This window comes from Helianthus annuus, chromosome 16 (assembly GCF_002127325.2).
Source record: "Helianthus annuus cultivar XRQ/B chromosome 16, HanXRQr2.0-SUNRISE, whole genome shotgun sequence".
NCBI lineage: Eukaryota > Viridiplantae > Streptophyta > Magnoliopsida > Asterales > Asteraceae > Helianthus > Helianthus annuus.
Genome location: NC_035448.2, coordinates 60257104 through 60329192, shown reverse-complemented (window position 1 = coordinate 60329192; position 72089 = coordinate 60257104). Strand labels below are relative to the sequence as shown.

Below are 72089 nucleotides of genomic sequence, written 5' to 3'. Positions count from 1 at the left end.
GAGTTAGCTGCGACGTTGACTGAATCGCAGATTCGAAAGGGTAAGTTGCACAGGAAGGGCGACAAGAAGGGTAAGAAGCAGGAGTCTGACAAGAAGGATAGCAATAAAGGTAAAAGCAAGAAGGGAAATGATGCAGGTTCATCAAAGGGTTCTAGGAAGCGGAAGGCTTCCCAAAACTATGCCGTTACTGCACAGGCTCAAGCTGCACAAAATCAGCCTGCGCAACAACCTGCCAAGAGTTCTTATCTTGGCAATGCACCTTTGTGCAACAGGTGTAACGGTCATCATCAGCCACACCTCCAATGTCGTCAATGCACCAACTGTGGCAGACCTGGTCATCTTGCCGCCACCTGCCGTATCCCTGCCAATTTTGAATCGGGCAGCTCAGAACCCGGCTCAACAGGTTGCTCAGCCTCTTGCTCAGCAACAAGGTCAAGCAGCACGACCTCACTTCCCACCAGGCTCTTGTTATAACTGTGGGGATCTGACCCACTACCGTAACCAATGTCCAAGATTGGTGAATGCGAATCCAGTTCAGGCTCAGGCTCGTGGGCGAGCTTTCAACATGAATGCACAAGAGGCGCAAGCAGACAATGATGTGGTGAACGGTACGTTCTTTGTTAATAATCAACCTGCGTCTGTTCTTTTTTATTCCGGGGCTGATAAGAGTTTTGTGTCGTTATCTTTTGAGCCATTGCTTCGCGTGTCTAGAACGAAACTAGGTAAGCCTTTGACAGTAGAAGTTGCGAATGGTGAACCTGTTGTTCTTAATTCTGTTCTTCGCAACTGCCAGCTGAACCTTAACGACCACCTCTTTCCTATTGACCTCACGCCTATGCAACTTGGAAGCTTCGACATTATTGTGGGTATGGATTGGTTAGCCAAGCATCGCGCAGAGGTAGTTTGTTTTGAAAAGATCGTTCGTGTGCCGCTTTCATCAGGTGAGATACTCCAGGTTCGTGGTGAGAAACCTGCTAGTAGCCTCAAGCTCATGTCTTGTTTTCAAGCTCGGAAGTATCTGCGAAAGAACTATGTGGCCTTCTTGGCACATGTTACAGCAGATAAAGGCAAAGGTAAGTCTATGCAAGATATTCCTGTTGTTCGGGATTATCCGGAGCTGTTTCCTGAAGAGTTACCTGGTCTACCCCCGGCACGCCAAGTCGAGCTCCGTATTGATCTTGTACCTGGTGCAAATCCCATTGCCAGAGCTCCATATCGTCTTGCACCGTCTGAGATGCAAGAGTTGTCTAAGCAGCTTCAGGAGCTTTCTGACAAAGGTTTTATTCGTCCTAGCTTTTCACCTTGGGGTGCTCCCGTTCTTTTTGTCAAGAAGAAGGATGGATCCTTCAGAATGTGTATCGATTATCGTGAGCTGGATAAGCTTACCATCAAGAATCGATATCCCCTACCTCGCATTGATGATCTTTTTGACCAGTTACAGGGTGCTACTTGCTTTTCGAAGATCGACCTTCGTTCCGGGTATCATCAACTTCGTGTGCATGAAGAAGATGTTCCCAAAACAGCATTCTGCACTCGATATGGGCATTATGAGTTCACAGTCATGTCATTCGGTTTGACCAATGCTCCTGCTGTTTTCATGGACTTAATGAATAGGGTCTGCAAGCCTTATTTGGATAAGTTCATCATCGTTTTTATTGATGACATCTTGATTTATTCTAAGACGCGAGCTGATCACGAGCACCATCTTCGTCTTACTCTGGAACTCCTAAAGAAAGAGTAACTTTTTGCCAAGTTCTCCAAGTGTGAATTTTGGCTTAAGGAAGTTCAATTTTTGGGACATATTGTCAACGAACAAGGTATTCATGTAGATCCCTCCAAGATCAGTGCGATTAAGGATTGGGATACGCCTACTACTCCTACTGAGGTTCGTTCTTTTCTTGGTCTTGCGGGTTATTACCGTCGCTTCATCGAGAACTTCTCAAAGATTGCAGTTCCTCTAACTGCTCTAACTCAGAAGAACAAACCCTTTGAATGGGGTTCCAAACAAGAAGAAGCGTTTCAGACCTTGAAGCAGAAGCTTTGTAATGCACCTATTCTGACTTTGCCTAAGGGCAATGATGATTTTGTTGTTTACTGTGATGCATCGAAATTGGGTCTTGGCTGTGTTCTGATGCAAAGGAACAAAGTCATAGCCTACGCATCTAGACAATTGAAGATACATGAGAGAAACTACACCACTCATGATCTTGAGTTGGGTGCAGTTGTCTTTGCTCTCAAAATCTGGAGACACTATTTGTACGACACATAATGCATGGTTTTCACTGACCACAAAAGTCTTCAGCATATCTTCAATCAGAAAGAACTCAACATGAGGCAAAGACGTTGGGTCGAACTCCTAAACGACTATGATTGCGAAATTCGCTACCATCCTGGTAAAGTGAATGTTGTGGCTGACGCATTAAGTCGTAAGGAACGTACTATGCTTCATTGTGTTCGTGTTCAATATGATATTCAAGCACAATCCGATATCCAAGCACGCATTTCTCAGGCTCAACATGCTTGTGTTTCACAAGATTTGATGGGTAAGGAATTACCCTATCACATTAAGCCTGATCTTGTTTTGAAGGAAGATGGATCGTATTATTTCATGGACCGTTTGTGGGTCCCAAGCCAAGATGATCTTTGCACTTTGCTTATGGATGAGGCCCATAAGTCTCGTTATTCTATTCATCCTGGCTTAGATAAGATGTATAAGGATCTTCGTACTCAGTATTGGTGGCCTGGTATGAAGAAAGACATTGCCTTATACGTTTCAAAATGCCTTACTTGCCTTAAGGTTAAGGCTGAACACCAGCATCCTTATGGTCTTCTGGAGCAACCAGAGATTCCAGTTTAGAAATGGGAAAACATTGCTATGGATCTCGTTACTAAACTTCCGCGCACTAAGAAAGGTCATGATGCCATCTGGGTAGTTGTTGATCGTCTTACTAAGTCAGCGCATTTCTTGCCAATCCGTGAGGATTTTTCTGCTGAAAGGCTGGCCAAAATCTACGTGGATGAAATTGTATCTCGACATGGTGTTCCTTTGAACATTATTTCTGATAGAGATGCTCGCTTCTCTTCTCGCTTTTGGAGAACCATGCAATCTGCTATGGGGACCCAACTTAATCTGAGCACAGCATATCATCCACAAACAGATGGCCAAACTGAAAGAACAATCCAGACTTTGGAGGATATGCTTAGAGCTTGTGTGATCGATTTTGGTGGTAGTTGGGATTCACATCTTCCATTGATTGAATTCTCCTACAACAATAGTTATCACTCCAGCATCAACATGGCTCCTTTCGAGGCTCTCTATGGTCGAAAATGTCGTTCACCAGTCTGCTGGAATGAAATAGGTGAGGCTCAGCTTACTGGACCTGACCTCATTCTAAAGACAACTGACAAGGTTAAGAAAGTTCGTGATAACCTACAGACAGCTCGAAGCCATCAAAAGAGTTACGCGGACCGACGACGCAAGCCCTTGGAATTTCAAGTCGGTGATGGTGTATTACTTAAGGTCTCACCTTGGAAAGGTGTGATCAGATTTGGAAAGAAAGGAAAACTTGCACCTAGATATGTTGGACCATTCAAGATCATCGAAAGAATCGGCAAGGTAGCCTACAGACTTACACTACCTCCTAAACTTGGTAATGTTCATCCAACCTTCCACGTATCCAATCTCAAAAAGTGCTTAGCTGATGAGAACCTCCACATACCACTTAACGAAATTCGTGTTGATAAAACATTGCATTTTGTTGAGAAACCTGTGGAAATCATGGATCGTGAAGTCAAATGGCTTAAACGCAAGCGCATTCCGTTGGTTAAAGTTCGCTGGGAATCTAAACGTGGACCTGAGGTTACTTGGGAATGTGAAGATCAAATGAAGGCGAAGTATCCACATCTTTTCCCACGAGTTTCCTCTAAACAAATTTCGGGACGAAATTTCCACAAGTAGGGGAGACAGTGACATCTGTGCTTGTAATCATTGTAAACAGTTCAGTTATCGATGAAATAAAGTTATTTGATCCCAATGTTTGATTGTTTATGTTTGATGTTTTTCATGTTTTGGTTTTTATTCAATTTCAAACCCTATATCGCTTTCTGGAGAATTATACCCAAACTGGTGCGTAAACGTAATCAGTTTAACGCATCAAATACTCCGAAACATCAATTTATGTTTAACATACCTTAAATAACCTTTACATAACTTAGAAATAAGTTTTGAAGGCTTTGGTATGGCAAAATCAAGTCTATTCGCTTACAGGGACTAAAATTGACAAACTGCGAAAGTGTTGATGCATATTTTGTCTATCGCCTTCGTCAATCCGAGTCGTAGTGAAAAGCCGGAAGAAATCAAGTGCATAACGTCATATTTAGTTAGAAATGGCAAGGTGGCAAACTTGTAATTAATGTGAACTTTCATTAAAAGCCTTGACCATATAAATAGGGTGTTATGTCATAGTTTTAGTAAGTTCTTGATAGAGATTTTGGAGAAGATTTGGAGAAGACTTTCTAGAGAGAGAAAGTAGAGAGAGAAAGTTGTAGATTTGTGATTCTTGTATTGTTCTTGTCAAATTCAGCAATGGAATCACATTAGTAGTACGTTATCGTGTGTTCGGTCACGTTCGTTCACGGATTCCGCACGTGAAACGTTCGTTACGCAATCGAACGGCGTAAAAACCGGTCCTACAATTGGTATCAGAGCTCAGGAGGAGGTTCTCTGCAGAAATCAGCTGGATTTAGTCATTTTTTCTGCTTCTACACCTTTCTTTTTCAAAAAACGCAACTTTTTACGGTCAAAATTGCTTCAAAATTACATATTGTGTGCGGAATCATGATTTAACAAAACCTGGAAAGTTTCAGACCTTAATTCGGCTTAAATTTGGTTAAAATTGAATTTTTACTTCAAAAGCGGTTCATGTGTGCTGACGTCACTTCTGGAACCGCTCGAAATTGTGTGTGGAACCGCTCGAAACATAGCCTGAACCGCTCGACCGAACATTTCTGGACCGGTTTTTCGGACAGGTGGGAACCGCTCATTTGGTCGAATTGTCCTTGGATCGCCCATTCTGACATAGTTGAACCGTTAATCTGAACATTTGAGAACCGCTCATCCGGTCGATTGAGTTGGAACCGCTCGAACGAACTATTTCTGAACCGCTTATTTGAACCATCCTGGTCCGCTCGAACAGAAGTTGTTTGGAACCGCTCATTCGAACGGTTGGAACCGCTTATCCGATCAGTCGAGGATCGCTCATTTGGACAAATTCTAGGATCGCTCTACCGAACTGATTGTGGATCGCCTTTTCGGATTATCAGGAACCATTTATTTGAACAGTTTTGATCTTGGACCGCTTATCTGGACCGATACTGAACCGCTTATTCGGACATTTGGTGGATCGCTTATTTGAACATCTTTTCTGAATCGCTTATTGGACATATTTTTCTCTGGTCCACTCTTTTGGCCCATCTGATCCGCTTTTGTGTCAGATTGCTGATTGGTTCGCTTATTCATCACAGTGTTTGAAAAACGTGTTATCAAATCATGGATTTAAATATCGTTAACAGGACTCAAGAAACACTTGATAGAATTAAAATATTAAAGAATGAATTTGATTCATTTTCAGGTTTTCCAGGAGAAAGCACAAGAAGTATCATTAAGAGATATATCCATCTTGTTAGTTCAATGTCTGATTTAGAGATTACAAAAGCACCAGAAGAGTGGGTTGAAAAATTTATCAGTGCTTTACCGAAAGAAGAATGGGAAGATTATGTCTTGAACTTGAGAAGTTCTAGAGAATTTTCTCAACTGACAATTACTCCACTCATTAAAAGAATTGAAGAACAGATGGTGATCAAGGATGAGAAAAGGAAAGAAAAAGCTGTAAAAGTCAAAGAATTTGTGAAAAATGCAACAGTATGCTTTAAGTGTGATAGCTTCAAGATTGACTATGACAAACTATTGAAGAATGTGAAAAGTTTGACATCCGAAGTCAAGAAGCTGAAAGATGAAAAGCAAATTGCTGAAAAACAGATTCTTATGGTTCAGAGTATTTGTGAGAAACTGAAAGCTGAAAAGGACAAACTGTTGGATGGTTTGAACAGTTTGACTTTTGAAAATAAGAATTTGAAAGAAAAAGAAAAGGTTTTTGGAGAGAAAATTAAGAATTTTGAAATTGAAAAATCAAAAACTGAGAAAGAGTTTCAAAATCAAATGAAAATTCTTGAAGATGGGAGAAATGTGTTTAGTAAAAACAACATTGAAAAACAGAAAGTGTTAAATTCCCATCTTCAGAAAATCATTAAACTTGAAAAAGAAGGTGAGTACGCTCAAGTGAAAATCAAAAGGTTGGAAAAAGAGCTTGAAAGCAAACAGAAATCATCAGATGATGAAGATTTCTGGATCAAGTTAGAAAACAAAAACCTGAAAGCGAATGAATCAAAATTTCAGGAACAGATAAAAGTTTTGATGGAAGAAAAATCTGTTCTTGAAAATTTGAAGATTGAGAATGAGAAAACTATCAAGTCTCATTTTGGGAGAATATCTCAGCTTGAAAGTGAAGCTGAGAATTCGAGGAACAAAATTGATGAACTTGAGAAGAAATTGAAAGGTTTTGTGACTAAATCTGACGGTTTGAGTTTTCCCTGTCCAAAACCAATCAATTCTATACCGATAAGTGAAAAAGTTGAAGATTGTGATGAGAAAACTGATGATGAAAATGAGGAATTTTATTCAGCAGATGAGTCTGAGACAGAATCTGATGCTGAAATTAAGAAAAAGGAGAAATTTTTGAAATTAAAAGAAAAATTTCAGAAAACTGTTTTACACTCGACTGAAAAGGGAGAATGCTCTAAGCAGAAACCTGTGAAGAAGATTGTAAAACAGAAACAAAAATTTAAAATTGAAGAAAGAAACTCATCAGTACAATCATCCAATCAAAAGGAAAAATTACAAAAGGTAGAGAATGAAAATTCAAAAATTGTTGGATGCAGGAAAGATCACAGTGCTAAAGCGCCAAATCAAGCAGAGTTGAGGAAGGAGTATCATCAAGCCACACAATGCTATGATCTGAGCGTTTGGACTAAAAATGGTGATAGGTACGATAACAGAGTGTGTTACAGCTGCGGCTATCATGGACACATTGCTGTTAACTGCCGGTATTGGAGTTATGAGACCAGGAGATGCTTTAATTGCAACATCAAAGGTCACATTGCCAGAGATTGCCCAAGGAAATCAAATGAAAGATTGAGGGTTAATTCTCAGAAAACGGCAAAGATTCCAGTCAAAGTCAAGCCCCAGGAACAGAAGGTTTTGAAACCTAAAGTTCAAGAACAGTCAATTCTGGAAAAGAAAGTCAAACTTTCACAGGGGCAGAAAGACAGACTGAGGAAAAAGAGGAAGAAAGCGAGAGAGTATCTCGAGAAGATTTTGTCCTCGGATTCACCAAAAAGAAAGAGTAAAAGTTCTGATGAATCAATTTCCTCGATTGCAAAGTCTAGCAAGACAGATTCATCAGATACAAATCTGAGGACTAAAGAGGAAAAGAAGAAAAATGAGAAGGTCGGCGATGAATCTGACAGATCAAAGTCGGACAAGCCACCTTCAGGCAATGATTCTGGTTCGTTAAAACCAGGGGAGCCTTTGGTTGAGGTAAAAAAGGAGAATTCAGGTTTAGCAATGGATGATGCAAATTTTCCACCATTGTTGAACAAGAATTCGAAATCACCCAAGGATCGTCAGGCTTGGGTGAATCTGTTTAAATGAAAAACCTGACTTGCCGGAGATCCCAAGATGGTATCGTGGATCATGAATCGGCACATTTCTTGAGAAATTTCACGTTGTTGATTTTTCGATTTACATGTGGTAAATCAGGGACATTAATTTGTACTTGATTTTCTACTGATGGTATATGATCAAACTGGAAATGATAAATCTTTATATGTTCGAAGAAAACAAGATGATGAGATAACCCCAAATCTACAAATGGTTGGAACACAAACTAATTTTTCCGGAAAAAACCATTTTGATTGAAACAAACTTAAGTGTTTTGAAATCATTATGGGAAAATAGTTTGTTGTGAGGGGGAGTTCTGATTGTTTTTGCACGAGAATGGTGAATTGAGGTAATTCACATTGTGTTGTCAAGTTTCTTGTATAGTTTGTTTTCAATTTTTTCCTCGGAAAATCAAAATTGAAACATATTTTGATTTTAGGGGGAGTAATAAAATTTTGAAAAATTTAAAAAAATTGAAAAATGAAAATGAGTTTTGTTGCAAAAAGAGGAGATGATAGTACATTGGTGGACTATCACAGCATGCTAGAGATTTGTAAATTCGAAAATGTTTTAAACAAGTCTTACTAATGATGTGTCAGTAGACTTCGCACATTTAGTAAATTGTATTCGAGATATAAACCTAAAATCAAACTTACTTATTTTGTGGGGAACACTACTTGGATATATAGGTAACCCCTGAAATCTCGTTTGAAAGGTTTCTTATTCTGAAATACTAGGTTCTTATTCTCAAATGATGTCTGGGGTATTATTCCGGGACTTCTGCTGAACGGTGGTTCTGACCTAGTCCCTGGCTAATACTTGCTTCAATATGCTTGAAACATAGCATAAAGCCCTCAGCTGATTAGACAATTAAAATTGATGATCAGTTGTTGTAGCTGAAAAGATCCTCTAAAGGGGACCCACTGCTAAGTCGAAGCTGATATCTCTCTGCTGAACGGAAGTTCTGACCTGAGATCCCTCAGTTCTCGCATTTTTCCCCTAATTTATATACAGATATCATTTGTAGTTATACTTACCTGTAAATCAGAATATTGGGATCTGGATACGGGAGTATATTCAAGAGGTGGGACACTCAAATAAGTCTAAGTTCTAAAACATTAAATACGTATCTTGAATAGATTGAAAACTTGTGTAGAGGTTTAAGTGGACAACAATACTGACAATCAGAAGTAAATTTGTTTTTAACAATTGCTGATTAATCAAGATCAACGGTGTTGGTGATATGTCTAAAAAACCGAAATGATCCTCTTGCACAATCTCTCAAAAATAGTGTTCATTTTTGTATTTCATTAAATTCAAAAATCCAAAAATATTGTATTTTTGTTTGATATTTGAAAATTACAAAAAGATTTTCGACAACAGAGTGTGAAGAACTGATTTTCGACATTTCAAGTGCTAAACATGTTGAACTTTTGGTTTGGGAGAGAGTGTTAAATTGTGAAGATTTGAAATGCAAAATTGGTTCATTAACTTGATGACTAAGTTGAATGGTAACCTACAATTTGATCTTCATAGTTTTTCTTATATGATTAGTTAATTCATTAAGTTGAATTGTAAATTGTATTAGTTTGTAATAGTATGGTTGAGTTTTGCAGGTTTCTGATCCTGTTGCTATGAATAGCCAGGAGATACATCAGAACCAGAGGAGAGCTTAAACAGAGAAAGCCAGGAGTTGATTTCAATGGTGATAACGATTTCCAGACAGAGATCTCAGCATTATGTTAGGGGGAGTCTGATGAAAGTTAGAGGCAGAGAATGATCCAGGCATATGATTCCAGGAAGGAATTCCTGAAGAAGATATTATTCCAGGCTGAGTTCCTGAAGAAGTTCGAACAAGATTGAGGTGCTGTGAATGATTGAAGACTCTCACTAAAGATTTCGTCAACATTCAAGGGGGAGTTTGTTAGTGCAGTTGTCTGTCGACTACATCTTTGTTCGAGTCTTAGAGAGAGAGAAAGACAAGTCATTACGAGTTTCACTACGAGATTGACTACGGCAATATCCAAGGGGGAGATTGTTGATGCATATTTTGTCTATCGCCTTCGTCAATCCGAGTCGTAGTGAAAAGCCGGAAGAAATCAAGTGCATAACGTCATATTTAGTTAGAAATGGCAAGGTGGCAAACTTGTAATTAATGTGAACTTTCATTAAAAGCCTTGACCATATAAATAGGGTGTTATGTCATAGTTTTAGTAAGTTCTTGATAGAGATTTTGGAGAAGATTTGGAGAAGACTTTCTAGAGAGAGAAAGTAGAGAGAGAAAGTTGTAGATTTGTGATTCTTGTATTGTTCTTGTCAAATTCAGCAATGGAATCACATTAGTAGTACGTTATCGTGTGTTCGTTCACGTTCGTTCACGGATTCCGCACGTGAAACGTTCGTTACGCAATCGAACGGCGTAAAAACCGGTCCTACAGAAAGTATGCCGATTTGAACTGTAACAAACATTCCGGAACATGCCCATAAGTTAAACACACCCTAAATATCCTTTACATAGCTTAGAAATAGGCTTTGAGAGGTTCGGTGTGCTAAAATAAACTTTATGCTCATTTAGGGACTAAAAGCGTCAAAAAGTGCATAAGTTTGCACTTTCGCGCATAACTTACGTTCTGAATACATCCGGACATCCAAAAATTTATGCAAGCATTAGAATATTTTATTTTAGTGTTTGGCATGAGAAAAATCCATTCGTCGCGCAATTTGGATCGTTTTTCGCGCTTATGCGCATTCCGTCATAATTAAGCAAACATCGCGATCGTACGACTAAACGAACCGACATCCGGAATATTTTTGAGCATGTTTCAAGTCCCCTACACTTTAACTTCATCTTAGAGCCTTGAAATGAGGTTAACGTGGCTTAAACGTGCCAAAAATGGGCCAAAATGCAAGTTTCTGATGTGCAGGGACCTGTTTTGACAATCTGCCAAAGTTGGCCAGGCGGCCCGCGTAAGCCAAGCTTAATTCTTACGCGGGGCGCGAGAGCCTGCCAGGCAGAAACTTCAGATTTTGCAATCTGGGTCGAATTCAGGGGTTTTAGTGCAATTTTTGCAATACCATGGGCTAAATTTGATGGTTTTCTTGTGCCCCATTGTTTAGAAATACCATGGGCCCAACTGGAGGGTCTAGATCGAAGCTCGTTTCCCGAAAAACGATCCTAACGGTTCTAGCTCTCCTATAAATACCCACCTTCATTTCATTTATTCCTCACTTGAATTCTGAGATTTTCTCTAAGTTGGAGTGATTATCACTTCATACCTGAGAAATACTTGGAATTCAATCTTGCGGGGACCCTCTGTAAGTATTCTTTCGCGTTTTTCATTCGTTTTAGCTTTAAAGTAAAACTGCGTTTGACTTTCTGCATTGACCAGTTTATGGTCAACGCGAAGTTCGTTTGAAGTTCATAACGTGAGCGTAATCACGATGGTTATAGTCCCTAGTGACTATACCTACTGATTACCACGTTATCTAGGCTCAGTGACGAGTCGTAGTTTCGGCCAAAATGCGTTTTCTCACGTATTTTGCAACCAAACTACTCTAGGGTATTAAAACCGTTTGTTTTAATACGAAACCTGTTTTCTAACTTTACTAAACATGTTCTAGCATGTTTAGCTCGTCGCTTTTAGAGTTGTGCTTGTTTAGGGTCGTAAAGGTAAGCGATCTAATCAATCGCTTGCACTTACGAACCCGACCCAATTGGTTGATCTTTAAGGATCCGACCAAATACTTTAGGTGACCATAGTTGTATAAGGAATAACCTTCCGAGGTTATACCTTATGGTCACGTCGTTTAAATGGTTGTATGATAAGTAATTCTTATGCCTTAGGTAAATTACCAAAATGACCTTTTCAGGCTAAAATTCATTTTAAGCCTATGTAACATAACTTTTGACATCTAAACTGATTTAGCAACAATATTAAACATGTTAAGGCATATCTTGCTTGTCATAGGGCTAGTTAGGCGTTCCAAACGCGTTTTACGCAAACGACGCGTTAAAGTAGCATAAGCTACCTAAGCGGGTCGTAACGGGTCAAAAGCACTTAGGAATAAGTTTCTTTTTAGTATGTAGGCTTTGTCAAACCATATTACATAAGTTCCCACACTTATTTGGTTTACGAACCCTCGTACTACCCGATCCTCCGATAGGTCCGTTTATTAATGTAGATACCTATATAGGTGCCGTTTGATACCGTGATCTTCTAGCTTTGCTTGGTGGTTATCCTAGGACTTCTAAGCAATCTCAAGTGAGTACATAGTCCCCTCTTTTATTGTTTTTCAAACATTTTGGGGTGAAACACATGTGCCTACTTGTTACTTTCGTGCTTTCTTGTTTTCACATCATATGTTGCTATGTTCTTTAGTACACTTATAGTGCATGATTTCATTACATTGTTTTGCTATGTATGTTAACTGAGCATGCTAGCACATTGATTTACATGACTTTTTCTGCTTTGTATGTTAACTTAGCATACTTAGTACATTGTTTTCATATAACATGTTTACATTTGGTATAACATTTGGTTTGCATAAACGGAACTTATATACATTCATTAACATTAGCTACGCCGCTCGGTAGTAAGTAATGGTACCATAGGACTTGACAAATCCCGTTTCTGACATCCTAGGTTTGTTTGGATGAAAGGAATGACTGAATCCGAAAACATTTCTTTTGATAACCTTTACTTAGGGTTATCCGTCTGTCTCAAGGCTTGAATGTATGCGTTAACTTACCACATAAATGTTTGTATCATTCAAAACATGCTTTTACCTTGCAAAACATAACTTTTTGATATACTCAAAACACTTTGTTTTGTACATTTTTACATTTGGTTTAAAGTAATTACACTTTACTTACCCTACATAACATTTGTTACACATACATGACTACATTTTGGACTTTTAAACATACAACAATGGTTTAGACAAGAACATTTGATGGTTGGTTTAAACATGGACTTTACACATGGGTGGTTTGTTTAAGTGACTTAAGTAATGATATGTGTGTAGTATGATACAAGCATGGTGGATACGCCGCTGGTACTTCCTATATATAAGTGCTTGTATTATATTACATGTCGTAGCGTTACTTAAATCATTTAGTTGGACTTGTACATTTTAAGCAAATAACATATTTTTCACAAGACTTTGTTTTACAAAAACAACTTGTTTTATACAACTTATTTTTACTTGGTTATTCTTTTTAACCATACATTATTCCTTCATATATATACATATTAACTGATTTACTATCACTTTTCAAACATTTTATAAAAGCAAACACTTAAACTAGATCCATGACAAGTCTTCATTAAACATTTTTTTTTAAACCTAAGTCATGAATCCTATTTTCACAAAAACCTATGTTACTCACAGGCATTTTTATGCTGAAGTACCTATTTTCACATGTGTTTTTAGGAGCTGTTGCTTAGGATGATGAACGTGACACGCTAGGGTGGACTTGGGCCTTAGTAATATAAAATGGAGCTAGACTTAGTTTAATTATGTGATGTACTTTTGTTTTCTTCTATTTTAAGACAATGTAGCATGTTGGTTCTTGTTTTGAACGATGTATTCCACCCTTGGGTGATGAATAAAATATTATTTTAATTACCATGGTTGTGGAACAATAATTCTGTTACAACACTCCCCGACGTTTCCGCCACGATTTGATGTTTTTCGTGGTCGGGGTGTGACAGTAAGCTTCTAAAATCCCTTTTTCATACTTATTTATGTATTATTTGGTTAAAGAACATGTAATAAACTAAATAATCATACAAAATAATATGAAAATACAAAGAAGCAAAATAATAATCATGATATAAAAGTGTGTTTATGTTGTGATTTAAGGATGAATACTTGCATATTTGATCTAGTTTTGATGATTAGCATATGAATAACTTGTTAAATGATGTTTAAAAACATAATCTAACAAGTATACAAGTTAATGTTTAAGGGTTTTGTTAAACATAAATGTTTAGATGGATGATCATAATCTTGGATTTTGTTAAAGTATAAGATGTTTTTAACTAAAAATAATGCTTTTACAATATTTGTAAAAAGAAACATACAAGATGGGTTTTGCATAAAAGTTTGATAAAACTAGAAGTAAAGTATGATTTTTGAACTAGTAAACATATGTAAAGATCATACCAAAACCCTACATGATTATGAGTTCATCTTGTTAAGATTTCGATATAAATATCATATGTTTTTGTTAAGAATGATATGAGAACTTGTTGGTGATTTTTATAAATAAAAAGCTATGTTTTTATAAACATAGCAAAGTATATATTTCAAAGGAAATATGGCAATTTTTCTTAAAAATCATAAGTTATAAAAACTATTATTTTTAACAAAATCTTTATTAGATTAAAAAGATTTTAAAGAATAGTTTTTATAAAAGCAAAGTTTGTTATAGATATATATTTTTGAGAAAATATATATTTAGTAAACTTAAAAACTTATGTGCTATGTGTTATTTGTTTGTATTAGTTATATGTATTATAACTAGGAACTTGAATACAATGGTACAAATAAACACAATGTACATTTCGACTAAAGTCTTACAAGACAACATGTAAACACGCCTTAAAAACAACTTACGGACATTCTCGGACACAACTCATGTCCCCTATTCATTTTAAATGCTTTACAACTTTACAACTATCGGCGAAAATACATGTTTAATTGTATGTTAAGTCATGGAATGAAACACCTTAGATCATGTGCGATTAGGGTCATACATCTAAGCACCATTAATCCAGTTTGGACCTAGGTACAGAGGGTTAGATCTAATGGGTATTGGCGAGCCCCACTCTTGGTCGTGGACCCATACAGAAGAGTGCGTTTGTGTCCCAGTCGATAGTAGTCGCCACGAAATCGTCTAGGTTTGGATTGCTTCCTAATTCGTCACACATATTAATGTCCTCGCGAAACATTAATGATCAACGATTTCATTGACGCTTTACATACTACATCATTACATACAGATACATTTTATACAACTCACATTTTATGGATACATTTTATACAACTCACATTTTATGGATACATTTTATACAACTCACATTTTACAGATACATCTCGTACAACTAAACTGCATGAACTCGCCAACTTTTGTTGATGTTTTCAAACTTAACATGTATTTCAGGAGATTAGTGGACCATGCAGACATTTCAGTCAAGGAAAGCAAGTATCAAGACTCCATGCCACCATTTGAAGGGCTTGCACGTTATATACCGCCTCTTTGCGGTGATATAGTGGTCAAAGCCTTGACATTTTAAGACTTACATTTTGATGTATAAAACAATGAGAAATTATTTTCATTTGATGGTTTGTAACCAATACATTTAACTTATGTTGCGTTCTTTTAAAACGATTATGACAATGGCGTTGGAGCTTATTTTTATTCATTTAGTATGTTCACTTATATTGTTATGCAATGAGAACCGATCAGATCACACCTCACGCTTCCGCTATGAGTGGGTGTGACAGGTTGGTATCAGAGCATCGATTGTAGTGAACTAGGATTCTTTCTCGAGTCTAAGTCTACAATCACTAGGGACCTCAAACGAAAACCTCTTGTTCATGTTGAACAGATGATAAATAAAATTGGACAGGTCAAAAGGTTTTCATTGCATAAACATTTTTCAAGGTCCACTACAACAAAAATTCACTTCACATAAATCAAGCGAGGACATTTCCATGGGTGAAGTCTATGAGAAATAGACACAATACATTAATAGACTATGTGCCTACAATACATTACATTATCAGTTTACGCATTATAAACAGTTTACAAGTTCAACTTATACAAGATAGAAATCCTTGATTGATAGGATTTTACATGATTATATATATAGGTTGTTCATATATATGTTGCATGAAATATTTTGCAAAAACAAAATGCCTTCGACTTCGAATTCCATTGTCATCCTTGACACACATAACATGATTAAGACACAACATCTTTTACACAAGACATAATACTCAATTTCAAAACATAACATATTTTATACAATACATCTTCCATGAGAATATCGACCTCACGTCTATTGCGGAGCTTATAGCGAACGTGGTTCCTAAGTAAGACCATAAAGCATTAATCTCGTGGAAGATGGTGCTTTCTCGCGGATGCTGAGATGCCTGACTTCAGTAGTGACGATGAGGCAGAGGTGGCAGCCTTAAACAACAACTCCATTAGTGGGACGAGGTCCCTATGGCTCATACAAATCATGATTGACGACACTCTTGTCCAGTTAAGGAAGATGAAGTACTCATCATGAAGGTGCCCCTCCAGTTGTTATCTTTAGAAATTTTCTCTGTTTTTATTTCATTTAATGTCGTGCCGTTCTGCGAGTAATGACAACGGACGTTAACACGTGAACTATCACGAAGTTCCTTCTATGTTGAAGGTATTTAGACAATAGTGTCCTCTCTCTGACTGATCGCCTGCTCTGAACCGAGAATGCTAGGGTGACCATGCAAGACAATTTATTATTATGGGGGCCCACGTAATAACAACTTGTAATGCATGGAAATCCCGGTGGACTCTGTGGGCAAAGCTAGTGATCACTATCCATTCAAAATTCTTAAGTTGTTCAAGTTTCTATCCAATAGAACACTAACCAAGATGATTACTATAACACCATACAATACAATACAATACAGGAAGACGATACGTATTGTTCGCACCTAACATTCGATCTACAACACGAGTTGTTCGAGACTAGTCATCTAAACAAGCGAAACTTGTTAACCACTCATGGAGGATTTTCCTCAACATTCTAGAATTCTTGTACATGAGTTGGTTCCTTGGTGTCTATGGCACCTTATCTTACTTATTGGAAATGATACAATAAATTCCGTCATTTGACATTTGTCCTATCCAAAGGGATAGTATGGCATGAGCCATCATCCTACAACTCCCTCATTGCATTCTATTCTACATCTATGAAGATCTTAATGATCTTGTTGGGGCTCGTGAAGCTCAAGCACTATTACCATATTCGTCACATGGGCAAGTACGACAAAGGAATTTCTCTACTTCGGATGATCAAAGCCTGTGTAGTATGGAATGCATACTATAGGGACGGAGGCCACTGTTTGGTTTCCCCTCCTCAAAAAAAAATTTCGTTTTCCACTTAGACATATGACCAGTACACGCAAGAGGCGCTACGCATTTTGGATGCGGTTATCCACATTATCATTTATTCAAACATGTATGAACAATACGATCTTGAGGATTTTATGACCAATTTCCTTCTTCATTCTTTGGGCACATGATAGACTATATTTATCCAAAATATATGTCTAGATTCTTTTAATGTTGTATTTAAAAAAGATCATGGCGCCAGGAGGAAGGTCTACACCCAAAAAGGGGTTAACTAATCAACATCTCTCAGTCAAACTAAAGATCTTATGGAACAACACGACGGTGCAGAAATTGCAAGACATGAGGTTAATCGGGACGACACTAGTGACGGTACTGGTGGTACTGGTAGTTCAAGTGATTCAAATCCCGATGGATCGGGAATGAGTAGCAATGCCACACCAGAAGATGCGGCCACACAAGGCCTTAATTTTAAGACTTTTCGGACTGTAAACAGCAAGACCTCATTAATACGAGAGCTGCGGTAGGTTCTGCCTGCCACGTAAAGACAATGAAGTCGGTTAGTCATACTAGGAAACGCATTCCTGAGTAGACAATTAGATACACAGAGAGTCTCCTGCTGAACGCAACCTTAACTTGGTGGAATCTCCAGGTACAAACGCTAGGAAGGGATACAGTGAAGAGGTTGTCGGGGGAAGAACTCAAGGATCTTATACGAGAAGAGTATTGCTCGTTGACTTAAATTCAAAGGTTGGAAACAAAATTCTAGAACTCGATCATGATTAAAGCCAATGTTGTTGGTTACACTCGAGGCTTTCACTGTAGGATTGTTTGTTGACCCGAACGAGTCGTTCAGAGGAGTTTTAATCAGTTTCAGGTGCGGAAAACAAGTAATTGATGAAGAAACAGCTAGCAATTCAATTAAATCACTTCTCTGATTGATGCTACAACTTGTACCTTCAAGAGTCAAACCGGCAGCACCTCGGTATGATTTTCTGATTCCCCACGAAATGACAATGTCACAAGCCTATTTATAGTATTTCTGATTCCCCACGAAATGACTAATTTCTGATTCCCCACGAAAGTGTAAATTTCTAATTCCCCATGAAATGACATGTCCAATTCGTGGGAAATCACATTTCGTGGGAAATCACCATTTCGTGGGAAATCAACTCTACAACTCTATTTTCCCGTACAATGTGTCCTGATCTAACATATCTAGTACTAGACTCTATACAAGACGAAGTCGACAGATGCATGCACCAACAGACTCCCCCTCAGATGTTGACGAGTCTTTAGTGTCGAGTCTTTTCATCTTCAGTCTTTATCAGTCTTTGGGCTTTTCTTTCCAATCAACATCAACAGACTCCCCCTAACAATGTGTTGGCATTCCTTAAGTTCATCTGCATCATCTGCTTCAGGATCGTAGTATGGCAAATTACAGATTCAAGCAACACAACCTGGATCACCTGCAAATTTTCTGTCCAAATCATAAGTTTTACAATTTAGAATAAAAATGTATGCACTAAAACAAACTCTCCCTCAAACCAAACAGAAACTTTATCAATGACAATATTGATGAACCACTTGAAGATTTGATTAAAAACATATTTGTTTAAGAACCAACTTTCCTTCACAGAATTTGTCATCATGTCTAGCACTTAGAATTTTGAAAATCAGCTCTCCAACACCAGTTGTCGAAAATCTTTTTGAGTTTTCAAAAATTTATGCTAAAACACACTAAAAATCTTTTTGGATTTTGTAATAAAGGAAATGTAATGCGGTAAAGAAATATTTACAGACACTATTTTTGTGAGTTTGTGTAAGAGGATCATATCAATTTTTGAGACAAGTCACCAACACCGTTAAGCTTTATTTCATTTTAAGTTCTAAACAATTCACCTAGATTGTCAGTATATTGGTCCACTTAAATTTTCACACAAATTTCAACTGGTCCGAGATACGAAATTAATGTTTTAAGCACTTAAACTTATTCGCGTGTCCCACTACTTGAATATACTCCTGTATCCAGATCCCAATATTCAGTCTTACAGGTGAGTATACCTAGATGATATCTGTAAGTGGTTAGATGCGAAACCGTGAGAGCTCAGGTCAGAACTTCCGTTCAGCAGAGAGACGGCTCGACTTTTGGTGTGTCCCCTTTAAAGGATCTTTTTTACAACAGCAATGACTATCAATTTTATTGTTTCATCAAATTGCTAAGGGCGGCGCTGTATTTCAAGCATTTGCGGAAAGTATTATACGGGGACTAGGTCAGTATTTCCATACAGCAGAAGTCCCGGGATAATACCCCAGATATCACTGAGCATAAAGACCTAGTATCTCAGAAAGAGGGACCTTTCAAACAAGATTTCGGGGGTTACCCATATATCCAAGAAGTTGTTACCCACGAATTAAGCAAGTTTAAATTTTAGATTTATATCCCGTCACAATCTACTAAATGTGCAAAAACCTACTGACATATCCGCAGTGAGATTGTTTATCACATTTTAACTCTCCAATTCTTTAGCATGTTGTGACAGTCCACTGATATACTATCATTTCCTCTTTTTACAACAAAACTCATTTTTGATTTTATCATGTTTTTGTATTTTTCAAATTTTCTAATGTTTTTGGATTTTCTGAAATTTCTTACTCCCCCTAAAATGCAAACACATTAAAGAAAATTGAAAACAAACTATACAGAAAATTGACAACCAATATCAAATCTCCTCAATTCGCCATCCACTTGGCATAGACAATCAGAACTCCCCCTTTCAACAAACTATTTTCTCATTATGATTTCAAAACACTTAAGTTTGTTTTAATCAAAATGATTTTTCCGGAAAATAAGTTTGTTTTTACCACTTGTAGGTTTGATAGAAAACCACTTGTAGGGATTGGTTCATCATCTTGTCCATTCAATCATTCGTATCAGGATTACATCAAGTTCAAACTAATAACCTTGAGTAATCACTTTGTCAGAATCAATCTCTTACCACTTGTAAGTATTTCCAAAACATTTAACCACATGTAGGAATAAACATCTACACAAATACATGTTACCAATCAAGATGCCGATTCCTGCTTCACGCTTACCTACCTGGAAGCTCCGGCAAGTCCACAATCTGTAAAATTTTAACAAACTTTAAGATTCATTTACATAATCAGTTTTTAAGAAAGATGCCGATTCCTGATCCACGATTACAAACATGGGATCTCCGACAAGTCAGGTGTTTACTCAAAGAAAATGTCCACCCAAGCCTGACCAGCCTTGGGTGATTTCAATTCAGATTTAGTTGGGGTGTAAGTTGCTTTCTTTGTAGCGTAAAAATCTTTAACACCTTTAACCTTCCCATCGACCATCTTCCCGAAAATTTTCTTTACATTCCCATTAAATGCTTTCTCAACATCAAGTTCATCCTTTCCAGAATAAAATTGATTCGAGATCTCAACTTTCCCAATTTTTCGTTTAAAATTCTCAGTCCTCAATGATGGAAAGTTCACCTCATCCATTGGAGGAACTGAGTTTTCACTCTTTTTAACAACAACTTGTGGCTCTTCTGATTTTGTGGAATCAGATTCATCGCCAGATTTTACTTCAGATTTCTTAACAACCCATTTTTGGTTGTCAAGTTTCACACTTCGCCTGTAAAATCTTTTCGAACATTCACCAACTTCATATGTAGAGTTTTTAAACACTTTAAACTTCTCAGTTGGTGGTTCGGTTTTATCAACAACAACTTCTTTCAATTTTCCAGAAACTCCCTGTTTTGTGTTGGTTGTTTTAGGACAGTTCCATGCAATGTGACCAACTTCATTGCATCTAAAACAGGTTCTGGTTTCTTTTCTCTGAACTTCATTCTTATTTTTCTCAGCAAGAAATTCTTGATTTGATTGTCTCCAGAATGAGCTCTTCTTTTCCTCTTCAGCAGACGGACCTGAAACAAATTTTGTATTTGTTTTAGAAAATTTTTCATTTTTATAATTTTCAGGTGGAATAAAACCTAAACCTTTCCTTTTGAAATTACGGTTATGGTTTGGTTTCTTTTGAAAACCACAACCAGAACTGTAACTTTTTTTTCTTATTTTACCGTTGTTGAACTCTTGAAGTGTACCTTTTAGGTTTTTCAATAAGATTTAAATCTTTTATTTCAGAAATATTAATTTCTGTCATTTTGAAAACCTTTTTAATCATGTCAAAACGAACACTTCTTATTGGAAACTCTTTATCAAAATATAATTTGTCAGAATCATTCAAAGTATACATAACTTCAAATGTTTCATCATTCAAATTAGATTTTGACAACAAAAACTCTGTACTAGAAACCCGTTTTCCCGATGTTTTCGAACTCCTGACAGACGAACTCGAACTCCCGATAGACTGACACGAACTTTCGGACTCGGATTTTAACTCTGACTCCTCATCCTTATCCAACACCTGATCAACCATTCTTTTTATTAATTCGGACTCATGATCTGTGTCGGACTCTGTGAACGTGACATCAATGTTGTCTGGCAATACATCGGTTAACTCGGACTCTAACTTTAGATTAACTGCCTTTTTGACTTGTTCCTCAATCGGTTTTCTAGGCGAATACCCTTCCCAAATCGGAGGCGGACACCTATTATAACAGACACTCTGTTTCTTACCAGTATCCGTTTTCTTCTTTGACTTCTTGTCTTTATCTTCATCTTTAAACGCCTCAAAACCTGCAATAGTGGGGTAAATTCTATGAATTAAGTAATCAGAACATGTATAACTTCTCAGCAAACGTCTGATTCTTTCATTTTCAACTTTTTCACCATCCAACTTTTGCTTCCATTTCGCACATTCTTCAATGTAGAAATTTATCTCTTTCTGCTTCGATATCATCGTTGCATTCAACATTTTCAACGCTTTTTCTCTTTCAGTTTTGTCGTTTGCAAACTATTCTCTGTTCAAAACATCGTATGATTCTTTCAAATTCTTCACATCAAACAACAATCTTTCTTTCATCTTTTCTGATTCACTAAATCTCGCGTCTTTTACTTCACACTGTTTGCAAGATTCCAAACATGTGAGACATGGTTTTGTGACTTCAACAATCTTCTCGACCTCCACAATCTTCTCTACTTCAACTACCTTTTCAACTTCCACTATCTTCTCAACAACTTTGACCTCTTTCAGTTCTTTTGCAGTTATTCTCTCTTTGAGTTTCTTAAATTTTTCTACAAAATAAAATTCAAATCTGTCAGAAGATAAATGCATTTTTCCAAGATTTATCTGTTCAAGCTCTTCATCATCATCATCACTGCTTTCTGAAGAAACAGATTTTCCATCTTGACTCTCTTTATTATCATCACTGTTATCAATTTGTTCTTCAAGTTTTTAAATGAATTGAGCAATTGACAATCTACTAAACTCTCATGTATTCTTTAACATCATGAGATATGTACCCCATTCTTTCTGAGGTAAAGCATCAGCTAACTTTTCAACCCACTCTGCTGGAGTTTTAGTGATTTTCAACAAAGACATGGTACGCACAAGATGGCAATATCTCTCGATGAGAGTTTTTGTAGATTCACCTGGCATACTTGTAAACAACTCAAATTCTTTCTTTAATAATGAATTTTTACTGATAGTGTTATAGAATTCGTTTTCCATGTTTTCGGTATCAATATTTTTCAAAACAGATTTTTCAAACGAAATGGTTCACCTTGTAAAGCACCTGTATCACCTGTAGACACACAAACAAACAAAACACAATCAGTTTAAATGCTATCAAAAAACTGAATCAAACTGATACTCGAACTGGTGAATATTTTGTGTAGACAGAGTTTGATGCGAACTGAGATTTAATTTGTCAAACCATGCGAACTGCTATGATCCGGATCAAAATCAAATGACCTTTTCCAATGACCTGGCTAAACCACACGACCTTGAACGAGTTTGAATTCAAACGGACTGAATCACCTCTTGTGAACTGTTATGTTAAAAAACTTTGAACTTGGGCCGAGAATATATCACATGCTGCTGAAAATTGGGCCGAGATTTTTATCAGTTCACTTTACTCAATATCACTTATCACTTGATTGGGCCGCAAGTCTGTAGTGGGCTGACAATTGTTTCTGATTTAAACGATGACACAATCTAATAGGGCCGCGAAACAATTAATACTTCTGATTGGACCGATGATATTCAATGTGGCTGATGACCAACAACTTTTAACTATGATTGGGCCGCAAATGTCAATAGTCAACCAAAGCAATGAATGGACCACTAATCACGTGCAAACATATTCAGTACATGTACATGGATTGGGCCAATTGTTTATTCATTCTGATTGGGCCTTTAATATTCATGCAAGACATGGGAAACTGATCACATGCAGCCGGCAACATTGATATGTAATAAATCTGATTGGGCCGCACACTTATCTAATCTTATTTGACCTCAAGTAACACTCCTGATTGGGCCTCAACATTGATTGGATCTGATAGGGCCGCACAATCCACTAACCGACAACAATAAAAGTTCAATTAAACTGATTGGGTCGATACCCACTAAAACGAAATATGATTGGGCCTATTCAATTCACATGTGATCGACAAATTCAAATGTAATTGATTATCATGAGCCAACAACAAAGATTCCAACTGATTGCTATTGGGCCGATGACATGTGTTCACACAAAATCAACAAATAATATTCAAGCGAAATCAGGCATTAAATGTTCGAGCGAAATCAGATTTTTTTGGAGCGGAATCAGTTGTGTCTTTCAAGCGGAATACCAAATGAAACAACTTGGAGTGGAATCAGCAGATTTTTTCAAGCGGAACCTCAATTCGAGCGGAGTTAGGCGGCAGTTTCGAGCGGAATCCGGCAAAACAACATAATTTCAAGCGAAATTAGACTCAAAGTGTTGCTGACATCATCATACTTTCGAGCATTTGAAGCGGAATCACAAAAAATGCAAGTTTTAGGTTGAATTTAAAGCTGAAATTTTTAAGGCTTTGTTAATACATGTTTACGCACAACATATCCAAAAATCAGCCAATTTGGACCGTAAAAACCCGTTCGATTTTGTAAAAATCAGAAATAAACGTGAAAGGATGAGTAGAAATCATAATTTTTCAGCTGAATTCGACAGAACTCCTCCTCCTGAGCTCTGATATCACTTGTAGGATCGTTTGTAGACCCGAACAAGTCGTTCAGGGGAGTTTTAATCAGTTTCAGGTGCGGAAAACAAGTGACTGATGAAGAAACAACTGGCAATTCACTTAAATCACTTCTCTGATTGATATTACAACTTGTACCTTCAAGAATCAAACCGGCAGCACCTCGGTATGATTTTCTGATTCCCCACGAAATGACAATGTCACAAGCCTATTTATAGTATTTCTGATTCCCCACGAAATGACTAATTTCTGATTCCCCACGAAAGTGTAAATTTCTAATTCCCCACGAAATGACATGTCCATTTCGTGGGAAATCACATTTCGTGGGAAATCACATTTCGTGGGAAATCACCATTTCGTGGGAAATCAATTCTACAACTCTATTTTCCCATACAATGTTCCCTGATCTAACATATCTAGTACTAGACTCTATACAAGACGAAGTCGACGGATGCATGCACCAACATTCACCATATCTCAAGGGTTGTTTCCATACTACGTAACACCCGAATTCAAACGCATTGCGCGTTACATTTGGGATTTAGCCCCGGAGATCCGAGGCATGACCGCATCAACCCACCCTACCTCGATCACTCAAACTGTAGTTACTCGACAGGTTTCCAATCAACCAACATTTCACATACATGAGTTTCATGGCTAGGGACGAGATTGTCCTAGCTACAATTAGGGATTGGGTTATCCTACATCTAAACATATGGTTAGGTTATCCAACATCTAAACATATGGATCGTGTTATCCTACATCTAAACATATGGATTGGGTTATCCTACATTTAAACATAGGGTTCCTAAAACTATACAGTGAAGTCCTGGCCACAAAGAATTCAAAATGTACTTGGCCTAGAGCCAAGTAAACTAGACGTCCCCTCATTCTATAGAATTGGCAAACGGTAAACTACTCAAGTCAGGGGAAGTTGTTAGAGAATGTTCCTTGGAACTTGGCAAGCGAAATTCAATAGCGATCTCTTACCCGTTCAGTCAGGTAGTTTCGACATAGTGGTTAGCGTGGATTGGCTATCCGATAACCGAGCCAAAGTCGTCTGTCATGTGAAGACCATTCGCCTACCACTAGTGAGCGAAGAGACACTTGTTATTCAAAGAGAGAAGCACGGCACATCATTGCGGATCATCAATTGCATGAAGGCACAGAAGTACTTACGGAAAGGTTGCACATCTTTTTTAGCACATATTGTCGACAAGAAGGCCGTTGGGCCGAAGCTGACAGATATTCCATTGGTAATAGAGTTTCCTGAAGTCTTTCCTGAAGACTTGTCGAGACTATAACCATATCGACAAGTCGAGTTTCATATCGACTTGGTACCGGGAACCGCACCCGTAGCCAAATCCCCATATCGATTAGCACCTTCTGAAATGCAAGAGCTATCCACATAACTTCAAGAATTGTTGGATAAAGTATTTACTAGGCCAAGGTACTCACCTTGGGGAGCTCTAGTCCTATTTGTGAAGAAGAAGGACGGAAATAGTATCCCGGGGAAAGAAGAAAATGTCACATTGACATTTCGAAAGGCTTTGAGAAGAAGCACAAGCACCCCTTTTTATTCACTAAGGATGAGATGGTGCAGGAGCGGGTCGTTCAGAATGTACATAGAGTACATAGAGTTGAATAAACTCACCATCAAGGATCGGTATCTACTACCGAGGATTGATGATTTATTCGATCAATTGCAAAGTTCAAGCTTCTACTCCAAGATAGACTTACGACCGGGGTATCACTAGTTATGATTACAAGAGGAAAGCATACCAAGGACGGCTTTTCAAACTCGCTATGGTCATTACGAGTTTCCCATTATACCCTTTGGTTTAACGAACGCACCAGTAGTCTCCATGGATTTAATGAACCGCGTGTGCCAGCTGTATCTTGACAAATTCGTCATAGTGTTCATTGACGATAGCCGTATCTTGAGAAATTCGTCATAGTGTTCATTGACGACATTTTAAGATACTCATGATCGGCAGACGAGTACGAACAACATTTGAGAACCATTTTAGAACTAGTCAAGAAGGAGACACTATACGCAAAATTATTCCAAATGCGAGTTTTGGATTCGTGAAGTACAATTTCTCGGGCATATAGTGAACGAGAAAGGCATTCAAGTAGACCCCTCGAAGATCGAAGCAATTAAAAACTGGGAAGCGCCCAAGACTCCAATTGAAGTACGACAATTCTTGGGATTAGCGGGGTACTATCGGAGATTTATCGAGAATTTTTCTAAAAATTGCTCAACCGCTAACCTCCCTCACACAAGAAGACAATAAAAATTCGCCCCAATCGAGAAACAAGAAGAATCATTTCAACTACTCAAGGATAAGTTGTGCGAGGCACCAACCTTATCACTACCCGATGGTACCGATGACTTCGTAGTTTACTGTGATGCTTCGCATCAAGGATTGGATTGCGCCCTTATGCAACGAGAGAAAGTTATCGCGTAAGCATCGCGTCAACTGAAAGTTCACGAAAAGAACTATACCACTCACGACCTCGAGTTAGGCGCAGTGGTATTCGCTTTGAAAATATGGCGAGATTACTTATATGGTACTCAGTGTACAATTTTCACGGATCATAAAAGTCTTCAGCACATATTCAATCAAAAAGAACTAAATATGCATCAACGACGTTGGATTGAATAGCTGAACGACTATGATTGTGAAATAAAGTACCATCCGGGCAAGGCGAACGTGATAGCAGACGCCTTAAGCCGCAAGGAACGGGTTACAACTTTGAGAGTTCGAGCACTAGAGATGACAATTCACACGGATCTTACCACACGAATTCATGATGCACAACAAGAAGCGCTTAATGAAGAACATCTTAAAGCAGAATCACTTCGAGGCATGGAAAAACAGTTAGTGCCGAAAGAGGATGGAACTTTATACTTTGTGGGTAGATTTGGGTTCCACTCTTTGGAGGCCTTCGAGATCTCATTTTTGAGGAAGCTCATAGGTCGAAGTACTCGATCCATCCTGGATTAGAAACAAAATGTACCAAGACTTAAAGGAGTACTATTGGTGGCCTAACCTCAAAAAGGATATCGCTACCTATGTCGGAAAATGCTTGACCAGCGCGAAGGTCAAGGCAGAATATTAGAAACCCTCGGGTTTGCTATGACAACCCTAGATTCCCGTCTGGAAATGGGAACAAATATCGATGGACTTCATTACGAAGTTACCCAGGACCTTAGGAGGCCACGACATGATATGGGTAATCGTCGAAAGATTGACAAAGTCCGCACACTTCTTGCCGATTCGGGAGAAGGATAGCACAAAGAAAGTAGCAGAACTCTATCTCAAAGAAATAGTGGCTCGTCGTGGAGTGTCTGTTTCAATCATCTCAGATTGAGACGGTCGCTTTATTTCAAGGATTTGGAAGTCATTTCAAGAGGCCTTTAGATCTCATTTATATCTAAGCACGGCCTTTCATCCACAAACTGATGGCCAGAGTGAACGGACAATCCAAACACTCGAAGATATGCTTCGTGCGTGTGTTATGGATTTGTGCGGCAACTGGGATACTCACTTACCATTGGTTGAGTTTTCCTACAACAACAGCTACCATACAAGTATACAAGCAGCACCGTTAGAAGCTCTTTTTGGTCGAAAGTACCACTCTCTGCAAGGTTGGGCGGAAGCGGGCAATAAACAACTAAGTGGTCCGGAATTAGTCCAAGAGACTATGGATAAAATCTTTCAGATCAGATACCTTATCAAGGCGGCTCGTGATCGACAAAAGAGCTATGCAGACAAGAGACGGAAGCCATTATATTTCAAGGTCGGAGACAAAGTCTTATTGAAGGTCTCGACTTGGAAGGGCGTAGCGAGATTCGTAAACGTGGAAAGCTTAACCCACGATATGTAGGACCCTTTGAAATCTTGGAAAATATTGGCACCGTTGCCTACAAGCTGAATTTACTAGAAGAACTAAGTAGTGTACACGACACATTCCATGTGTCGAATCTTAAGAAGAGTCCAACACAAGAAATAGTGATCATCCTGACGGATGAAGTTCACATAAATGACAAACTCCAATACACCGAAGAACCTGTTGAGGTCATGGATTGGAAGATCCAGAAAACACGGAGAAGTCGTATCAAGTTAGTAAAAGTCCGTTGGAACTCTCGACACGGACCCGAGTATACTTGGGAACGTGAAGATCAAATAAAGGCAAAATATCCTCACCTATTCGCGAAGACTCCTGCAAAGGATGACTCAGCTAGAATTTTGGGACGAAATTCTCAATAACAGGGGGAGAATGTGACAACTGCCACTTTTCGGTAACTTTCTTACACTTAAAATACTCGTTTTTAGCTACATTTTATGCATTTGAAACACCCGAACTGCGTATTTCGTGACATGCACTTAGAATACTCATGGAATACTTATTTAGGATGCACATGATTCATTTTTATTGAATACAGTTGAAATAGTTTAAACAATGCATCGAAACTACTAGAAAAGCACCTAGTAAACTAGTATTCTGACGAAAACGCAGGATCCGTAGAAAGCATCTAAACGGCATCTTTAGGACTCAGACGAAAGTCCAACATCTAATATATATTAAACCCTAACTAGGAATGAAAGGGTTTGATTAAAAACCTTTCCGAAGTCCGATAACACTAAAAATTGCCCGAAAAGCACTAAAAGCGACGATTTCAACACTTTTCCGCAGAAATTCTGCAGAAATCAGCTTTTTAGTATTTTTACAACATGCAAAAGTGCAGTTTAACATAGAATTCATATGAGGATACCTTCGGGTATCATCCAAACCAATAACTACATCAATTCACACAAGTTACACAACTTTGCGTTCAAATAACGTCTAACGGAAACAATTCGAAACGAATATCCAAATGATATCAAATCTTTTTTTTAATGGCCATCTAGTGTTAATTGGATCATTATGGTCTAGTAATGATCACTTAACACCTTCTAAACACTTAAAAACTTGAACATCTAAAGCTTTCCTAAACAACACCTAATAAAAACTAACACAATTTTTACTAAGAAAACAAGTTTCCTAACATTTCACCTAACAAAAACTAACCCTTGTGGGACCCACTTATTCTTTTACCATTGTTTCCATAAATATCTTGATATTTCACCTTGGTTGCAAGTTATTTAACCAAGTGGATAAGTTGGTGAAGTTAGTGAAAGACTTTAAACACTTTGATTCATAATCACTAAAGCACTTCATCTTACTTTACACCTTATTTTTCATACACTTAAGAAACTCTCTCAACATTCATATATTATCCAAGAACACCATAAAAAACATTTCACCTTTCAAGCCTTCTTTGATGATCAAGGTGGAGCTTGAAGATACTTACGATGATCTAAAGCAACAACAAGAAGAAGCAAGCCTTTCCATCCATTCAAAAGCTTTCAAAACCCCAAGATCAACAACTTTTCTTTTCTTTAAATCATCATCAAGATCATCCCTAGCCATTAGTGCTAGAAGTAAGTGTGACATCTGTGCTTGTAATCATTGTAAACAGTTCAGTTATCAATGAAATAAAGTTATTTGATCCCAATGTTTGATTGTTTATGTTTGATGTTTTTCATGTTTTGGTTTTTATTCAATTTCAAACTCTATATCGCTTTCTCGAGAATTATACGCAAACTGGTGCGTAAACATAATCAGTTTAACGCATCAAATACTCCGGAACATCAATTTATGCTTAACATACCTTAAATAACCTTTACATAACCTATAAATAAGTTTTGAAGGCTTTGGTATGGCAAAATCAATTCTATTCGCTTACAGGGACTAAAATTGACAAACTGCGAAAGTATGCCGATTTGAACTGTAACAAACATTCCGGAACATGCCCATAAGTTAAACACACCCTAAATATCCTTTACATAGCTTAGAAATAGGCTTTGAGAGGTTCGGTGTGCTAAAATAAACTTTATGCTCATTCAGGGACTAAAAGCGTCAAAAAGTGCATAAGTTTACACTTTCGTGCATAACTTACGTTCTGAATACATCCGGACATCCAAAAATTTATGCAAGCATTAGAATATTTTATTTTAGTGTTTGGCATGAGAAAAATCCATTCATCGCGCAATTTGGATCGTTTTTCGTGATTATGCGCATTCCGTCGTAATTAAGCAAACATCGCGATCGTACGACCAAACGAACCGACATCCGGAATATTTTTGAGCATGTTTCAAGTCCCCTACACTTTAACTTCATCTTAGAGCCTTGAAATGAGGTTAACGGGGTTTAAACGTGCCAAAAATGGGCCAAAATGCAAGTTTCTGATGTGCAGGGACCTGTTTTGACAATCTGCCAAAGTTGGCCAGGCGGCCCGTGTAAGCCAAGCTTAATTCTTACGCGGGTCAAACTATATGGCCATTTTTCTTAAAAATCATAAGTTATAAAAACTATTGTTTTTGACAAAATCTTTATTAGATTAAAAAGATTTTAAAGAATAGTTTTTATAAAAAGCAAACTTTGTTATAAATATATATTTTTGAGAAAATATATATTTAGTTAACTTAAAAACTTATGTGCTATGAGTTATTTGTTTGTATTAGTTATATGTATTATAACTAGGAACTTGAATACAATGGTACAAATAAACACAATGTACATTTCGACTAAAGTCTTACAAGACTACATGTAAACACGCCTTAAAAACAACTTACGGACATTCTCGGACACAACTTATGGTCAAAACGGACGACGGGCGAATCTATGAACATATCGCCATTCCGAGGAGTTACTACGACGCTTAGGCGATCTTTCGACGCAAATACATACAAATCACCGACAACAATATCCGGATGTTTTGAAACTTATAAAAACTATTATGTATTCTTTTAATTAAAAAGCCTATATTTAGTAACTTTTACAAAAATGAAAGAATATTTTTTAACAAATGGGCTTATTATACATATGGGCCTATTTTATATAAATGGGCTTATTTTTAATACAAATGGGCTTATTTTACATATGGGCTTATTTTATACAAATGGGCTTATTTATAACACATGGACTTATATTATACAAATGGGCTTATTTGTATAATATAAGTACATGGGCCAAGCCCAATATCAAAAACTCATGGGCTACGCCCAATACCAAACATATAGGCCAAGGCCCAATAACATTAAGCCCAATACTATTTAGGCCCAATACTATTTAGGCCCAATAACATAAATTCTTGGGCTGGGCCCAATAACATTAAGCCCAATAACATGAATACATGGGCTAAGCCCAATGTTAAAACATATGGGCTAAGGCCCAAAAACATTAAGACATGGGTCCAGCCCAATGTCATATAATTGAAGAAAATACAATTATACAATTTATTCATACAAGACTCGATGATACAACTCACAAGATACAAGATTTCATATACAAATATATATTTGGTGAAATATATATAACAGTTTAACAAATCATACATCTAATACACAGTTCAACGAACAATAAAAACATACAAGTCTTACACATATTTAAAACACAAGACTTATACTTAAGTCATTACAAGACCGAAGTGTCTAACAAATATAGAACAGTTGTAGGTCGTGACACTATTCAGGACGACCATACGTCAGATCACCGTTACTTACCATTCACGGACACAATTCTGTGAGTTCATGTCCCCTATTCATTTTAAATGCTTTACAACTTTACAACTATCGGGGAAAATACATGTTCAATTGTATGTTAAGTCATGGAATGAAACACCTTAGATCATGTGCGATTAGGGTCATACATCTAAGCACCATTAATCCAGTTTGGACCTAGGTACAGAGGGTTAGATCTAATGGGTATTGGCGAGCCCCACTCTTGGTCGTGGACCCATACAGAAGAGTGCGTTTGTGTCCCAATCGATAGTAGTCGACACGAAATCGTCTAGGTTTGGATTGCTTCCTAATTCGTCACACATATTAATGTCCTCGCGAAACATTAATGATCAACGATTTCATTGACGCTTTACATACTACATCATTACATACAGATACATTTTATACAACTCACATTTTATGGATACATTTTATACAACTCACATTTTAAGGATACATTTTATACAACTCACATTTTACAGATACATCTCATACAACTAAACTGCATGAACTTGCCAACTTTTGTTGATGTTTTCAAACTTAACATGTATTTCAGGAGATTGGTGGACCATGCAGACATTTCAGTCAAGGAAAGCAAGTATCAAGACTCCATGCCACCATTTGAAGGGCTTGCCCGTTATATACTGCCTCTTTGCGGTGATATAGTGGTCAAAGCCTTGACATTTGAAGACTTACATTTTGATGTATAAAACAATGACAACTTATTTTCATTTGATGGTTTGTAACCAATACATTTAACTTATGTTGCGCTCTTTTGAAACGATTATGACAAAGGCATTGGAGCTTGTTTTTATTCATTTAGTATGTTCACTTATATTGTTATGCAATGAGAACTGATCAGATCACACCTCGCGCTTCCGCTATGAGCGGGTGTGACAGTGTCCGGGCACGGCCCCGTTTTCAGATCGCCAGTAACAAAAGTTTATAAAAAGAAACAGAAGCCTGGGCACGGGGGCATGTTCAGTGAGCACGCCCCGTATCCAGTTACCTGAACTAGGCATTTCCTGCAGATTGTGCAGCACGGGGCCGTGTTGGGCGGGCACGGCCCGTGCTGAACTTGCTGTAATGAAGAAAATTTTGTCGGATGGCCCTGTTTTTGTGCATGGGGTGCTGGTTCAAGTTTCCCTTGTTATCCTTCACCATCCCGAGTGTGTTTTATTCCTGAAAATTAAAACTAAACTAGAAAACATAAAAATTAATCTAAACTAAACTAAGGGTAGTTCCGCGGAATGCCTCCGTGGTGCGCCACGTTTATAAGGGTCCTTGGCTAGACCCAAAGCCTGGTCATATGTTACCCAAGTGGGATGTTTTGCATCCCATGCTACACCGTCGGAGAGCATCATCTAAACTCGAGTCAATGACCTTCATGTAGTTAACCGGGTCTTCGTCTTCTACTCTTTTTCAACTCCAAACTTCATTTCCTCGACCCCAATGCTCAATGTTAGCGTTCCATCATTCATATCTACCACTGCTTGGGCCGTAGCTAGGAATGGCCTCCCTAGGATGAGTGGTACTTCGGCATCTTCCTCCATACCTAGTACGACAAAGTCGGCTGGAAAGACAAATCCGCCGACTTTGACCAATAGATTTTCAGCGACACCTTGTGGATATTTGACGGATCTATTGGCAAGTTGTATGCTTATTTTTGTAGGGCTTGTTTTCCCTAGGCCGAGTCGGTTGAACATTGATGAGGGCATGGGGTTGATGCTTGCCCCGAGATCGGCTAGTGCATTACGAACGGGGGATTCCCCAATCGAGCAAGGAATTGTGAAGCTTCCGGGGTCAAGCTTCTTTTGTGGGAGTTTGTTGAGTAGTAAAGCGGAGCATTCTTCGCCTAAGTTAACTAATTGCAATGATTCAATTTTACTTTTATGAGTGAGGAAGTCCCTCATAAATTTTGAATATTTAGGCATTTGAGTTAGGACTTCGATAAATGGAATATTAACATGCAATTGTTTTAGTAAATTTTCGAATTTTGCGAATTGCTCATAGGTCTTTTGACGAATTAACCGACCGTGGTAAGGAACTCGAGGAGTTTTAGCGGGCTCTTGAATTGGTGGAGAAGCCTTCTCTTGTTGGCGTGTGGGTGTAGCCGTGGTTTGGCTAGATGGGCTTCTTTCAGCTGGCGGTAATGGAGCTTCCTCGGGACCCACGGTACGCTTTCTCAATGTGATGAGATGTACTTGCGCCTTTGGGTTGGTTTCGGTATTGCTTGGTAACGCGCCTTGTGGTCTCTCGAAGAAATTCTGAGCTATTTGATTTAATTGTTTTTCAATCTTTTGAATACTAGCTTGTTGATTTCTAAAATTCAATTCCAATTGTTGAAACCGATCCGAGTTTTTCTTTTCGGTGTCGGAGATGAGGCGAGATACAATATCTTCAAGCCTTTCTCGTCCACCTTGTTGTTGAGAGAAATTTTGTGACTCGTTTCTTTGTTGTTGAAAGTTTGTTCGTTGGTTTAGATTTTGTTGGTTACTACCATTGCCAGGTTCTCTCCAACCAAGGTTAGGGTGGTTATGCCATCCTTGGTTGTAGGTACCCGTTGGAGGACCAGACGGCCTAGGTCTATTATCAATGTAGTTTACCGTTTCCGTTTGATCATCTAATTCTTTCATACAACTCCAATTTTCATGTGGCCCACCGCACCCTTCACAAGCCATAACCGAGGCCGTTTTTGCCATTTCTAATTTTTTATTTTTGAAGAAAGGGCCTCGATTTGGGCTTGTAGAGAAGTGCTTTCGTCAACCTTATGGGCGCCCGGGGCAATAGATATATTGACTCGGGGAGTGTGCCACTGAAAATTGGTTTGAGCAACTTCCTCAATTTGATTATAAATTTCATTTGGGCGACGATTACCTAAAAGTCCCCCGGAGCTAGAATCAAGTGTTTGTCTTGTGTGTGGTAACAACCCATTGTAGAAAGTGGATACTTGTTGCCACACCGCAAGACCGTAATGAGGACACTTTCTTAGTAGCTCCTTGAACCTTTCCCAAGTTTCATATAAGGACTCCCCATCCTCTTGTGAATAAGTATTAATTTCAGTCATTAATTTAGCCGTTTTAGCGGGAGGGAAATACTTATATAGAAACTTTTGGGCTAGTTCATCCCAGGTGTTTACCGAACCAACTGGGAGGGCATTAAGCCAAGCCTTAGCTTGGTCTTTTAGTGAAAATGGAAACATTCGAAGTCGGATGGCGTCGTTTGATGCTCCATTGATTCGAAAGGTATCACATATTTCTAAGAAATTAGAAATATATAGATGAGGATCCTCGTCCGCAAGCCCATGGAAGGTTGCGGAGTTTTGAAGCATTTGTATCAAATGTGGCCGAAGCTCGAAGTTGTTGGCTTCGACATTCGGTGCATTGATAGCGGCGCCGAGATTACCTACAGTGGGTCATAGGTAATCCATGAGGGTACGTTGGTCCGCCATTGCAAGTAGGTCCCCCGAAACTTTCTCTTGGTTTTTAGCTTTAAGTCTTTTTCTTAAAAAGCGTTCGGGTTCGTTTAGGGGTTCTTTTACGTCTCTACTAGAACTGGAGCTCATACACTACGTGGAGAGTTCAGATGTGGCACCTGAGTTCCAAGTCCTGCAATAAAAACAAAAAGAACGTTGGCCAGAAGCTTCACCACGGCCCCGTGTTCAGATGAACACGGCCCATTGTCGGAGATACAGTATTTTTTTTCCGGATCCCTATTACTGGGGAGCTCGACACGGCCCCATGTTACACCGACATGGCCCCGTGCTCAACTCTCTGTAACTTGGAAAAATAAAAACTGCCAGTAACGATGCTGGGCACGGCCCGTGTCTGACCAGGCACGACCCGTGCTGAGCTCTGCAGAAACTGAAAAATTAAGAAAATCCTAAAAAAAACAGAAAAATTAGAAAGAAAACGATTAGGCCGTTGATTCCTAACTTTCTTAAAATCCTTGTGTCCCCGGCAACGGCGCCAAAAAACTTGATGCGTGTGTAGTGTAATATATTTTTGGTGAATATTTTAAAGACCTTTTTGTCACACCCCGACCACGTAAAACAACAAAACGTGGCGGAAACGTCGGGGAGTGTTGTAACAGAATCATTGTTTCACAACCATGGAATAAATAGTTTCGTTTTATTAAATCAAATGTATTACATTACATTAGAAATTGAAACAAAACATAAACAAATAGTCTTTCGTAGTTATTAAGTCACTAAGGCCTCGTCCATTCCTATGTGAGCATACACCAAAATCATCATCAAATATCATCAACTATTGTACCTGAAACACATGTGAAAATATGTCAGCATAAAAATGCCAACGAGTACATAGGTTTTATGTGAGTGTCAGATTCATGGCTCGTTTTGTCACACCCCGACCACGTAAAACAACAAAACGTGGCGGAATCGTCGGGGAGTGTTTTAACAGAATCATTGTTTCATAACACATGGAAAATAGAAATTTCATTTTATTGATTAACTGAGTTATAGTGTCTTAACAAACAAAGAAGTAAAACAAAATTTAACTAGTCTTGCATCTTTTATTGTCACTAAGGCCCCGTCCAATCCTATGTGAGCATGCATCAATATTATCATCAAATATCATCAACTATTGTATCTGAAACACATGTGAAAATACATCAGCATAAAAATTCCGGCGAGTACATAGGTTTAGTGAAAATAGGATTCATGACTTAGGTTTAAGAAAATGTTTAATAAAAACTTGTCATGAATCCAGTTTAAGTGTTTGCTTTTATAAAACGTTTGAAAAACGATAATAGGGTAGATGATATGTAAAAGAGTAATGTAAGGTTAAATGAATAACCAAGTAAAAATAAGTTGTATAAAACAATTTGTTTTGTAAAAACAAAGTCTTGTGAAAAATATGTTATTTGTGTAAATTGTAATAGTCCAAATTGAATTATTCAAATAACGCTACGATATGTAATATCATACAAACACTTATATATAGGAAGTACCAGCGGCGTATCCACCATGCTTGTATCATATTACACACGCCTCGTTACTTAATCACTTTACCCAAACAAACCACCAAAGTAAAATGTCTATGTTTAAACCAATTGCCAAATGTATTGAATAATATGTCAAATGTTTATGTCAAAATGTAAATCATGTAATGTATAACCAAAGTGATATGTATGGCTAGCGAAATATATCAACTAAACCATAGGTGAAAATGCACAAAACAAAGTATTGAAGTAAAACTTGGTTTAAATCAAAGTTATGTTTTGTGGAAATGCATGCTATACTGATACAAACACTTATGCGGTATGTTAAACGCATACATTCAAGCCTTGAGACAGCAGGATAACCTTAGAGTAAAGGTTATCAAAGTGAAATGTTTTCGGATTCAGTCATTCCTTACACCCAAACAAACCTAGGATGTCAGGAACGGGATTTGTCAAGTCCTATGGTACCATTACTTACTACCGAGTGGCGTAGCTAATGTTAATGAATGTAATAAAGAACCGTTAAACAAACCAAATGTTATACCGAATGTAAGCATGTGATGTGATGTGAATGTACTAAGTATGGACTAAATGAACATACATAGCATGAAAAGGTAATGTAAATCAAATGTACTAAGTATGCTAAGTTAACATACAAAGCAGAAAAGTCATGCAAAATAATGTGCTAGCATGTTAAGTAAACATACATAGCAAAAGAAATGTAATGTAAAACAATGTGCTAGCATGTTAAGCAAACATACATAGCAAAAGAAATGTGATGTAAAACAATGTGCTAGCATGTTAAGTAAACATACATAGCAAAATATAATGAAATCATGTACTAATAGTGTACTAATGAACATAGCAAGTATATGATATGAAAACATGAAAAGCATGAAAGTAACAAGTAGGCACATGTGTTTCACCCCAAAATGTTTGAAAAACAGTAAAAGAGGGGACTATGTACTCACTTGAGGGTGCTTAGAAGTCTTGAACAACAACCAAGCAAAGCTAGAGGGATCACGGAATCGAACGGCACCCTATATAGATAACTACATAAATAACCGGACCTAAATCGGGGATTGGATAGTATGAGGTTTCGTAAACCAAATGAGTATTGGAACTCATATGAAATGGTTAAACAAAGCCCACATACTAAAATGAAACCTAACCTAAGTGCTTACGACCCATTACGACCCGTTTAGGTAGCTTATGCTACTTTAACGCGTCGTTTGCGTAAAACGCGTTCGGACCGCTTAACTAGTCCTATGATAAGTAAATTATGCCTCAACATGTCTAATATAGTTTCCTAATCAGTTTAGATGTCAAAATTTAGGTTACATATGCTTAAAATGAATTTATGCGTAAAAAGGGTATTTTGGTAATTTACCTAAGGCATATAAACTTCCTATCATACAACTACTTAAACGACGTGACCATAAGGTATAACCTTGGAAGGTTATTCCCTATACAACTATGGTCACCTAAAGTATTTGGTCGGATCTTAATGATCGACCAAATGGGTCGGGTTCGAAAGTATAAGCTATTGATTAGATCGCTTACCTTTACGACCCTAAACAAGCACAAATCTAAAAGTGACGAGCTAAACATGCTAGAACATGTTTAGTTAAGTTAGAAAACAGGTTTGGTATCAAAACAAATGGTTTTGATACTCTAGAGTAGCTTGGTTACAAAATACGCGAGAAAACGCATTTTGGCCGAAACTACGACTCGTCACTGAGCCTAGATAACGTGGTAATCAGTAGGTATAGTCACTAGGGACTATAACCATCGTGATTACGCTCACGTTATGAAGTTCAAAGGAACTTTGCATTGACCATAAACTGGTCAATGCAGAAAGTCAAATGCAGTCTGACTTTAACGCAAAAACGAATGAAAAACGCGAAAGAATACTTACAAAGGGTCCCGGCAAGATTGATTTTCCAAGTATTCTCAGGTATGAGGTGATGAAACACTCCAACTTAGAGAAATCTCAGAAATCAAGTGGGTTTTGCAAGTGAATGGGATGGGGTATCTATAGTTTTCATAGAGCCGTTAAGATCGTTTGTCGATATCCGAGCTTTGATCTCAACCTTACACTTGTGCCCATAGTTTTACTAAACCATTAGAGCCCATAGAAATGCCCCAAAACCATTTGCAAGTGGGTTACAAGAGTATAACAGCTGTTAACAGCTGGAAAAACTGATTTTTGCATATCTGACATGCTCTCGTGGGCCGCGTAAGGTTTTATGGGGGCTTACGCGGGCCGCCTGAGCCTTCTGATCTGCACATAAGTTTCAGAAATTGCAATTTTGGTCCCTGCATGTTTTTAAGGCCATTTTTTGATGCGTTCAAGGCCCGTTAGGCCAACTTTAAGGCCCTAAAATGATGTCTAAACATTGTGGACATGAAACATGCTTAAAAATATGCCGGATGTCGGTTCGTTTGGTCGTACGATCGCGATGTTCTCTTAATTACGACGGAATGCACATAAGCGCGAAAAACGATCCAAATTGCGCGACGAATGGATTTTTCTTGTGCCAAACACTAAAATAAAATATTTTAATGCTTACATAAATTTTTGGATGTCCGGATGCATTCAGAACGTAAGTTATGCGCGAAAATGCAAACTTATGCACTTTTTGACGCTTTTAGTCCCTGAATGAGCATAAAGTTTATTTTAGCACACCGAACCCATCAAAGCCTATTTCTAAGCTATGTAAAGGATATTGAGGGTGTGTTTAACTTATGATCAAGTTCCGGAATGTCCGTTACAGTACAAATTGACATACTTTCGCAGTTTGTCGAATTTAGTCCCTGTAAGCGAATGAACTTGATTTTGGCATACCAAACCTTCCAAACTTGTTTCTAAGTTATGTAAAGGTTAGTGAAGGTATGTTAAGCCTATGTCACTATTACGAAGCATTTGTTGCATTAAACTGGTTATATTTATGCATCAGTGCGCATATAACCTTCCAGAAAGCGATTTAGAGCCTGAAATCGAACAAGAATTGATATATGCAAATGATACACATATTTTTACAAATCCCAAGTATGAAATACAATATTTCATTGGTTTGGTATTTTTTTGATGGGTGAAGTGACACAGGTGTCACAGTCTCCCCTACTTCAGGAAATTTCGTCCCGAAATTTATCTTGGAGGAAACTTGTGAGAGTTTGAAACATGGAGTTGAAAAGATCAAACAGCACTGGTTGGAGTCCTGAACTTCTAGTAGCTTTGAATAACATCATGCTTGCAATGTGAGAGGGACACTTATATACAAGTACATAAAGTGTTATTGGTGCGTCCACCGTACCTCCATTACATTGTTCACATTTTGTTATTGTCGTCACTATCGGTTCTTACACATAATAATTTTTACTGGGTTTCTGTGCACTGAATTCCATAATTATGTACGCGTCCATAATTACGTAATTCCTTGCATAGTTCGCACAGTGCATTTTATAACGTGTAGGAGAAACCAAATGAACAAACCTGTGATGAGTGTGACTAGACCGTACTGGGGTCCTTTTTAATTGAGTCAATAAATGATCTCTAGACCGCCAAGGAGTCTTTTTAGCTTATATCATCACATGTCATTCTTAACCAGATTCTGAATCAATCTTTTGACTAGACCACTCAAAGGGTCTCTTTTTGAATCATTGATTGGTACCATATAATCCAACGGTCTTGACTATCACGTAGAAGCCCAATAAGGATTTAAGGTAGTACCTTTTTGAATATCCTACTAAGAATCCCTTATATGAAGATATGAAGGGTTTTACAAGGATTTGGATAACGAATATCCAAAGTATTCAAAAACACAAAAATGCATAAAAGAAAACACAAAATGCATAAACACATAATCACAAAATTGTTTAACTTGATTTTAAATTTGTTATCATTTGCTAATTGCGCACAAGTATTTAAAGCACACTAGGAATCCATTCCGTGGATTTCATTTGGTACTTTAAACATTATCAAGAATCTAACTATGAAGATAGAAAAATCCTAAAGAGGAAATTCGATTTCGATTGTAAGGAACCGAAATGTTCGAATTAAGGTATACAAGGAATCCAATTAAGGATTCTGATTTGAATGACAAATATCCACAAGGATCTAATTGTGAAGATAAAAAGATCCCATATGGATTTTGGGAGTTGAAGATGTTTTGAAACCTTGCACTGGATGTGCTTAAGTCAAAACATGAAGTAAAAATTCATATGAAGTTGAGATGCTAGATATGCCAAGGCGACATATGAAGCGGAATTTGAAGGTTAAGTCAATGTATGAGGAAAATACTTTGAAAACTATGCATGGGGTTCTAATATGTGTTCAATGTTTTTGGAAACCTTATATATAATACTTTTGAAATCATAAAGTAGGTGTATTAGGTAGGTATATTTATAAAAATGTTTTAAAATCATGCGAGATGAATTTTGAAATTATGTATAAGGTTTTTGAAAACATGAATGAAGCTTTTGAAATTATGCACTTGATATAAGTAATTATATTGTATTAATATTGTTTTCAAACTATATAAACATTTTGAAATCATGAAGGTTGTTTTTGAAAACATAGGCAATGTTTTTGAAATCATGGGGGTTGTTTTTGAAAACATAAACAATGTTTTTGAAACCATGGAGGTTGTTTTGAAAACTTATGTTATGCATGTTAAAAAAAAATCAGAACGTAATGGGTATGAGATTTGAAAATACCGGGATCCCCCTCTAACGTAAAAACTGCACTTCTTTTTGAAAACATAAACAATGTTTTTGAAACCATGGAGGTTGTTTTGAAAACTTATGTTATGCATGTTAAAAAAAATCAGAACGTAATGGGTATGAGATTTGAAAATACCCTTAGTTATCTAACCAAGGATTTAAAGGTATAGATGTGCAAAAGCACAATTACTCAAAATTTCGCTTTATTTCTTGTACTTTGTCTCCTAGAATGAAACGAGTACTTCAAATTTTTTGAGGAAATCATGAACGATCACTTGAAAGGGAGAATCACAAGAGTAGTTTGTAAAGAGCATAGTTCCTTGATGTAGGTATCATAGGGAAATGCCATACACACATGTAACTACATTTGTATATTAGAATTGCGAACAACGACTTTTATTTATGAACAAAACCGATTGTTTCACAATACAAGAAAACAAAAGAAACATAGGCATAAGACGGCAACATCTTTTGCTCGGCCAAATGCTTATCCAAGGGTTGGATTTGCATTGGCAATCTTCGGGCATTTGTTCCTGAAATGGCTCGTCTCACCACAGTTGTAGCAAGTACCAGACAGGAAACGAGCTTGAGTAGGGTTGACTTGGAGTTGGGTAGCAGCAAGGTTTGCAACAACTTTGTTTTGGATAGCAAAGCGGCATATGTTAATCAAATGTCCCAACCGTCCACAGTAGGTACATTTGGAGCAGGGTATGAGGTTTAAATGATGACGGTTGCATCGCTTGCGCCATGGGGCAGCTCCCAAGTACGGCTTCCTAGCTGGTGGCTCTTGAGTGGCTTCATTTTTGAGACGAGACATGGCAATGCCTAGATCCACAGATGTCACACCCCGATCACGTAGAACATACAAAACGTGGCGGAAACGTCGGGGAGTGTTGTAACAGAATCAATTGTTTCAAATCCATGGCAATTGAAGTTTCGTTTTATTAATCAAACATGAAAGTTTACATTGTTTTATACAAGAACCAAAGAGTACATAACATAATTTAACTAGTTCTTGTCTCGTTTTATGTCACTAAGGCACAGGTCCGCCTAAGTATGTCTTGATAAGTACTATGCATCATCTCCTGAAAACACATGTGAAAATAGGTACATCAGCATAAAAATGCCTGTGAGATACATTGGTTTTGTGAAAACGGAATTCATGACTTATGTTTGAGAAAATGTTTAGTCATGAACCTTGTAATTTGCTTTGTCTTGTAAATCATTTGAAAAACGATAAGATCAGATGATATGTATAAATAAGAGAACACTGTATGGTTAAACGGATAACCGTGTAAAATGTGTTTGTATAAGGTAAGTCGTTTGTAAAACAATGTCTCGTGAAAAGTGTGTTATTTGTATAAAATGTCATATGTCTCAAATTGAAATGGTTCAAATAACGCTACTGATGTGTGTAAAATGCAACATATAAATTACATCAAATAAGGCATAAAACTAACCCTTTTTAAGTACTAATGTTGGAAAAAGAGTGTTTTTGTCTTCCTTTTGTATTTTCAGGATGAAATGAGCTCAAAGTCACAAAAGAAGCAAAAAGACAGCCAATTCTAACACAAATACAAGAAAAGGAATAAAAGTAGACTGCCCGAACACTCAACGGCATCTTCCCAAGCAAAGAAGAGAAAACAGAAGCCTGAACACGCCCCGCGCTCAGCCAGCACGGGGTCGTGCCCAAGAAGCAGCAGAAAAGACAAACCTGTAGAAGCTTCTATTGCCCACCATGGGGCCGTGTCCAGTGAGCACGGGGGCGTGGCGAAAGTACAGCAGGCGCATTAATTGTAATTGCGAATTACAATTAATGAAGAGAGATAGTGTCAGACGGGCACGGGGGCGTGTCCAGCGGACACGGGGCCGTGCCCAGCCTTCTGTTCAGCCTATAAATAGGAGTGCTTGGCTTCATTCCAATCCATCCCTTGGCACACCACCTCTCTCACACTTCATCCACCATCCACTACCATCACAACACCATCATCCACCACCATCATCCATTGTCCATCATAGAGTGTGTGAGTCGTCTCGGGATCCAAGATTGATAGTAAGAGTTCTTGACAATCAAGGCCGTGTTTGCCTAAGTCTCTTACATCACTTGGTGAAGACAAGTATTTAGTATAATACTTTTTATTTTTAATCTTTTGCACTTTTTATTTGGTTTTGTATTAATGACTTTAATAACTAGTTACTTATGTTGAAGGTGATCTTTCCTTATCGTTTGTCCGTGGTGTCTTGGCATTATTTTACTGTCTATATAAAATAAAAGATTTTCACCATTCATATCTCCACGGTCTATATGGAGGTATGTTGGCTACCTGGTCGGGGGTTAAGGGAACGGTTTGGTAAGGGTCTTGCCCTTGTTCAGCGTTTAGAGGTCCTGCAAGGGACCTGGGTCAAATTTAGTAGGATCTCCTTCAATGCCCATAGGTATTGAATGGCGGGGATCCAAACTCTTTGACCCCCTCATAAGTTAACTTCTATTAATACTATAACCCGGCTATTTAGGACTGTATCCCTGCTGACTCAGACTACTTAGTCGAGGGTAACGTCACCGCCAAAAGCGGGGCCTACCATAATTTGCATTAATAACTTAATTCATTATCTTCCAATAATCCAACCTTTTAGGATTGTATCCTTGCTGACTCAAACTACTGGGTTGAGGGTAACGTCACCTTCAAAAGAGGGGCCTACTACAATAACTAAGATAATATCTTAAACAAGTGCAAAAGTGCGAAAATAATCAAAGGTTATACTAATACACGAGTCGGATCCAAGTGATTCATCTTGTCTATCTGTTTTTATTTTATTTTTATTTTTCAGCATTTAGTTAGTTTTTATTTTCTTAGTTTAAAATCATTTTTCTAACTTTTTGATTTGATTAGACGTTGAGGATAAACCGGTATTAAAAGCTCTTGTGTCCTTGGACGACCTCGGTATCTTACCAACACTATACTACGTCCACGATGGGTGCACTTGCCCATATGTGTGTTTAGTGTTAGTAAATATCGTGTTTTATAAATTTAAAACTTGGCTAAAGGTGTAAAAAAAAGGGCTTAATTATATTATAAAAATATATTACACTACACACGCATCAAGTTTTTGGCGCCGCTGCCGGGGACACAAGGATTTTAAGAAAGTTAGGAATCAACGGCCTAATCATATTTTTTATTTTTCTTTTTAATTTTTTTAGGATTTTCTTAGTTTTTCAGCTTCTGCAGAGCTCAGCACGGGCCGTGCCTGGTCGGACACGGGCCGTGCCCAGCATCGTTACTGGCAGTTTTTAGTTTTCCAAAGTTACAGAAGGCTGACCACAGGGCCGTGTCGGTGCAACACGGGGCCGTGTCCAACTTCCAGTAACTGGGATCTGGAAAAACAATCACTGCAACTCCGACCACGGGCCGTGTTCGCTGAACACGGGGCCGTGGTGAACCTTCTGACCAGCATTCTTTTCTGTTTTTATTGCAGGACTTGGAACCCGACGCTAATCTTACATAGTGTATGAGCTCCAGTTCTAATAAGGACATAAAAGAACCTCTAGAAGAACCCGAACGCTTTCTCAGAAAAAGATTAAAAGCTAAAAACCAAGAGAAGGTTTCGGGTGATCCACCTCCAATGGCGGACCAACGTACCCTCATGGATTATCTACGACCCACCGTAGGTAACCTAGGCGCCGCTATCAATGCTCCGAATGTTGAAGCTAATAACTTCGAACTTCGGCCACATCTGATACAAATGCTCCAAAACTCCGCAACCTTCCATGGGCTTGCGGACGAGGATCCTCATCTACATATTACTAATTTCTTAGAAATATGTGATACCTTTCGGATCAACGGAGCATCAAATGACGCTATCCGCCTCCAAATGTTTCCTTTCTCACTAAAAGACCGAGCAAAAGCTTGGCTCAACGCCCTCCCAGCTGGATCGGTAAACACCTGGGATGAACTAGCCCAAAAGTTTCTATATAAGTATTTCCCTCCCGCTAAAACTGCTAAATTAATGGCTGAAATTAATACATATTCACAAGAGGACGGGGAATCCTTATATGAAACTTGGGAGAGGTTCAAGGAGTTATTACGCAAGTGTCCACATCACGGCCTTGCGATATGGCAACAAGTATCCACTTTCTATAATGGATTGTTGCCACACACAAGGCAGACACTTGATTCTAGCTCCGGGGGACTTTTAGGTAATCGACGCCCGCATGAAATATATAACCAAATTGAGGAAATTGTTCAAACCAATTTTCAATGGCACACCCCCCGAGGCAATAAAACTATTGCCCCGGGCGCCCATAAGGTCGATGAAAGCACCTCTTTACAAGCCCAAATCGGGGCACTTTCTTCAAAAATAAAAAAATTGGAAATGACAAAAACAGTCTCGGTTATGGCGTGTGAAGGGTGTGGTGGGTCACATGAAAATTGGAGTTGTATGAAAGAAACGGACGATCAACAAGAAATGGTAAACTACATTGATAATAGACCTAGGCCGGCGGGTCCCCCAACGGGAACTTACAACCAAGGATGGCGAAACCACCCAAACCTTGGTTCGAGAGAACCCGGCAATAGTAGTAACCAACAAACCCAACGAACAAACTTTCAACAACCAAGAAATGAGTCACAAAATTTCACTCAACAACAAAGTGGACGAGAAAGGCTTGAAGATATTGTATCTCGCCTCATCTCCGACACTGAAAAGAAAAACTCGGAAAGATTTCTACAATTAGAATCAAATTTTAGAAATCAACAAGCTAGTATTCAAAACATAGAAAAACAATTAAATCAAATAGCTCAAAATTTTGCCGAGAGACCGCAAGGCGCATTACCTAGCAATACCGAAACAAACCCAAAAGCACAAATTCACCTCATCACGCTACGAAACCGCACCGTAGGACCTGCAGAAGCACCGCCACCAACAGAAGAAACGGTACCCACACCTCTGCAGGAAAAGAACTCCCCTCCATCGCCAGAACCTACCAAGGCTCCTCGAGTTCCGTACCCCGGTAGGTTAATTCGTCAAAAGACCAATGAGCAATTCGCGAAGTTCGAAAGTCTATTAAAGCAATTGCATGTCAATATTCCTTTTATTGAGGTCCTAACCCAAATGCCAAAATACTCTAAGTTCATGAGGGACTTCCTCACTCATAAAAAGAAAATTGAAAATTTGCAATTAGTCAATTTAGGCGAAGAATGCTCTGCCCTCGTACTCAATAAACTTCACCAAAAGAAAATCGATCCTGGAAGCTTCACGATTCCCTGCTCAATAGGGGAGTCCCCCGTTCGTAATGCCCTTGCCGACCTTGGAGCTAGCATTAACCTCATGCCCTCATCAATGTTTAAAAGACTCGGCCTGGGAACCACGAGTCCTACAAAAATGAGCATACAACTCGCTGATCGATCCGTCAAATTCCCGCAAGGTGTCATTGAAAATGTCTTGGTAAAGGTAGGCAGATTCGTCTATCCAGCCGACTTTGTCATACTTGATATGGAGGAAGACACCGAGGTCCCCCTCATACTAGGGAGACCATTTCTTGCCACCGCACAAGCAGTGGTAGATATGAATGACGGAACACTCACCTTGAGGTATGGGGAAGATGAAGTAAAATTCGGAGTTGGGAAGAGAATAGAGGACGACGACCCGGTCAACTACATGAAGGTTATTGATTCGAGCTTGGATGCTGCTCTCCGACGGTGTAACATGGGACGCCAAGCATCCCACTCAGAAAATATATAACCTCACATTGGGTCTAGCCAAGGACCCTTATAAACGTGGCGCACCACGGGGGCATTCCACGGAACTATCCTTAGTTTAGTTTAATCTTTTAGTTTTAATTTGCAGAAATAAAACACACTCGTGGTGGTAATGGATGAAAAAGGGAACGAGAAAAATGGCCCCATGCACAAAGAACGAAGCAACCCGACACAAATCTCCATTACAGAAGGCTCAACACGGGTCGTGCTCAACAAACACGGCCCCGTGCTGAGCCACCTGCAGAAAAATCGCCCAGTTCAGGTAACTGGACACGGGCCGTGTTCACCAGAAACGCCCCTGTGCCCAGGCTTCTGTCTCATTTCTTTAATTTCTGTTACTAGCACCTGAACACGGGGCCGTGTCCGGTCCCCACGGGGTCGTGTCCAGACTACCAGTAACATAAATCTTTGCTTTTTAACACCACATTACACATCCAATCAACCTAAAAATTTATTTTTGGGACACATTGAGGACAATGTGTAATTTAAGTGTGGGGGGGAAGCTAACACTTTGAAATTTTGCAAGTCCTAACAACAAGCCTTACACAAAACTCTATTGGAACCGCTAAACACCCCAATTTTTTTCAAAAATTTTCATTTTTTCTTACTTGTCTAAAGTTTAAGTTGGGAATCACAAGATTAATAAGGTTATATTTTTATAAAATTTACAACCGAAAGCGTCATGATAACAAGAACCAACAAAAGAAAATTATGAAACGGCATAACAAGTCTAGTTAAAATTTGATTATATATACTTGATCACATTAAAAACTCATTCCCACAAAAGTGAGTTTTGAGCCTTTATTGAGCATACAAATTTACATCTTTAGACTAAATGCTCATTTTTCGTTTCTTGTGTGAATAGCCGCTTGGTTCTTACAACTCTAGAACTTTCCACGACGATTCATTCCCGGTCCTTACCAACTTAAACCCAAGTAAGTAAATGATGGAGGCATTAGGACTAACCATTTTTCTTTCTACACCATTATTTTTCATTTTTTTTTACCATCTACCCAAAATCCCCCTAGTTAACCCCTTTGAGCCTAAACCTTTCGTTTCTTTAACCTAAACCCTTTTTACCCACCAAAAAACCCTTTTTATTTTTCACTCCTTAATTTAGTAACAAGCTCGGTTTTTCGCAAGCTCGTTCTTTTATGTGACTAAAACAAAAAAAAATTTATATGATGATGAAGTTAAAAACAAACAAAGCTATACAAACAAAAGCTTGTTTGGAGAAATACTTCAAAATAAAAAGTCACTAAAAATTGTGTTACGAAAACCGACGCTTTTTACGCTTTTCGCCCTTTTACTAACCACTAACCCAACCACCCACCTTTAGCCCAAGCCTAACCCTTCACTCAAAAAGTCCTCTTGATATTTACAAAGGTATAAAGTTAAAAAGGAGGAGGATTGATTGCTTGGCAAGCCTATGGAAGGCGTAAGCTCCATGCCGCTCTCGAGTGATTCACTAAAAAAACACACCTTCGGCCGAGTGTTGAGTGATTTCTCCCGTGAGGTATGTGAACTTGTATATAAATAAAATTTTAAAAAGGCATGTTATGCCCAAATAAGTAATTTATCCTATGAAACGTTCTAAATAAATCATAACGAATAGGATTGTAAATAAATAAAAATAAAACCCAAAAAGATCTTGGATTCCCGACACTCTATGACAAGCCAAAAACCTTCTCTTCTACCTATTCCATTTGGGAGTGTAAGCCACATTTAAAGAGTTTTGCTTGAGGACAAGCAAAAGTTCAAGTGTGGCGGTATTTGATGTGTGTAAAATGCAACATATAAATTACATCAAATAAGGCATAAAACTAACCCTTTTTAAGTACTAATGTTGGAAAAAGAGTGTTTTTGTCTTCCTTTTGTATTTTCAGGATGAAATGAGCTCAAAGTCACAAAAGAAGCAAAAAGACAGCCAATTCTAACACAAATACAAGAAAAGGAATAAAAGTAGACTGCCCGAACCCTCAACGGCATCTTCCCAAGCAAAGAAGAGAAAACAGAAGCCTGAACACGCCCCGTGCTCAGCCAGCATGGGGCCGTGCCCAAGAAGCAGCAGAAAAGACAAACCTGTAGAAGCTTCTATTGCCCACCACGGGGCCGTGTCCAGTGAGCACGCCCCGTGCTCAGCCAGCATGGGGCCGTGCCCAAGAAGCAGCAGAAAAGACAAACCTGTAGAAGCTTCTATTGCCCACCACGGGGCCGTGTCCAGTGAGCACGGGGGCGTGGCGAAAGTACAGCAGGCGCATTAATTGTAATTGCGAATTACAATTAATGAAGAGAGATGGTGTCAGACGGGCACGGGGGCGTGTCCAGCGGACACAGGGCCGTGCCCAGCCTTCTGTTCAGCCTATAAATAGGAGTGCTTGGCTTCATTCCAATCCATCCCTTGGCACACCACCTCTCTCACACTTCATCCACCATCCACTACCATCACAACACCATCATCCACCACCATCATCCATTGTCCATCATAGAGTGTGTGAGTCGTCTCGGGATCCAAGATTGATAGTAAGAGTTCTTGACAATCAAGGCCCTGTTTGCCTAAGTCTCTTACATCACTTGGTGAAGACAAGTGTTTAGTATAATACTTTTTATTTTTAATCTTTTGCACTTTTTATTTGGTTTTGTATTAATGACTTTAATAACTAGTTACTTATGTTGAAGGTGATCTTTCCTTATCGTTTGTCCGTGGTGTCTTGGCATTATTTTACTATCTATATAAAATAAAAGATTTTCACCATTCATATCTCCACGGTCTATATAGAGGTATGTTGGCTACCTGGTCGGGGGTTAAGGGAACGGTTTGGTAAGGGTCTTGCCCTTGTTCAGCGTTTAGAGGTCCTGCAAGGGACCTGGGTCAAATTTAGTAGGATCTCCTTCAATGCCCATAGGTATTGGATGGCGGGGATCCAAACTCTTTGACCCCCTCATAAGTTAACTACTATTAATACTATAACCCGGCTATTTAGGACTGTATCCCTGCTGACTCAGACTACTTAGTCGAGGGTAACGTCACCGCCAAAAGCGGGGCCTACCATAATTTGCATTAATAACTTAATTCATTATCTTCCAATAATCCAACCTTTTAGGATTGTATCCTTGCTGACTCAAACTACTGGGTTGAGGGTAACGTCACCTTCAAAAGAGGGGCCTACTACAATAACTAAGATAATCTCTTAAACAAGTGCAAAAGTGCGAAAATAATCAAAGGTTATACTAATACACGAGTCGGATCCAAGTGATTCATCTTGTCTATCTGTTTTTATTTTATTTTTATTTTTCAGCATTTAGTTAATTTTTGTTTTCTTAGTTTAAAATCATTTTTCTAACTTTTTGATTTGATTAGACGTTGAGGATAAACCGGTATTAAAAGCTCTTGTGTCCTTGGACGACCTCGGTATCTTACCAACACTATACTACGTCCACGATGGGTGCACTTGCCCATATGTGTGTTTAGTGTTAGTAAATATCATGTTTTATAAATTTAAAACTTGGCTAAAGGTGTAAAAAAAGGGCTTAATTATATTATAAAAATATATTACACTACACACGCATCAGCTACGATATGTAATATCATACAAACACTTATGTATAGGAAGTACCAGTGGCGTATCCACCATGCTTGTATCATATTACACACGCCTCGTTACTTAATCACTTACTCAAACCAAACCATCAAGATGAAGTGTTTAACAATTATAGAAATGTTCATGTATAGTCAAATGACTATTGTCAAATGTAAATCATGTCAACAGATACAACTGGTTCAGACGGTTCAATGGTTACAGACGGTTCATATAATCAAAGGGGTAAGACGGTTCACATAGTCAAATGGTTACAACGGTTCAAAATGTAGCATAATGTGTTCATATGCTGGATGAGCATATGCAACAGAAGTGCAATGTAAAACCATGTACTAAGTATGCACACAATGGGCATATATAGCATGAACTGTAATGTATAACAATGTACTAAGTACGCACACAATGGGCATACATAGTATGTAATGTAAAGCAATGTACTAAGTACGCACACAATGGGCATACATAGCATGTAATGTAAAGCAATGTACTAAGTACGCACACAATGGGCATACATAGCATGTAATGTAAGGCAGTAATGTAAGGCAATGTACTAAGTACGCACACAATGGGCATACATAGCATGAAATGTATTGTAAAGTGATGTACTAAGTATGCACACAACGGGCATATGTAGCATGAGATGTATTGTAAAGTGATGTACTAAGTATGCACACAATGGACATACATAGCATAGACACAATGAAATCATGTACTATATATGTACTATCAAACATAGCAAGTATATGATGTGAAAACCGGAAAGCAAGAAAGTAACAAGTAGGCACATGTGTTTCACCCCAAAACAGTTTGGAAAACAGTAAAAGAGGGGTTCAATGTACTCACCTGATATTGCTTTGTAGTTCTTGTATAATAACCAAATAATGCTAGAGATCACGGAATATCAAACGGCACCTAATAGGTAGCTATGTTAATATACCGGACCTAAGTCGGAGGATTGGATAGTATGCGAGTTCGTAAACCAAACGAGTATGGAGGCTCGTGTAATATGGTTTAACAAAGCCTACATACTAAAATGAAACCTAACCTAAGTGCTTGCGACCCATTACGGCCCGTTTAGGTAGCTTATGCCACCTTATCGCGTCGTTCGCGTATAACGCGTTTGGAACGCCTAACATCGTGACCACAAGGTATAACCTCGGAAGGTTACAGCTATGGTCACCTAATGTGTTTGGTCGGATCCTATTGATCGACCAAATGGGCCGGGTTCGAAAGTATAAGCGATGGTTTAGATCGCTTACCTTACGACTCTATATAAGCACTAAACTAAAAGTGACGAGCTAAGCATGTTAGAACATGCTTAACTAAGTTTAGAAAACATGTTTGGCATCGAAACAAACGGCTTTTATGCTCACGAGTAGTTTGGTTACAAAATACGCAAGAATGCGTATTTTGGCCGAAACTACGACTCGTCACTGAGCCTAGATAACGTGGTAATCAGTAGGTATAGTCACGATGGACTATAACCATCGTGATCACGCTCACGTTATGAAGTTCCATGAACTTCATGTTGACCATAGGCTGGTCACACAGAAAGTCAAACAAAACTTTGACTTTCAGACTCGAAAAGCGAATAAAAGAACGAAAGAACACTTACGAAGGGTCCCCGAATGCTAATCTAGATCAAAATGGCTCAGGTATGAAACAAAGGTTCCAACTTAGAGCTTTAGATCAGAATTTTGTGGGTTTTAACCAAAAGGGGGGGGTATTTATAGGAAAAGTAAAGCCGTTAGGATCGTTTCTTGAATTTCGTGCCACGATCCAAGCCGTACACTTGTCAAGATGTTGTGGTGGCTTAATGTGACCCTTATCTCTACAGATTGTGAAAGGGCATTGCCCTTTGGGGTGTTTGAAAGGCCAAGTTGTGCAAGAAAACGAAGTTTCTGCAACTATAAGGGCCATGCGGCCCGCATCAGGATTAGACAAAACTCAGGCGGGCCGCCTGGGCCTGTCTGATCTGCACATACTTTCAGAAATGGCAGTTTTGGTCCCTGTTGCGTATTTAAGCCATTTCCGACACTTCTAATGCCCGTAAAGCCAACTTTAAGGCCCTAAAATGATGCCTAAACATTGTGGACATGAAACATGCTCAAAAATATGTCGGATGTTGGTTCGTTTGGCCGTACAATCGCGATGTTCGGTTAATTACGACGGAATGCGCATAAGTGTGAAAAACGATCCAAATGACGCGACGAATGGATTTTTCTCATGCCAAACACTAAGGCATAATATAAGGATGCTTACATAAATTTTTGGATGTCCGGATGTATTCAGAACGTAAGTTATACGCGAAAGTGCAAACTTGTGCACTTTTTGACGCTTTTAGTCCCTGAATGATCCAAAAGTTTGTTTTAGCATACCAAACCCCTCAAAGCCTATTTCTAAGCTATGTAAAGGATATTTATGGTATGTTTAACTTATGGACATGTTCTGGAATGTTCGTTACAGTTCAAGTTGGCATACTTTTGCAGTTTGTCAAGTTTAGTCCCTGTAAGCGAATTAACTTGTTTTTGCCATACCAAAGCCTTCAAAACTTATTTCTAAGTTATGTAAAGGTTATTTAAGGTATGTTAAGTATATGTTGATGTTCCGGAGTATTTGTCGCATTAAACTGAGTATGTTTACGCACCAGTTTGCGTATAATTCTCCAGAAAGCGTTGTAGAGTTTGAAATTGAACAAGAACTGATATGTGCAAAAGATACACATATTTATACAAGATCCCAAGTATGAAATACAATATTTCATCGGCTTGGTATTTTGTTTGATGGTCGCGGTGACACAGGTGTCACAACAGACTTCAGTATCACTTTGCCTATTTGCTGGGCAAATTTGGCTGTTTGCTCGGACATTTGACCGTTGCTGAGGTGAAGAGACATTCTAGAAGAAAATGAAAGACATAGGGAGTAACAAATGAAATGTTATCGGATAAGCAAAACAGAAAGGCAATGCATACGAATTACGATCATTTGTTTGTTACCTAAGGCAAATAAATGAGATGGTGACAAATCAAAGCAAGCGGGTCATAATAATGTATCGCTGAAGACATGCTTGCCTATAAGTGAACACTCACCCCAAGAGTTCCCAGGTAAGAGTGGCTGGTCCGATACTGCGGATTTGTACGAACACTCTAGCCTTAGACAGAAAACTCAGAGTACAGGCATTCACCCTTCCAGTTTGCACGTGTTCACATTATGAGACCCAAACTTTGACGAGATTTTGAAAACTTAGAGGGTTCAAAACCTTATAATGAAGGGTTCAAAACCTTATAATGAACGGTTCAAAACCTAGTAATCAATCATCCTAGAACAGATGATTAGTTTTCAAAGCGGATTTGAAATTTATGTTCTTGTTGTGGTTGTCGCCTAAGGATAGGTGACGATATTGTTTTATGACTAAACGCAAGTAAACTTGCGTTAGGGTCCTAGGAAGGTTATAGACTAGGTCAAAGCATTACTAATAACCTAATTCCCTGTAACCATGAGCTCTGATACCAACTTTTCTGTCACACCCCGACCACGTAAAACAACAAAACGTGGCGGAATCGTCGGGGAGTGTTGTAACAGAATCATTGTTTCATAACACATGGAAAATAGAAATTTCATTTTATTGATTAACTGAGTTACAGTGTCTTAACAAACAAAGAAGTAAAACAAAATTTAACTAGTCATGCATCTTTTATTGTCACTAAGGCACCGTCCAATCCTATGTGAGCATGCATCAATATTATCATCAAATATCATCAACTATTGTATCTGAAACACATGTGAAAATACATCAGCATAAAAATGCCGGCGAGTACATAGGTTTAGTGAAAATAGGATTCATGACTTAGGTTTAAGAAAATGTTTAATAAAAACTTGTCATGAATCCAGTTTAAGTGTTTGCTTTTATAAAACGTTTGAAAAACGATAATAGGGTAAATGATATGTAAAAGAGTAATGTATGGTTAAATGAATAACCAAGTAAAAATAAGTAGTATAAAACAATTTGTTTTGTAAAAACAAAGTCTTGTGAGAAATATGTTATTTGTGTAAATTGTAATAGTCCAAATTGAATGATTCAAATAACGTTGCGATATGTAATATCATACAAACACTTATATATAGGAAGTACCAGCGGCATATCCACCATGCTTGTATCATATTACACACGCCTCGTTACTTAATCACTTTACCCAAACAAACCACCAAAGTAAAATGTCTATGTTTAAACCAATTGCCAAATGTATTGAATAATATGTCAAATGTTTATGTCAAAATGTAAATCATGTAATGTATAACCAAAGTGATATGTATGGCTAGCGAAATGTATCAACTAAACCATAGGTGAAAATGCACAAAACAAAGTATTGAAGTAAAACTTGGTTTAAATCAAAGTTATGTTTTGTGGAAATGCATGCTATACTGATACAAACACTTATGCGGTATGTTAAACGCATACATTCAAGCCTTGAGACAGCAGGATAACCTTAGAGTAAAGGTTATCAAAGTGAAATGTTTTCGGATTCAGTCATTCCTTACACCCAAACAAACCTAGGATATCAGGAACGGGATTTGTCAAGTCCTATGGTACCGTTACTTACTACCGAGCGGCGTAGCTAATGTTAATGAACGTAATAAAGAACCGTTAAACAAACCAAATGTTATACCGAATGTAAGCATGTGATGTGATGTGAATGTACTAAGTATGGACTAAATGAACATACATAGCATGAAAAGGTAATGTAAATCAAATGTACTAAGTATGCTAAGTTAACATACAAAGCTGAAAAGTCATGTAAAACAATGTGCTAGCATGTTAAGTAAACATAAATAGCAAAAGAAATGTAATGTAAAACAATGTGCTAGCATGTTAAGCAAACATACATAGCAAAAGAAATGTGATGTAAAACAATGTGCTAGCATGTTAAGTAAACATACATAGCAAAACATAATGAAATCATGTACTAAAAGTGTACTAATGAACATAGCAAGTATATGATATGAAAACATGAAAAGCATGAAAGTAACAAGTAGGCACATGTGTTTCACCCCAAAATGTTTGAAAAACAGTAAAAGAGGGGACTATGTACTCACTTGAGGGTGCTTAGAAATCTTGAACAACAACCAAGCAAAGCTAGAGGGATCACGGAATCGAACGGCACCCTATATAGATAACTACATAAATAACCAGACCTAAGTCGGGGGATTGGATAGTATGAGGTTTCGTAAACCAAATGAGTATTGGAACTCATATGAAATGGTTAAACAAAGCCCACATACTAAAATGAAACCTAACCTAAGTGCCTACGACCCATTAAGACCCGTTTAGGTAGCTTATGCTACTTTAACGCGTCGTTTGCGTAAAACGCGTTCGGACCGCTTAACTAGTCCTATGATAAGTAAAATATGCGTCAACATGTCTAATATAGTTGCCTAATCAGTTTAGATGTCAAAATTTAGGTTACATATGCTTAAAATGAATTTATGCGTAAAAAGGGTATTTTGGTAATTTACCTAAGGCATATAAACTACCTATCATACAACTACTTAAACGACGTGACCATAAGGTATAACCTTGGAAGGTTATTCCCTATACAACTATGGTCACCTAAAGTATTTGGTCGGATCTTAATGATCGACCAAATGGGTCGGGTTCGAAAGTATAAGCGATTGATTAGATCGCTTACCTTTACGACCCAACACAAGCACAAATCTAAAAGTGACGAGCTAAACATGCTAGAACATGTTTAGTTAAGTTAGAAAACAGGTTTGGTATCAAAACAAACGGTTTTGATACCCTAGAGTAGTTTGGTTACAAAATACGCAAGAAAACGCATTTTGGCTGAAACTACGACTCGTCACTGAGCCTAGATAACGTGGTAATCAGTAGGTATAGTCACTAGGGACTATAACCATCGTGATTACGCTGAAGTTATGAAGTTCAAACGAACTTTGCGTTGACCATAAACTGGTCAATGCAGAAAGTCAAACGCAGTTTGACTTTAACGCAAAAACGAATGAAAAACGCGAAAGAATACTTACAAAGGGTCCCGGCAAGATTGATTTTCCAAGTATTCTCAGGTATGAGGTGATGAAACACCCCAACTTAGAGAAATCTCATAAATCAAGTGGGTTTTGCAAGTGAATGGGATGGGGTATTTATAGTTTTCGGAGAGCCGTTAAGATCGTTTGTCGATATCCGAGCTTTGATCTCAACCTTACACTTGTGCCCATAGTTTTACTAAACCATTAGAGCCCATATAAATGCCCCAAAACCATTTGCAAGTGGGTTACAAGAGTATAACAGCTGTTAACAGCTGGAACAACTGATTTTTGCATATCTGACATGCTCTCGCGGGCCGCGTAAAGTTTTATGGGGGCTTACGCGGGCCGCCTGAGCCTTCTGATCTGCACATAAGTTTCAGAAATTGCAGTTTTGGTCCCTGCATGCTTTTAAGGCCATTTTTTGATGCGTTCAAGGCCCGTTAGGCCAACTTTAAGGCCCTAAAATGATGCCTAAACATTGTGGACATGAAACATGCTTAAAAATATGTCGGATGTCGGTTCGTTTGGTCGTACGATCGCGATGTTCTCTTAATTACGATGGAATGCGCATAAGCACGAAAAACGATCCAAATTGCGCGACGAATTTAGGGTGTGTTTAACTTATGATCAAGTTCCGGAATGTCCGTTGCAGTACAAATTGACATACTTTCGCAGTTTGTCGAATTTAGTCCCTGTAAGCGAATGAACTTGATTTCGGCATACCAAACCTTCCAAAACTTGTTTCTAAGTAATGTAAAGGTTAGTGAAGGTATGTTAAGCCTATGTCACTATTCCGAATCGTTTGTTGCATTAAACTGGTCATATTTATGCATCAGTGCGCATATAACCTTCCAGAAAGCGATTTATATTGGATATGTGCAAATGATACACATATTTTTACAAATCCCAAGTATGAAATACAATATTTCATTGGTTTGGTATTTGTTTGATGGGTGAAGTGACACAGGTGTCACACGTTTTACATGTTGCAATGCTTATTTAAAAACCTTATTTTGAAAGGTATAGCATTGCGACATAATTAACCAACTCAAATCAAGTTGATTATAATTTATATAATCTCGTAGCCATGCTTCTTAACTCCAAAAACATTTGTTTAATTAAACCCAGATTGGAAATCATTTTTGAAATAAAAAGTCGAATAGTATATATATATATATATATACACACACATATATATATATATATTGTTAGAAAAACCTTGTAGTATAACTTTGTTTTTGATAACCTTGCCCAAGTGATCCAGATAACGCAACGATATATAATGTGTTAAAAGCACTTATATATAAGAAGTACCAGCGGCGTATCCACCATGCTTTTAGCACATTACACCCGCCCCGTTACCTAATCACTTCCCTAACCCAACGGTTCAAACAGATTTCAAACGGTTCATGTCAATCAACAGATACAAATGGTTCACACGGTTCAACAGTTACAAACGGTTCACATAATTCAATGGTTACAAACGGTTCACATAATCAAATGGTTACAACGATTCACATAGTCATATAGTTACAACGGTTCAAAATGTAATTCAATGTGTCCATATGCTGGATGAGCATATGAAACAAAATGTAATGTAAAACAATGTACTAAGTATGCACACAATGGGCATACATAGCATAAAAAACATAATGAAATCATGTACTAATAGTGTACTAATGAACATAGCAAGTATATGATATGAAAACATGGAAAGCATGAAAGTAACAAGTAGGCACATGTGTTTCACCCCAAAATCTTTGAAAAACAATAAAAGAGGGGACTATGTACTCACTTGAGGGTGCTTAGAAGTCTTGAACAACAACCAAGCAAAGCTAGAGGGATCACGAAAATCAAACAACACCTAATATAGGTAACTACATTAATAACCGGACCTAACTCGGAAGATCAGATAGTATGAGGTTTCGTAAACCAAATGAGTATTGGAACTCATATGATATGGTCTAACAAAGCCTACATACTAAAATGAAACCTAACCTAAGTGCTTACGACCCGATATGACCCGTTTAGGTAGCTTACGCTACTTTAACGCGTCGTTCGCGTAAAACGCGTTCGGAACGCCTAACTAGTCCTATGACAAGTAATATATGCCTTAACATGTCTAATATTATTGTCTAATCAGTTTAGATGTCAAAATTTAGGTTACATATGCTTAAAATGAATTTATGCGTAAAAAGGGTATTTTGGTAATTTTCCTAAGGCATATAAACTACCTATCATACGATTAATTAAACCTAGGTGACCATAAGGTATAACCTCGGAAGGTTATTCCCTATGCTACTATGGTCACTAAACATGATTGGTCGGATCCTAATGATTGACCAAACGAGTCGTGTTCGAAAGTCTAAGTGGGTGTTTAGTCCGCTTGACTTACGACTCTACACAAGCACTAAACTAAAAAGTGACGAGCTAAACATGCTAAAACATGTTTAGTTAAGTTGGAAAACAGGTTTGGTATCAAAACAAACGGTTTTGAAACCTATAAGTAGCTTGGTTACAAAATACGCGTGAAAACGCATTTTGGCCGAAATTACGACTCGTCACTGAGCCTAGATAACGTGGTAATCAGTAGGTATAGTCACTAGGGACCATAACCATCGTGATTACGCTCACGTTATGAAGTTCAAACGAACTTCGCGTTGACCATAAACTGGTCAAAGCAGAAAGTCAAACGCAGTTTGACTTTAACGATAAAAACGAATGAAAAGAACGAAAGAATACTTACAAAAGGTCCCCGCAAGCTATGATCCGATTTACTATCAAGTATGAAGCATAAACTTCAACTTAGAGAGCCAAAATCAGATCATTGTGGGTTTTGCAAGTGAAAGGAGGTGGGTATATATAGGAAATCTAGAACCGTTAGGATCGTTCATTGTAAAACGAGCTTCGATCTCATCCGTACACATGTGCCCATGGTTTTGTGAAACCATGGGAGCCCATAGTTTCATTAAAACCATGTGCAAATGAGGGGAACAGCTGGAACAAGCTGGAATTTAGATTTTTCATTTTGGTCCCTTCCTAAGATAACTATGGCAGAATGTCAATTTTGGTCCCTGAACTTCAGAATCTTGCATTTCGGCTCATTTTTGACACGTTTAAGCCCCGTTAACCTCATTTCAAGGCTCTAAAATGAAGTCAAAGTATAGAGAACTCAAAACATGTTCAAAAATATGTCGGATGTCGGTTCGTTTGGTCGTACGGTTGCGTTGTTCAGTTAATTACGGCGGAAGTCGTAACGAACCCAAAAAAACGATCCAAATCAAGCGACGAATCGAATTTTCTTACGCCAAACACTAAAATAAAATATTTTAATGCTTACATAAATTTTTGGATGTCCAGATGTATTCAGAACGTAAGATATGCGCGAAAATGCAAACTTATGCACTTTTTGACGCTTTTAGTCCCTGAATGAACATAAAGTTTATTTTTGCGCACAAAACACCTCAAAACCTATTTCTAAGCTATATAAAGGATATTTAGGGCATATTTAACTTATGATCAAGTTCTGGATTGTTCGTTACAGTTCAAATCGGCATACTTTCGTAGTTTGTCAATTTTAGTCCCTGTAAGCGAACAAACTTGATTTCGGCATACCAAACCATCCAAAACTTATTTCTAAGTTATGAAAAGGTTATTTAAGGTATGTTAAGCCTACGTCACTATTCCGGAGTGTTTGTTGCATTAAACTGGTTATATTTACGCATCAGATCGCGTATAACCTTCCAGAAAGCGATTTAAGGCCCGAAATCGAACAAGAATTGGAATGTGCAAACGATACACTTGTTTACACAAATCCCAAGTATGAAAACCAATATTTCATTGATTTGGTTTTTGTTTGATGGTCGCAGAGGCACAGGTGTCACAGTCTCCCCTACTTTAGGAAATTTCGTCCCGAAATTTATTCGTAGGAGTCTGTCTGTGACTTTGTGTCAAATAACCACCAGAGATATGCAAGGCATAATCCTGTTATTTCCTTAACAGACATTCTCCAGAAACGAAAATGAACGAACGGGGTTATTTTCCTCAACGAGTATTCTTCAGAAGCGGAAATGAAGGAATAAGCAAACAGAGATTCATTTCCTCAACGGACAATCTTCAGAAACGAAAATGAACAGACGGAGTCATTTTCAACGGGTGCTTCATCAGAAGCGGAAATGAAAAGGATGAACAAACGGATATTCATTTCCTTAACGGACAATCTTCTGAAATGAAAATGAATGGACGAAGTCATTTTCAACGGTTGCTTCCTCAGAAACGGAAATGAAGGAATAAACAAACGGATATTCATTTCCTCAACGGACAATCTTCAAAAACGAAAATGAACGGATGGAGTCATTTTCAAAGGTTGCTTCCTCAGAAACAGAAATGAAGGAATAAACAAACGGATATTCATTTCCTCAACGGACAATCTTCAGAAACGAAAATGAACGGACGGAGTCATTTTCAACGGTTGCTTCCTCAGAAACGGAAACGAAAAGGATAAACAAACGGATATTCATTTCCTCAACGGACAATCTTTAGAAACGAAAATGAACGGACGGAGTCATTTTCAACGTTTGCTTCATCAGAAATGGAAATGAATAGGGTTAACTCTAGACACATGACAAAACTTGTTGTGGTTTCTGTTCACTAAATTCCATGATTATGTACGCGTCCATAATTACGTGATTCCTTGCATAGTCCGCATAGTGCGTTTCATAATGTGTAGGGGAATAAAATCAAACCTGTGATGAGTGTGACTAAACCACCATAGGTCCTTTTAATTAGATCGATAAATGATCTCTTTAATTAGACCACCTATGGAGTCCTTTCAGCTATATCATCATATGATATTCCTAACCAGATTTTTGGATCAATCTGTTTAACTAGACCACTCAAGGGGTCTAATTATGGAATAGTACTTTATAATCCAAGGGACTTAACTACAACGTAGAAGCCCATTAAGGATTTAAGGTAGTATCTTTGGGTATCCTACTATGCATTTCCTTATATGAAGATATGGAAGATTCTACGAGGATTTGGATAACAAAAATTTGGATCACACAAAAACATACATAAGCACATAATCACATAATTGTTTAACTTGACCTTTAACTTGTTATTGTCTTGTCATTGATTGCTATTAACTTGACGACGATTTGAACATGGGTATTCAAGGTATACCACGAACCCAGTCGATGGACTTCAACGTCCTCAAGCATCTATCTGAAAGATAGGATAATCTTCCAAAATTCGATTTTTTTTACTACAAGGAATCATCACATTCGAATTAAGGTATACAACAATTAAGGACTTACGGAAATACCCTTAGGTATCCTATCAAGGATTGGGTATTCGTCCAGAGTTGTAACTTGCGCCTTGTACTTCGCTTTCCTTGGAGGAAACGGGTACTTATGATTTTCGTGGAAAACGCAAGAGATCATAAGGTGGGAGAAATTTTTTGTTTTTTTTTGGGTAGTCTGTTCTTCAAGGAATACGATTCCTTGATTGTCGGTATTGTAGGGGATATGTTGTTTATGCATGCAACCACATCAATATATATATTGCGATGTAAAATAAAAGACTTATTTATAAACAACAATTACAACTGTTTCATGGACCATGACCACAAAAGAAAATAATACATAAGGCTTGATTATTTCTAAATAGTGTTGTCTTCCAATTGGTCAGATGCTCATCCCTGCCCTGGATTCGCATTAGCAAGCTTTGGGCAATTTCTTCGGAAATGGCCAATCTCGCCACAATTGAAGCAAGAACCTGGTGGAAAACGACCTTGAGCGGGATTGTTGCCAGCTTGATTTGGTGCAGCTGCAGCTGGGCAAACTCTTCCTGTATGGCCTATGAGTCCACAAGTTTGGCATTTGCGGCACTTTACATTGGCATGATGATGGAGGCTACATTGGTTGCACAAGGGTGCAGTTTCGTTGTAGGGCTTTCTAGCAGGGGGTTGAGCTGGTTGATTGGGGATGGCTTGATCATTGTGAGTGACCACGGCGAAGTTCTGAGAAGCCTTTCCCTTCTTTGACTTCTTAAGGGATCCAGTATGTTCCTCCTTGGGTTTCGATTCCTCGATCGGTTTCTTGTCACTTTTTCGAAAAAGTTTACCTTTCCTGATCTGAGATTCAGTCAAGGTAGCGGATAGCTCAATGGCCTGTCTAACTGTAGTGGGATTACTACCAGTCACAATGTCTTGTACTGAGTCAGGGAGGCCATCAATATATTTTTCGATTGCCTTATCCAAAGGCGTGACCATGTTTGGACATAACAGACTTGAGTCCTCATAACGATCCGTGTAGGCTCGATGCTCACCACTATCTTGCCTAAGATCATCAAATTCCCTTTCCAAGGCCCTGATCTCGTGACGAGGACAAAATTCCTTCATCATCAGAGCTCGAAGCTCGTCCCACGTTTGAGCCAGTGCCACATCGGCACCCCTATCTCTCATCACACCGTTCCACCACGTCAAAGCTCGCTTCTCAAAGACACTAGAAGCGAAGTCTACCTTTCGCTCATTTGGGCATTGAACATGTCTGAAGGTGCTCTCTAGACTCTCAAACCATTGCAAAAATGCAGTCGCTCCTTGAGATCCAGAAAACTTTGAAGGCTTAGCCGAGTTGAACGTCTTGAAGTTGCAGGGGGCATTGTTGTTGTTGAGAGCTTGGTTACATTGAGCAACGATGTCGGTATTGCAGCAGTCATTTGCTGCGTAATGACAGCTGCCAGATCTTCAATAGGTATCTGATTTTCGCGTCGTGGAGGCATTCTAAAAGGGGAAACAAGAGAGGAAACAAGTGAAATGGCATTGGGTAAGAATAGGATGTTACAATTACCGACCAAAAGCATGGGTGATGGTCATTTGTTTGAACCATGAAGCAAACAAACGACACTCGAAGGCTGAATCAAAGTAAATAGGTCCTCATAATGTATTGCGAAGACATGCTCGCCTATAACTGGACACTCACCCCAAGAGTTCCCAGGTAAGAGTGACTGGTCCGATACTGCGGATTTGTACGAACACTCTAGCCTTAGACAGAAAACCCATGGTACAGGCACCCACCCTTCCAGTTTGCACGTGTTCACATTAATGAGACCAAAACTTTGACGGGATGTTGAAAATTTTGAAGGTTCAAAACCTTATAATAAATCATCCTAGAACAGATGATTAGTTTTCAAAGCAGATTCGAATTTTGTGTTCTTATTGTGGTTGTTGCCTAAAGATAGGCAACGGTATTATTTTATGACTAAACGCAAGTAAACTCGCGTTAGGGTCCTAGGAAGGTTATAGTCTAGGTCAAAGCATTACTAATAAGCTAATTCCCTATAACCATTGGCTCTGACAACAACTTTTCTGTCACATCCCGACCACGTAAAACAACAAAACGTGGCGGAAACGTCGGGGAGTGTTGTAACAGAATCATTGTTTCACAACCATGGAATAAACAGTTTTGTTTTATTAAATCAAATGTATTACATTACATTAGAAATTGAAACAAAACATAAACAAATAGTCTTTCGTTGTTATTAAGTCACTAAGGCCACGTCCATTCCTATGTGAGCATACACCAAAATCATCATCAAATATCATCAACTATTGTACCTGAAACACATGTGAAAATACGTCAGCATAAAAATGCCAGCGAGTACATAGGTTTTATGTGAGTGTCAGATTCATGGCTCGTTTTACATGTTGCAATGCTTATTTAAAAACCTTATTTTGAAAAGTATAGCATTGCGACATAATTAACCAACTCAAATCAAGTTGATTATAATTTATAAAATCTCGTAGCCATACTTCTTAACTCCAAAAACATTTGTTTAATTAAACCCAGATTGGAAATCATTTTTGAAATAAAAACTCGAATAGTACATATATATTGTTAGAAAAACCTTTTAGTATAACTTTGTTTTTGATAACCTTGCCCAAGTGATCCAGATAACGCAACGATATATAATGTGTTAAAAGCACTTATATATAGGAAGTACCAGCGGCGTATCCACCATGCTTTTAGTACATTACACCCGCCCCATTACCTAATCACTTCCCTAACCCAACGGTTCAAACAGATTTCAAATGGTTCATGTCAATCAACAGATACAAATGGTTCACACGGTTCAACAGTTACAAACGGTTCACATAATTCAATGGTTACAAACGGTTCACATAATCAAATGGTTACAACGATTCACATAGTCAAATAGTTACAACGGTTCAAAATGTAATTCAATGTGTCCATATGCTGGATGAGCATATGCAGCAAAATGTAATGTAAAACAATGTACTAAGTATGCACACAATGGACATACATAGCATAAAAAACATAATGAAATCATGTACTAATAGTGTACTAATGAACATAGCAAGTATATGATATGAAAACATGGAAAGCATGAAAGTAACAAGTAGGCACATGTGTTTCACCCCAAATTGTTTGAAAAATAGTAAAAGAGGGGACTATGTACTCACTTGAGGGTGCTTAGAAGTCTTGAACAACAACCAAGCAAAGCTAGAGGGATCACGGAAATCAAACGGCACCTAATATAGGTAACTACATTAATAACCGGACCTAACTCGGAAGATTGGATAGTATGAGGTTTTGTAAACCAAATGAGTATTGGAACTCATATGATATGGTCTAACAAAGCCTACATACTAAAATGAAATCTAACCTAAGTGCTTACGACCCGATATGACCCGTTTAGGTAGCTTACGCTACTTTAACGTGTCGTTCGCGTAAAACGCGTTCGGAACGCCTAACTAGTCCTATGACAAGTAATATATGCCTTAACATGTCTAATATTATTGTCTAATCAGTTTAGATGTCAAAATTTAGGTTACATATGCTTAAAATGAATTTATGCGTAAAAAGGGTATTTTGGTAATTTTCCTAAGGCATATAAACTACCTATCATACGATTAATTAAACCTAGGTGACCATAAGGTATAACCTCGGAAGGTTATTCCCTATGCTACTATGGTCACTAAACATGTGTGGTCGGATCCTAATGATCGACCAAACGGGTCGTGTTCGAAAGTCTAAGCAGGTGTTTAGTCCGCTTGACTTACGACTCTACACAAGCACTAAAGTAAAAAGTGACGAGCTAAACATGCTAAAACATGTTTAGTTAAGTTGGAAAAAAGGTTTGGTATCAAAACAAATGGTTTTGATACCTATAAGTAGCTTGGTTACAAAATACGCGTGAAAACGCATTTTTGCCGAAACTACGACTCGTCACTGAGCCTAGATAACGTGGTAATCAGTAGGTATAGTCACTAGGGACCATAACCATCGTGATTACGCTCACGTTATGAAGTTCAACCGAACTTCGCGTTGATCATAAACTGGTCAAAGCAGAAAGTCAAACGCAGTTTGACTTTAACGATAAAAACGAATGAAAAGAACGAAAGAATACTTACAAAAGGTCCCCGCAAGCTATGACCTGATTTACTCTCAGGTATGAAGCATAAACTTCAAGTTAGAGAGCCAAAATCAGATCATTGTGGGTTTTGCAAGTGAAAGGAGGTGGGTATATATAGGAAATCTAGAACCGTTAGGATCGTTCATCGTAAAACGAGCTTTGATCTCATCCGTACACATGTGCCCATGGTTTTGTGAAACCATGGGAGCCCATAGTTTCATTAAAACCATGTGCAAATGAGGGGAACAGATGGAACAAGCTGGAATTTAGATTTTTCATTTTGGTCCCTTCCTAAGATAACTATGGCAGAATGTCAATTTTGGTCCCTGAACTTCAGAATCTTGCATTTTGGTTTATTTTTGACACGTTTAAGCCCTGTTAACCTCATTTCAAGGCTCTAAAATGAAGTTAAAGTATAGAGAACTCAAAACATGTTCAAAAATATGTCGGATGTCGGTTCGTTTGGTCGTACGGTTGCGTTGTTCGGTTAATTACGACAGAAGTCATAACGAACGCAAAAAACGATCCAAATCAAGCGACGAATGGAATTTTCTTATGCCAAACACTAAAATAAAATATTTTAATGCTTACATAAATTTTTGGATGTCCGGATGTATTCAGAACGTAAGATATGCGCGAAAATGAAAACTTATGCACTTTTTGACGCTTTTAGTCCCTGAATGAACATAAAGTTTATTTTTGCGCACAAAACACCTCAAAGCCTATATCTAAGTATATAAAGGATATTTAGGGCATATTTAACTTATGATCAAGTTCCGGATTGTTCGTTACAGTTCAAATCGGCATACTTTCGTAGTTTGTCAATTTTAGTCCCTGTAAGCGAACAAACTTGATTTCGGCATACCAAACCATCCGAAACTTATTTCTAAGTTATGAAAAGGTTATTTAAGGTATGTTAAGCCTATGTCACTATTCCGAAGGCACAGGTGTCACACTTTTACACTTTTTAGCCAAGTTTTAAATTTATAAAACACGATATTTACAAACACTAAACACACATATGGGCAAGTGCACCAATCGTGAGCGTAGTATAGTGTTGGTAACATACCGAGGTCATCTTAGGACACAAGAGCTTTTAGTACCGGTTTATCCTCAACGTCTAATCAAATCAAAAGTTAGAAAAATGGTTTTTAAACTAGAAAATAAAACTAACTAAAATGCTGAAAAATAAAATAAAAGTAAAAACATATAGACAAGATGAATCACTTGGATCCGACTCGTGTGTAATGTAACCTTTGATTATTTCTGCACTTTTGCACTTTTTAAGAGATTATCTTAGTTATAGTAGTAGGCCCCTCTTTTGAAGGTGACGTTACCCTCAACCCAGTAGTTTGAGTCAGCAAGGATACAATCCTAAAGGGTCGGATTATTGAAAGATAATTAATTAAGTTATTAATGCATAATGTGGTAGGCCCCTCTTTTGAAGGTGGCATGACCCTCGGCTAAGTGGTCTGAGTCAGCAAGGATACAGTCCTAAGTAGCCGGGTTAAAGTTTTAATAGTAGCTTACTTATGAGGGGATCAAAGAGTTTGGACCCCCGTCATCCAATACCGGTGGGTATTGAAGGAGGTCCTACTAAATTTGACCCAGGTCCTTTGCAGGATCTATACACTAAACAATGGCAAGACTCTTACCAAACCGTTCCCTTAACCCCCGACCAGGTAGCCAACATATCTTCATATAGACCGTGGAGATATGAATGGTGAAAATATTTTATTTTATATAGACAGTAAAATAATGCCAAGACACCACGGACAAACGATAAGGAAGAGTCACCTTCAACATAAGAGACTAGTTATTAAAGTCATTAAGACACTAAACACTTGTCTTCACCAAGTGATGTAAGAGACTTAGGCAAACATGGCCTTTGATTATCAAGAACTCTTACGATCAATCTTACATCCCAGGACAACTTACACACTCTATGATGGACAATGGATGATAGTGGTGGATGATGGTGTTGTGATGGTGGTGGGTGGTGGGTGAAGTGTGAGAGAGGTGGTGTGCCAAGGGATGGTTTGCAAATGAGCCAAGCACCCCTATTTATAGCCTGCACAGAATCTCGGGCACGGCCCCGTGTCCATCCTCCTTCTCTTTCTTCATTAATTGCAGTTTGTCTGCATTAGTTGACCACGCCCCTGTGTCCGCTGGGCACGACCCCGTGTGTAGAAGAGTATCTTTACTATCAAGATTTGCCTGGATTCTTCGAATCTTATAGTTGACCACGGCCCCGTGTCCGCTGAGCACGGCCCCGTGGTGGGCGATAGAAGCTTCTACAGCTGTCTTTTCTGCAGACACTTGGGCACGCCCCCGTGCTCACTGAGCACGGAGCGTGTTCAACCTTCTGTTCTCTTGTTTTTGCTTGGGAAGATGCTGTCGGGGGTCGGGCATGCCACGTTTGTTCCTTTTCTTGTATTTATGTTAGATTTAGCTGCCTTTTTGCTTCTTTTGTTCATTTGAGCTCATTTAATCCTGAAAATACAAAAAGGGTTAGTTTTATGCCACAATTGATGCAATTTATACGTTGCATTTTGTGCACATCAACTTACCAAACATCTTTTTCACACACAATTCAACATCAACATAATCTAAATCAAACTCACACTAAATAAGTAAAAGTAAAAAGCGACAACAAAGATTAATAGGATTAAAAATTATTCATTTATTCATGACACTAAAATATCAACAATTACAAAACATACTAAACAACGAAACTTTCAAATCTAACAATAACAGCAAGAATTAAAAAATTTTAGCTTCAACTCCATCGATTGCTGAACCTCTCGATGTATATCCTTGAGCATCGCCATGAACTACACGTCTCTATCACTACACTCTGTATTACCTACAACACAATGGTCATGGACGGAAGTTGAAGGCGTCCGCATCAGGTTTCTGGAAACCTGCTCTCTTGTGAACAGACCAACATGCAGTCCATCAAAACAATTCTACAGCTCTTGAAGAGTAGCCCTATCCTCATACACCTGTTCCTCAATTTGCCTGATAAAGCGCTGCTTTAAATCATCAGACTCTGCAGAAGTGTATGACGCCATGTAACACCTCGAAATTTTGTGTCCAATAATGTGTTGACACGTGTCATGAGTTTACACGTGGTATTTAATACTAAATAAAGGACTAAAGTTGACAAACCTTGAAAGTATGTAAATTCGAGGGTTAAAAATGTCAACGAAGGGTAAATATACTGTATAGTAACCCTAAACGATGCTCGTACCTTCAAATGAATAAATCATGGATCGTACGGAGCGAAACGCGGAAGAAAGTGAGAGATTACAAGCTACAAGGGTCAATTGTGTCAACATGTTTAATTTATACCTCTGAGTGACCCTTTTGACGAACCCGAGGCTTTGTAACAGTAGAATGCGCTCACTAGAATATACGATATAAATTTCGCGAAGTTCCGTTTTAAAACGAGAAAGTTATGATCAAATTCGTATACGAGGGGTTAAAAGCGTCAACAATAAAAGTTAAGGCTTTTCGGATAACAATGCGGGTAAAAGTCACGAGGCCCTTAATGGTAATTAATCGAGGGCCAAATCGCAAAGTTACCCCTTCGAAACCGAAAGGTCAGGTTAATCATTACAAAAGATTTGAAAATCTTGGAATTTAACCCTCAGGCGGGCCGCATTAAGGATATGGTTGAGCTAATGCGGGCCGCGTGCCAGTTGGAGATACGTTTACTGACTTTAGGATTCATGCGGCCCGCGTCCAAGTGGCCAGAATCCTAAAGCGGGCCGCGTACAAGTCCCAAATGCAGAATTCTTGGACAGATTCAATGTTTGAGCTTGTGAACGATCATTTAGGCATTAATTGAAGCATGGGCGCCCTCTACATGTCCCCTAGCACCTTAGGACACCTGCTGATCATCCATGAGCAATCCTAGAGTGAGTTGTAATGATCTTGAGCTAAGTTTTTCACTATAAAAGGCATGGTAGTGTTCCATTGTGAAACACACCTCAAACCTGCCTTCAAGTTCATTTCTGGAGCTCTCTAGTATTCTTCTATCATCCTTAGTCGTGCACCAAGCTTCTGTAAGTGTGCCTAACCTTTTGTGGCTTAGTTTTTGCTTAGTTTAGCTTAAAAGTCAATCCGTCGTAACTAACGATTGACTTTGCGATAAATCACAAATGGTCAAAATGGTTTGTCGAATCAAAGATAGTTATATGAGGGTAATCATGTGGCCTTTAAACCCCTAAAAGGGCACCCTCTGATTCCCACTCTAACTAATCCAAATGTCGAGTCAAACGTGCTTAGAAAAAGTCAACAGAAATGCCATTTTGCGATTTAATGCATAATCAGTAATGTAGATGATGTGTAACCTGTTTAAACACTCATAAAACATGATAATAAGTATATTAACTAGTCTAAGCTTGTTTGATCCGACCATTTTACTATTTTGACCCGGTTCGGAGCCGAAAGTCGCAGAGCTTTGACTTTTGCATTGACTTCAGTTCTGACCCGTTAAAGTATGATTTAGATATGCCTTAGGACTCTCTTAGGACCAGGTTACATGATGGTATAACCCTCTGTGACCGGTTCGTTGTTTGTCCGAGTCTTTTACACATTTCCATTAAATGCTTAAAAGTTGACCGTAACGCCCTTTTTGATTTAAAACGAGAATTTTGGACATGTGAAAGAATCATAACCTTAGTTACTGATTTCTAAGCATGTCCCTAAAATTTCACGTCAATCCGAGGTCCAGAATAGGAGTTATGCTAAATAGCGCAAATTACGGAAACTTTAGTAATTAAATAGCGCAATTAGCATAACGCCTATCTAAACCCAGATTTCGACATCAAACCTTTTACACACTGATGAAAAATAATATTCTGGGATTTTTAAAGATTTTTAATTATTTTTAACCTGCTCATAACCTACGGTTATGGCAACGGTTCGGTAAATACCGAATATACCCTTTTCGGCCATAACTTGAGTTCTACAAGGTCTTTTGACCCGATTCCAGTTGCTACTGGTTTTAAATAATAAATAAAGTATTTTGGACTTTATAAACTATTCGGGAAACTCATATTTCCTGTAGAACTCAGAAACCTCTTTATAAATCTTTACAATGACCGAAATACCCCTACGGGGCATAAAATGAACTTAAAACTCGTTACGGGCATTATGGAAGGTATCCTACTGATACCACAACCTCTTTAAAGCATATTGACTTAGGAAATCAGTGTAGGACTCTTACGGTTACCCGTTACGCCTTTTGCGCGCACGGTTCGGCTTATGTAACTAGTTTACATAAACTAGCCGAAACGGGTCAAACCATATTGTTTTGACCCCAAAATCCAGAGTGTGGTTATTATACCCATATAAAACAAGTCTTCAAACTTGTTGGGTCAAAATCACATTCCATTCCCGGTTTTCGCCTTTCACGCGATTAAACCGTAACTATCCGTTGAAACTGTCCGGTCTAAGCTACGGCTAAATTAAAGACCCGTTAGGATTCTAATAGGTTAATTTAAACCTTCGTTCGAGATTAGGAGACCAGTAAAAGCTATCTGCAATTTATTTCGATTAAGGATTTATACTTGCAAATGTAAATACTTTTAACTTATTTTCCGTTATACGGGCTTGGGTTACGGTATATAGCATACCGCTTGATCGGGCATCAAATTCTCCACCGTTGAGTGGGTAATTGAATAAATTTGATCGGCTCGTTTAAACAGTCTTGTTACTTAAAAGCCTTTGGGGGGTTAATGACCGTGTCCCGGATATCCCTGGCATCATTTTACGAAATGGCCACGACCTAAGCGCGGAGTGTAGGCGTACACTCGTCAGTGCAAAAATAGTCGCTGTGGTGTGTCTATTGATCTTTAACCCAGACTTGAT

The 72089-nt window shown here is 38.2% G+C and overlaps 2 non-coding genes across 2 annotated transcripts; one reads left to right on the top strand and one right to left on the bottom strand.

Annotated features, from left to right (window-relative positions):
• The first annotated feature begins 34647 nt into the window (after positions 1-34647).
• LOC118488554 lies at positions 34648-34754 on the top strand. The gene has a single exon (XR_004885098.1). It is a non-coding gene; the product is annotated as a small nucleolar RNA R71 (small nucleolar RNA).
• Positions 34755-45370: 10616 nt separating this feature from the next.
• Positions 45371-45477, bottom strand: LOC118488509. Its single transcript, XR_004885050.1, has one exon. It is a non-coding gene; the product is annotated as a small nucleolar RNA R71 (small nucleolar RNA).
• Positions 45478-72089: the final 26612 nt, after the last annotated feature.